The sequence below is a fragment of the Fistularia commersonii genome, chromosome 11, assembly GCF_037954325.1.
Source record: "Fistularia commersonii isolate RoL2024-O1a breed Wild chromosome 11, RoL_Fcom_v1.0, whole genome shotgun sequence".
Taxonomy (NCBI): domain Eukaryota; kingdom Metazoa; phylum Chordata; class Actinopteri; order Syngnathiformes; family Fistulariidae; genus Fistularia; species Fistularia commersonii.
This window is the reverse complement of record NC_141294.1, coordinates 19,988,338-20,059,621: the sequence shown is the minus strand read 5'-3', so window position 1 is coordinate 20,059,621 and position 71,284 is coordinate 19,988,338. Positions and strand designations below refer to the sequence as shown.

Genomic DNA, 71,284 nt, shown 5'->3' with positions numbered 1-71,284 from the left:
TTTCCTTTTGTAACACCATCTGTTCCTGAATGATCTTATTACTGCTAATTTTCATGGGAGCAGAATAGCCTCTATTAGTTCTTCTTCTTCTTCTTCTTCTTCTTCATCCTCATCTGAATGAGGTGGGGTGCACACACTTGATAAGGATGCACTCTCCTCACTTCACCTATCTCTTCTGTCATTAACTCTTTGTCTGTTTTACCCACACTGTCGTGACCAGTGGCCTGTTTTACCACAATGCCAGCACGTGTCATCTCTCTGTCTAGGATGGAAACCCTCCATATGCACCTTGTGGCATCTCCTGTCGTGGGGGTTGCTGCAGCACAGCTTTGACGACTGTTTCATTATGTTCTTTTTGCACAAACATGGTTTCTTTGCTCTGATCTTTAATTTGTTCTTTTTATTCTTTTGTATACTTTGTGTTTGTATAGTGGCTTGTTCTATCAATTTTTTCAACTTTTTTTACTTCGTCAAACTTTTTGTTGCTGTTTTTCTTGTTTTTGCATTTTTCGTGTTCATCTTTAAGTTTGAGTCGTATTATTTTTAACGATGCCAATCTTAATTTTTCATCCCAGTTGTATGTCTTTTTCCATTTTCTTACATATTTTACATTATCTGGATCCAATCTGTGCATGTATTTCACATCCCCTTCCAGGCCTTTTTCATTTTTACTACTGGAAGAGTTTCCCATTTTACACTACAGGTTGTTGTGGTTAACGATCAGTCACAATGTTCACAGAGATCATAGACTGTGCCAAGCTTCTACAGAACCTAGTATTCTGCGGACATGGCTGTTACTGCAAACCAACTTTCTCAATTTTAACCACAACCAAAAAATAAATAAATAAATAAAAAATAAAAAACAAAAATCAAACTTACTTCAGAGACTGACTCTAATCAGTTAAAAATCTCTTTGAAGTAATAACACACACACACACACACACACACACACACACACACACACACCAGTCACTCTGCTGTACTATCTTTTAGTGGACAAAAGTATAAACCATTTGTACTTTCTTTTAGCGGACAAAAGTATAAACCATATGTACTTTCTTTAAGTGGACAAAAGTATAAACCATAATGATCACACACATGTATCAGTCACACACACTCATACACATACACAACCCAGTCACTCTGCTGTACTTTCATTTAGTGGACAAAAGTATAAACCATATCTACTTTCTTTAGCCGAAAAAAGTATAAACCATACTCAGTCTAATAATTTGGTGTTTCCTCCTCGGCCTCCTCGGTCTGGTCAGATCCCGTCAATCTAACAATGGCAGGTGTAAGGAGGAAGTTCTAACCACCGGCCGGGCAGAGAATTCGATCCTATACGTAAAATAACTGTAATCCAGCCAAAGGTTTAAAAGAAATAGCCATGTGATCAAAAAGTGCTTATCACACTGAGTTGTAGTGTTTTTGGCACACTGTGTAAATAAGTAATGAATCTTTTCAAGCTGGTGTCTGGTGCTAAAATGTGTTTAAAAGGACATGATTCTGCACGATACATTTTAAAATCAGTGTAATCAAGCCACATATTCAAAAGATATAGCCATGTGGTCAAAAGGTGTTTTTCTCAACGAGTTGAAGCGTTTTTGGTTCAAAGTGTAAATAACAAAGGAATTCTTTCAAGTAGGTGTCTGGTTTTATCTTTATTAGGACATAATTCTGCACAATACACGTCAGAATCACTGCAATCCAGGAACAGATTCAAAAGATATAGCCATGTACTCAAAAAAATCTTATCTCAGTGAGTTGAAGCATTTTTGGTACCCAGTGTAAATAACTAATGAAATCTATCAAGCTGGTGTCTGGTGCTAAAATTATTTTGAAAAGGAAATGATTCTGCATGATATATGTCAATATCACTGCAATCCAGCCACGAGTGTAAAAGATGTAGCCATGTGGTCAAAAAGTGCTTATCTCACCGTGTTGAAGCGTTTTTGGTAAAAAGTGAAAATAACCAATGAATAATGTCAAGATGGTGTCTGGTGCTGTAATATGTTGAATAGGACATGATTCTGTACAATATACGTCAAAATCAGTGTAATACAGCCACAGGTTTGAAAGAAATTGCCATGTGGTCAAAATGTGCTTATTTCACTGCGTTGAAGCATTTTTGGCACACAGTGTTAATAACTAATGAATCACTTCAAGCTAGTGTCTGGTCCTGAAATATGTTGAATTGGACATGATTCTGTACAAAATATGTCAAAATCAGTGAAATCCAGCCACAGATTCAAAAGATGTAGCAATGTATTCAAAAAATAACTTATCTCAGTGAGTTAAAGCGTTTTTGGTACCAAGTGTAAATAACAAATGAATTCTTCTAAGCAGGTGTCCGGTGTTGATATATCTTTATTAGGGCATGATTCTGCATAATATAGGTCAAAATCACTGTAATCCAGCCACAGTTTCAAAAGAAATAGCCATGTGGGCAAAAAGTGTTTATCTCACCGAGTTGAAGCGTTTTTGGTTCAAACTGTAAATAATAAATTAATTCTTTCAAGCAGGTGTCTGGTGAGGATAAATGTTGAATAGGACATGATTCTCCAGGATATATGTCAAAATACTGTAATCCTGCCACAGGTTCAAAAGATAAGCCAAATAGTCAAAAACTTTTTGATCACACAGAGTTGAAGTGTTTTTGGCACACAGTGTAAATATCTAATGAATTCTTTCAAGCATGTGTCTGGTGTTGATAAACACTTTGAAAGGAAATTATTTTGCACAATATACATCAAAATCAGTGTAATCCAGCCACAGATTCAAAATATAGCAGTGTACTCAAAAATTGCTTATATCACTGAGTTGAAGCATTTTTGGTACCCATTGTAAATAACAAATGAATTCTGGTGTCTGGTTCTGAAATATCTTGAATAGGACATGATTCTGTATAATATATGTCAATATCACTGTAATCCAGCAACAGGCTCAAAAAATATAGCCATGTGAGCAAAAAGTGTTTCTATCAACGAGTTTAAGCGCTTTTGGTTCAAAGTGTAAATAACTAATGAATTCTATCAAGCTGTTGTCTGTTTCTAAAATATGTTGAATAGGACATGATTCTGTATAATATACATCAAAATCACTGTAATCCAGCCACAGGCTCAAAAAATATAGCCATGTGAGCAAAAAGTGTTTATCTCACTGAGTTGAAGCTTTTTTTTGTTCTAAGTGCATATAATAAATCAATTCTTTCAAGCAGGTGTCTGGTGATGATATATGTTGAATAGGACATAATTCTGTATTATATATATATCAGAATAACTGTAATCCAGCAACATATTCATAAGATACAGCCGTCTGGTTAAAAAAGTTCTTATCTCATCGATTTGAAGCGTTTTTCGCACAGAGTGTAAATACCTAATGAGTTCTATCAAGCTTGTGTCTGGTGCTAAAATGTGTTGAAAAGGACATGATTCTGCATGATACATTTTAAAATCAGTGTAATCCAGCCATATATCCAAAAGATATAGCAATGTGGTCAAAAATGGTTTATCTCACTGAGTTGAAGGGTTTTTGGTACAAAGTGTACATAACTAATGAGTTCTATCAAGCTGGTGTCTGGTGCTGAAATATGTTGAAAAGGACATGATCTGCACAATACACGTCAAAATCAGTAAAATCTAGCCACAGGTTTAAAAGAAATAGCCATGTGGTCAAAAATGCTCATCTTACTGCGTTGAAGCGATTTTGGCAAAAATGTAAACAAATGAGTCATTTCAGCTGGAGTCTGGTTCTAAAATATGTTGAACAGGACATGATTCTGCACGATATATGTCAAAATCACTGTAATCCAGCAACATGTTCAAAAGATTTAGCCATGTGGTCAGAAAGTGTTTATCGCAACGAGTTGAAGTGTTTTTGGCACACAGTGTAAGTAACTAATTAATTATTTTAAGCAGGTGTCTGGTTCTAAAATATCTTACCCCACCGAGTTGAAGCTTTTTTGGTACCCAGTGTAAATAACTAATGAGTTCTATCAAGCTGGTGTCTGGTTCTAAAATATGTTGAATGGGACATGATTCTGTATAATATATGTCAATATCACTGTAATCCAGCGACAGGCTCAAAAAATATAGCAATGTGAGCAAAAAGTGTTTATCTCAACGAGTTCAGGCGTTTTTGGTTTAAAGTGTAAATAACTAATGAATTCTATCACGCTGGTGTCTGGTGCTAAAATGCGTTGAAAAGGAAATGATTCTGCACAATATATGTCAAAATCACTGTAATCTAGCCACATATTCATAAGATACAGCCGTGTGGTCAACAAGTGCTTGAGGGCACAAGAGGGTACGAACATCCTGCTGGTGGGGTTCTGACAATACCAGGGCCCTCCCGGTGTTATCGGCAGCATAGTTGACCGCACTAACGAATTCTGTAGTGTTTCTGTGTTCGAGTCCTGAACCAGAAAAAGAAAAACCAGGCAGAGACTACGAGGCCCCTGACTGGTTATACGTGAAGAGGTTCCAGTTCAGCTAGTGGACAAACAGGTGGTATGGTCCCCTCAGAGTGCGACGCCAGACATCGCAGAACTTGCAAGCAGAGGGCCATAAGACGTGGTTCCACCTAAACCACTGTGCCAAGGCAGTTCCCCCTCCTCGAGACATCGCGTTACCGGAAGAAGACTGTATCTCCAGTGAGAGCGAGGATGAAGGTGAAGAGCCAAAAGGGGCGGCCGGGGACACACCTCCGGCTGTCTGAAGAAATACGCTTTTAGGAAAAGTCGGAGAGGAACGTGTGCACCTCCGCACTCACTGTAACACAAATGCATTACACAAAGAGGGCATCTAACATATAGAAAGATCATAAGAACAATCGTCCAACTGAGACCGCACGGTGCAAGACCAAAGCCTCTGAGCATTCATGGGGAGCGCTCTACAACACTTTTAAGTTTTGTTAGGATATATATATATATATATATATATATATGTAGCGGCTATTACGTTTTACCAGGAGCAGGCCATGCATTTTACACCTAGGCCTTCAGTGGTGCTCCGAATCAATCCACCCCCAAATAATTAGTTTATGGCTAAAAAAAATAAATTATTATGCAGAAATGCAGTATTAAGAGGGTTGCATCACAGATAAATAACTTGTGCAGTGTTTAAATTTGCCCGCAGGAGCGCATCATGTGACAAAGGGATGCCCAACTCTGCACTCTTCCAATGACACCCACCGCGCATAATCAATTGCCCACCCTGCAGCTTTGTCCGGGACACAGCCCGGAACCCCAAGTGCCACAATTCCAAGAGTTTGTAAAACAAGTCCTTGCAATGGTATAAAATGACCGTGCCTACTCGGCTTGGGGCCAGAACCTCCTCACCTGCAGATCCGCTGAACGCGTCTCAGTGGGTGTGCAGAGAGGATGAACGATCCTCTTGGGGTGATATTCATTCTGGCCTGGGAAATCTCTGGCCCGGGATATCTCGCAAGTGTATTTCCTGACTTTGAATAAACCATTCTTGCTTGATCTGTCACGGGTCGGGAGGCGGACTCAAGCAGAGAACCACACCAAGGCTAGAGTATGTTCAGATGTCTTATTTTTAAATCAGGGGATGCGGGGTCTTCGCAGGGTCGGGGTCCGATGTTACACCGGCCGGCTGGATCCGGTCTACACTCGGGGTCCGGTGGTCCACCAGGGGGTCTCACAAGGTCAGGGTCCCAAGGTCCAGGGGGGGCCTGTTCCACAAGGGGGGCCTCGCAGGGTCAGGGTCCGATGTTACACCGGCCAGCTGGGTGCAGTCGTAACGGGGTTCTCGCAGGGTCGGGGTCCGGTGGTCCACCAGGGGGTCCCGGTCTACACTCGGGGTCCAGTGGTCCACCAGGGGGGTCTCACAGGGTCAGGGTCCGATGTTACACCAGCCAGCTGGGTCGGGTCGTAACAGGGTTCTCGCAGGGTCGGGGTCCGGTGGTCCACCAGGGGGTCCCGGTCTACACTCAGGGTCCGGTGGTCCACCAAGGGGTCTCACAAGGTCAGGGTTGTTGTGCAAAGGGGAAGTCCAGGCACCTACAGCTAGGCCCAGCCGTGACAGGGGTCGTGGGGATAAACAATCCCCCGGCACCAGGCAGAGCGTGCCGCTGCCCTTTATAGGGATCTTGATTAGCGGCCGCTGCTGCAGTTGGCGCCGATTACGAATTGGACCCAGGTGTGAGACCCTGACACGATCAGTTCCTCACCATTATGATGTTTTTCCCTAAATGAAATCTGAACTGTTTTTTCCTGGTTGTGACATGTTCGCTAGCTTAGGAGTTACCCGACCTTTCTTTACTATGTCCAGCTTTTCTTCAAAACTCCATCTAGAAAACGGCTTTAACAATATATTAGCAACTAAATCCATTTCTTCTCCTCCTGCAGCCATTGTAGATTGACAATACCGATATTAAACAAACACAACTATATTTCTGTTCGCAGCTCGCTAGTATGCTTCTCCTAGCTAATACACTTGTCCACTGACTATGTGCAATCAGAGGGTGTGAATACGCTGACGTTGCTGTAGCCTGCTAGAAGGCTTTGATGTCGTCGACTCAAAATCTAAATTGGTTGAAGCAACAGCGTCATCAACACTTATTATTAGCAAAAAGGGCTTCCAGAACTGATTATGCAGCCCCACCCACCCCCACAGCCAGATTCCTTTGACTCTGACCCTGCCTGGCAACAGATTATGGCTGAAATGTGATTGGTTAAATGCTTTAATATGAAAGTGCATGTCTGAAAGCGGCACAACCAGGAGAAAAGCTATGAAAGGAAGAGAACAGACCATTTGGAGATGACACACTTAAAGATATACGTAAATGATATGGACGTTACATGGGGGACAGGTTATCATGGACAGACTTCCTATCATTGTACACATTTTATATGTGACCTTGGGCTCACAGTAATGACCCACATGTGGAGGTGACAATTTGTATCACTTACTCTGCCCCAAATTCCACATCTGATGCCCACGGCGGGCAAACGTCTGACACCTCCATCATACCAGGAGTAGAAGTATCTGATTCTTCCATCCAAGGGTTGGTCTCTACGCAACCCTCAGCACCACAAACAATTATAAAATTCGAAACCAGAATGGCGGATGAGAATGAAATAGATAGCAAATGCTGTACTAGGAGCTAGGGCGACTGCAAATGAAGCATGAATGTACTGTAGTAATCACAAACCTCAAGTATTGACGGTCCCCTCCTTGTTTTCAAATGAAACATATCAACAGTGTGTGTTAGATTTACATACTGAAAAAGAGTTCCTGTTCAGGAGTACTACCTGATGCAGAAAATATTTTCCCCATCTCCAACCTCCCTCCCCCCTACCGTTGGTTTTGACCTGGCTGAATCATACATGCATCCAACGAAAAATTGGCAACACGGACATGGGAAATCTTACCGCTGCACGGTGTGATTATTAACGTGAATCGAATTTGTTCTCTTTCCCAGTGGCTAGAAGTGATCTGTGGTGGCACTGTGGTAAGACAGTATGAGCTGAAACCCAATATGTAGTTCCTATAACAGTAACCCAGATAGAAGCTTTGCTCCAGGACAGTGGTACGGGTGCAATTCAATTATTGAGGACCAGAAGATCAAAAACTCCCGACACCATCTATATAGATTCTATTGGCATACCCCGAGGGGTTCAAAATGAATATAAACAAGCAGACCAAATAGCAGCAAGCTGGGAATAATTCCTTTGCCCGTGGCCAATCATAAACAAGAATGTGGACCGGATAAATTTCATCAATTCAATATGCAATGACAAGTTAATTTATTACACAATGCAATCGCGGGACTAGCCTCCCAACTCCATGCCACTTCTCTAATGGTGTATCAAGCTCGTATCGCTCAGGATATGATGTGGGCTGAAAAAGGAGGACTGTGGTCCTCATTCGGGGATAAATGCTGCACGTTGATACCAAATAGCACTGCGCCTGATGGATCAGTGTCTTGAGGCCGGCAAGGACTAAGAGCACTGTCCATAAAGTTAGAAGAATCCTCAGGAGTGAATAACCCATTAGACAGATGGTTGGAGAACACCTTTGGTAAATCGAAAAGCCTCTTCGCACGCATGGTTACCCTGCTACTAAGGGTCATAGCAATACTTGTACTCTGTGGATGCTGTCGTGTCCCCTGTCTCAGGTCACTCCCAAGTAGGGTCATAGAAAAGGCAAGAGAGGGACTTGCAAAATCCCCTACCTCGAACTCCAAAATATTCTACCTCACACCAAAATTCCTGTGTTACTTGCAAAAGCTATTAACATTTATGTACGAGAACATGTCACGTGACCTCAAGGAATGCATTACTTCATACTCTTACATCCCGCCACGTAACCGTTCACGAGCACCTGCGGCTTTTTGCAGAGTGCAGCCCCTCCTGAGCGGCCCCACATCCCAAGTGCCCAAATTCCAAGAGTGTGAAAAACAAGACCTAATAAGTAAGTAAGCCCATCTTTGGGTCAAAGGTATAAAATGAGTGTGCCCCCCTGGCTTGGAGCCCAAACTTCCTCATCTACACATTTGACTAAGAGAAAGTGATGCAGAATATCCCCAGATGAGAGTGGTAATTGGAGCAGACTTCAATGGGCATATTGGTGCAGGCAATAGAGGGGATGAAGAAGTGATGGGCAGATTTGATATATAGGATAGGAACGTAAAAGGGACAGATGGAGGTAGATTTTCAGAAAAGGATGGAAATGGCTGTAGTGAACACTTTTTTTCCAGAAAAGACAGGAACATAGGGTAATTTATTGGAGCGGAGGCAGGTGCACGCAGGATCTGTTGTGTAGGACTAGGTGTTGGTATACCTTGATGAAATCATGCCTAAGGCACCGAAGAAGAAACTCTGTGGGGTTTCAAGTGAGCGATGGCCTCCTTCAGGTTGTCAAGTGAGCGCCCTCCTTCATTGATGTTTCGCTGATTGGCCCACGACATCTCCAGAGGGTTCAGCAGTGAATCCCAGCGTCCCAGGTTCACTCCCTAGATGCCATCAGCTCACCTGAAAGCCCACGTTGGATCTCTTCTCTTCAGCCACAGCCACTGGCTCCCATTTTCAGCAGCCCCGGAGAGGTCCTTGACTGCCCGTCTGTGGGCACGTCCTTGAACTCCAATCTCCCTGAGTAGCCTCGATGTTGATGTGGCTATGAAGCCTCTGCAGCCTACTTCCACTGGACGAACCTTCGCTTTCCAGCCTTGTCGCTGAGCATCTGTGACCAGTTCAGCATATCTCAGCTTCTTTCGTTCATAGGCCTCCTCCACTGCACCCTCCCAGGGCACCGTGAGCTCTATGATGTAGACAAGCCTGAGAGAGGATGACCACAGAACGAGGTCTGGTCGCAGGTTGGTGGATGCGATCTCAGCTGGGAAGCAAAGTCTCTTGTCCAGGTCCGCTAGCAGCTTCCAGTCCCGTGCACTGGCCAGTGGCCCAAGGTCAGTTCTCGTGGGGGGGAGGTTGGCTTGCCCCTCCCGCACGAATGGAGTTGTGTGCCAACGGGATGACGGAGGAGGAAGGGCGTTTACGCTCGTCCGGCAAGTTTCCAGCACCGCTGCAAGACATCTTAATACCTGGTTGTGTCGCCAGGTATAACGGCCTTGGGAGAGGCTGGTCTTGCATCCCACTAAGATGTGCTTCAGTGTCGCTGGGCTAGAGCATAGAGGGCATGTAGGGTCTTCGCCATACCACTGGTTTAGATTAGCAGGAGAAGGCAGGACATCATAGGCTGCCCTGATGGTAAAGCTCGCCCTGAAGGCCTCCATCTCCCACAGATCTTTCCAGGAGATCTTCCGCTTCTCGACTCCCTCCCATGTCATCCACTGCCCCTGCTTCGCCTGTGACACTGCTTGTGCACGCCTTCCTGCTTCCTCCTCCCGGCGAACTTCCTGGACCACCAGCTTGCGTCTCTGGGCTGGATTGGCCTTGCTCCAGGCTAGTGTACTGGCCCCAAGCCCAAGTCCACTCCTCCCCTCCTGAACCCGGCCCACAATGTCCCTGTGTCTGAGGGCTGCCTTTGCCTGTTCAGTTGCAGCCAGCGGGGTCCACTTCCTCCCAGTTGCCAGGATGGGGGGTGCTTGGGCTATGAATGGGTCGCTTGAACCCAATAGCATCATCTCCAATCTGACTTTGGCACACTTGTACTCCTCTGCCAGACTGGAGATGGGCAGGTGTAGCATCCCTTTGCTGTAGAGCCCAATCCTGCTGAAGCACCTGGGAAGGCCAAGCCACTTCCTTGCATATGAGCTGACCATTCTCTCCAGCTTTTCCACCTTTGAGAGTGGAACCTCATAGAGGGTTAGTGGCCACAGGAGCCGTGGGAGTAGGCCATACTGCAAGCACCAGAGCTTTAGCTTGCCCGGAAGCAGGGTTCTGTCAATGTTCTCCAGGCCGCTGGCAACCTCCCTCCTGAGCTGCTCTATTTGCTCTTTGTCCTTGAGGGAGGCGTCATACCAGCGACCTAGGCTCTTCACAGGCTTCTCTGAAACCATTGGAATTGGTTCCTCGCCAATGTAGAAGCGGTGGTCTAACAGTTTCCCCTTCACAATGGAAATGCTTCTGGACTTGCTCGGCTTGATCTTCATGCGAGCCAGCTTGATGTTGTCTTGGAGCTTGGTTATAAGCCGTACTGTGCAGGCCTTGGTTGAGGTGAGTGTTGTGAGGTCATCCATGTAGGCTCTGACTGGTGGCAGCCTTAGTCCGGGTCTTATTCGCTGACCGCCAACCACCCATCGTGAAGCCCGTATGATGACCTCAATGGCCAAGGTGAAGGCCAAGGGGGAGATGGTGCAGCCGGCCATGATCCCCACCTCTAGCTGCTGCCATGCGGTGGTGTACTCTGCGGTTGTCACGCAGAGCTGAATGTCTTGGAAGTAAGCCTTGATAAGGCTTGTGAGAGCTGGTGGGACGCTGAAGTAATCGAAGGCTGTCCACAGGAGGTTGTGAGGGACTGAGCCAAAGGCGTTTGCAAGATCCAGGAACACCACATGAAGATCTGTTCCTTCTTTCTTGGCAGCCTGGATCTGATGCCAGATGACGCTAGCATGTTCCACACAGCCGGAGAAGCCGGAGATGCCTGCTTTCTGAATTGATGTATCAATCAGGTTGTTTTCTTTCAGGAATCCTGCCAGTCTTTGAGTGACCACGCTGAAGAAGATTTTCCCCTCCACATTTAGAGGGCTGATCTGGCGAAACTGGCTGATTTTTGATGAATCCTTCTCCTTGGGGATAAGGATCCCTCCAGCCCTCCGCCAGGACGTCGGTATTTCCTTCTTTTGCCACACCACTCTCATCAGCCTCCAGAGAAATCGCAGGACATCTGGTGCGTTTTTATAGAGCCTGTATGGTATTCCGTTGGGGCCTGGGGCCGACGCGGCTCTTGCTCTACGCACAATTTTGTCCACCTCACTCCATCTGGATGGGCTAATGTCTAGCTCGTACTGTGGTGGGTTAACTGGTGGCATGTCAGTTGGAGGGGGAACCTCTTCATGGCGACGGTCATCTGTGCAGGTCTTTTCCAGATGTTTTTCCAGGTCAGCCTTTGACACTGAGAGACTTCCACTCTTCTCCTTTGTGAAGAGAGTCATCACAAAGTGGAAGGGGTCTTTGTAGAAGCGTGATCTCGTTTGCTCCTTCCTCCTGCGCTTTTTGCGGAGGTTTTCAGCTCTCCTCAGTGTTGTAAGCCTACTCTGGATTTCCTCCTGCAGCAGGTTTATTCCCTCCTTCTCCTCCTCTGTGGCTTTCCGCCATTGCTTCTTCAACTGCCTCCTCTCCTTGACTAGGCGGTCTATTTCTGTTTGCCTTCTGGACTTGGTGGGAACTGCTGTGCTCGATCGCTTGCTTTCGACCACACCAAACCGTTCTGCTCCATAGGCATAGATCAGCCCGTCCATTCTCTCCAACTTCTTCATGGTGGTGCTTTTGATCCCCTCTAGGATGTTGCAGAGATCAGTGTTGATTTCCATCCACAGCGACTTGTCGCAGGACTTTGGCCACTTGACTAATGGCCTTCGCCCCAGGAGTTTCTTCTCTGCTGATGGACGTGCTGTGTTGGATTCCGGTTCCTCTCTTGTGCCTAGCTCTTCCTCCTCTGGGACAGGGGCATTGATGTCCTGCAGACTGTGGTGTGTGTCCTGGTGCTGGACTTCAGTCGACTGACTCGGCCTGCTTCTCAAAAAGTAGCTGTCGATGCGACATCCCTGTTGACCCTTCTTTAGGCACCCTTTCTTGCCCTGGTGTATCTTCAGGCCGAGGGTGGAGGTAACCTTTGTCCAACCACATAAGCAGTTCTGGAGCCTGTGTCCTGCTGTAGCTGGCGGAGCCTCTGGCATGCTGATCATCAAACTCGTAGTCTGTTCCGTTCCTGTGTCCGTTACCGTGTTATCTGCCGATGAGCCATCTTCCGCCCCCGCTCTCGCAGGCTCAGGGGGTATTTTCTTCGTATTACTTTTCATAGCCAGTTATGGGTGGGACTCATACACCAGTTGTGCTGGGTCCCGCCAACCACGGGTAGCTAGCCCATGATGGCCCCGTTGGGGTCTGTTCCCTCCTGTCAGCTGTCTTTCCATGCTGTCGCAAGGTCTTTCCCTTGCTGTCAGCTGCACTTTCACAGCAGTCACTGGTTAACCAGATGATCAGATCTGTTGTGTAGGACTAGGTGTTGGTATCCCTTGATGAAATCATGCCTAAGGCACCGAAGAAGAAACTCTGTGGGGTTTCAAGTGAGCGATGGCCTCCTTCAGGTTGTCAAGTGAGCGCCCTCCTTCATTGATGTTTCGCTGATTGGCCCACGACAGGAACAGAACAAGAAACAGAACAAGGCCCAACCCAGTGGTTCATCAACTTTAGGGATAGGCCCTTTTTCTTAACAGGGCTTCAGACCCACACCTGTGACACGGGAGCAAAATCCTCTACACAACACTGGACGTATAGGTCTGTTTCTCTTTGGACGCCTCTATAACGCCTCTATAATGCCGCCTCTATAATGGCTTGCACCACCTTGAGTCATTCTCAGAGATGGTACAGGTCATCCAACCAGGTTTTCTCTCCACTTCAGGTGCAGGCAGAGGGCTGCACCAAGTCCACAGGCATGCATACTTCCCTCCCAAACATAAGTGCCAGATAGTGCATTTAGTGGACTCCTGGACTGCTGACCGATATGTCCACAGGACCAGTGGTATGTGCAGATCCATATCTGGCTGCTGCTGACTGGTCAGAATTTCCAGTTGGGTGGCCAGGGTTCAATTAAACCATTCGACCAACCCGTCACTCTGAGGGTGTGGTGGTGTCGTCCAGGTTTTCTTGATACCCAGGTGCCAGCAGACTTTACTGAACACCCAGGCCTCGAAGTTCAGTCCCTGGTTGCAATGCAGCTCCTCTGACACCTCAAAGCAACAGAACACCTTGTTCACCTAACTGTCTGCCGTGGTGTTGGCGCTCTGGGAACTGTAAATGCTTTTAGCCATTTGGGGAAATAGTCCATGGCAACCATAATGTAGCGGTTCCTTCAATCTGTATCTGAAAGGGACCCAGGATGGTGACAGCCACATGTTCAATGGGGTTGCCCACTTGATACTGCTGCAAGGGGGTGTGGGAGCGCCGCCTTGGTCCCTTCTGGCTGGTACAAGTGTTGCAAAAACACCAGTAGAACCAGGCTCGAAGTCCCTGGAACATTTTGGTGTCCCCGTAGTGTCCTGCCCCCACTGAGCCATGGACCAATCGGCATTGAAACCGCTGGCTATGCCGGTCCCTGATAAGCTTTCACCCACCTCCAAACATGGGCGATTGCAGGGTCATTGTCCTGATCCTCCTGAAGCTGCTTGGAGTTGACGCTCCCAAAGTCGGTGGCTGTGGAGAGGACCTGGGAATCACCAATGCTGCAACCTTGGGTCTCATCGCCAGTTGGCACATCTCCCAGGACTGCAACTACCCGAGGGCATCACTCTGAACTTCCACAGTCCTTGATCTATGGAAAACGCAGTCTTGGGGCATACCTCTGGCTCTGATGTCGCCCAATAAACAGGTGTCAAAACAGATAGAAATGGGATGTGAGACATTAGCTGTCTTCAAGCCCATTGCAGGACTGTGACAGCATCAATGGGCTTGTGTCTACAGAAATTGAGGTACGTCTCGGAGAAAACTGGGAAAATACAGGGAGTCTCAGATTGGAGGCAGCGTGGCACAGCAATCATCTTCGGAACCAAACATTCCTGGTCAATTCCTGGCTCCTTCTAGTGTGCCGAAGTGCTGTTGAGCAAGACACTGAACCTCTAACTGCTCCCCTGGTGTTGGTTGACGGCATGCCTACCGTTCATGGTTCATCCATGATGGGTTTATTGCAGAGAACGAATTTCCCATCGGGGATTCATTAAGGATAAATTATTATCATTATCATTATTATTATTATTATTATTATTATTATTATTATTATTATTATAGAATGGATGAATGGAATAGGCCTGACCCTGGAGAAGCGGAAGAAGATTGATGGATGGATGGATGGATGGATGGATGGATGGATGGATGGATGGATGGATGGATGGATGGATGGATGGATGGATGGATGGATGGATGGACAATAGACAGTCAAGCCAGTGGTCTGGGTTGAAATCAGTCATGAACACAAACTGATAATAATCCAGAAACAAAAATGTGCATTGATGCAAAGGCGGTTAGCAGGATACCTGTAAACCAGGGGTCACCATGGTGCCTGCGAGGACCATGAGTCGCCCACAGGACTGTTCCAGCTTTCTCTTATCATAGCGCCACGTATCAGTGAGCTGCATGTATTTATAGTTACATATACATGTACATTTTCACAGCGCATAATCTGTTTGCACCCCATTCATTCATTTGATGGTACCCTGGAGAGGCTATAGTATAACAGTGCACAGCAACTACACAAAGAAAGTGGAAATTGTGGGCAGTGGAAACATCCTTAACTCCTCAGGCTGATGAATTGAAACAGTCCCCTACTACCACTGCTTGAAATGGAATTGTTGTATCAGCAGGACTATTAGTACCATAAAATAACACATCCCGCCAATGACAGTGTGACTTGATGTGTGCTCTTTGAATGGATTGTGTCAAAAACTATAAATTTTGGAAATTCCAACTAGATGCAAAATCTGGTCTTTTCATCAAGACTCCAGTACAGAAGAAGCAAACTGAATAGGCAGGGAAGCGAACCATGGTCAACCGTTTGGAAGGTAGCTATGTTAGCCGCCAGAGCTGGCTCGCCCATTAGAGAATGTAGGAAAAAGGGTGCCATGGCCTTCTGGGTGTGCCCAGAAAAATAGGAAATAGGAAAAATTCCCCTTTAATATAATTGTGTTAAAACCAGCAAATCAATTTTCTCCATCTAACCCTATTCACTGTATCCTCCTCTCTCACGCCAACTACCTTCATATCCTCTCTCACTATGTCCATAAAGCTACTTTTTACTATTAACTCTTAAAATATGAAGTCACATTTATAGTCAAATGTAAAGTAATGCCGAAATAATGTTACTACAAATGATGAATTATTGTCAACATCTTCTTGTCTCAGCAACTGGACTCTATTTTCAGAGGCTTCTTCAGTTCTAATGGGGGGGGGTATGTGTGTGTGTGTGTGTGTGGGGGGGGGTTAGATGATGGTGGCTTGTTGTACAAGTGGAAGAGTTGATCTACAGAAACTAGGTGTAAGGGGGGTTGTTATGCCAATGGGGGTGTCAGTCGTTGGAACAAAAATTTAGTGGGATTACCTGGATTGGATTGTGAAAAGGTAAAGCTAAACAAAACAGTGAAACCTGTTGGATCACATTGTCAGGGTCTGACACGGCTGGATCAAATTGGCAATCTGCGCCAGCTGCCACTAATCACCCGGCCCCATAAACAGCAGCGGCACGCTCTGCTCGGGGCCAGGGAATTCACAAGGGATCAAGAAGGTTTGAAGGAAGGATCGACTGGAGGTCCCAGGGCTGAAGGATTGTGGGGCCCGTCCTGCCACCCTGCCTGCAACCCTGCCTTCCCGAGACGCCTCCGCCTGGGACCCAGCCTGGTGAGACCCAGCCTTGTGCGACTGTCTCGGGGCCAGGGAATTGCCAGCGACACCCTGCCTACCTAAATAAAGCGCTCCAACCCTGATTTCGGCCTTGAAGGTGTGGTTCCCTGCCCGAGTCCGCCCGTCCCGTGACACACATGAACTGAGGCTCATATGGATGTTGCCAGGGGCTGCATCTGGTGGTGGGTATCATATTTGGAAACTCCCAGTAGGACATTAGAACTTAAGAAGCCTCTCAGATGGTGGGTGAAACAAATTCAAGTGAAGAAATTAAAGTCCAGTTGCTAAATCAAGAAGACTTCAACAAGAATTCACCATGACCTGGATGACTGAGAACCTCCACATAGAAATGATGAATGGTTTTCATCCTGATTGTGGACCAGCTCTACACCCTCCTTGAGGGTGCATAGAAGATGCCCAACTGGTAAATATGTGTTTTGTTGGATTTGGAGAAGGCATCAGACTTTGTCCCATGGGGAGTCTTGTTTTTTTTTTGTGAAAGGGGTAAAGGATCCTGTTTTATGGGCCCTTTGGACCCTGTGTGACAGGTGCCAGAGCCTGGTCCACACTGCAAGTTGTAAGTCAGATTAATTTCAGGAGGTTGGGCTCTGACACTTCTTCCATTGTTCCTGATTGTGTTCATAATCTCACAGAATTTTTAGGAGCAGCCATATGTTGAGGAGGCTTCATCAGATGGTGATTTCCAGCTCTTGCTGGAGCAGTTCAGCCAAATTGTGTAGTGGCCTGTCAAAATCAGCACCTCCAAGGCCATGGCCCTCAGCTGGCTAAAGGTTGGGGATGATAGCCTACTACAAGTGGAGTTCAAGTATCTTGGGGTCTTGTTCATGGGTGAGGGAAGAATGAAGCTATAGACTAACCATTGACTTTCCAACCTGTGTGTGTCATGAACATAAGTTGCAGCCCTTGCCCGGAGATACTGAAAGGATGTAAGGAGTCAGATAATGATGGGCCAATATGCAGAAGCTACATCCTGGGAGAAGACCATAACAACAGTCAATGACCAAGGAGAAGAAGACACCTACAAATGCACATTTCACATTGACTTTCCAACCTGTGTGTGTCATGAACATAAGTTGCAGCCCTTGCCCGGAGATACTGAAAGGATGTAAGGAGTCAGATAATGACGGGCCAATATGCAGAAGCTCCATCCTGGGAGAAGACCATAGCAACAGTCAATGACCAAGGAGAAGAAGACACCTACAAATGCACATTTCATTCTTTGTCTTATAAAAACACTTGGTCAGGGAAACATAGCCAGACTTTGCAAACTGACACGCATTTTTGCTTGTCAGGGAAGAGAAGATCAGACCAAGAGCTCTGTATAATTTATTTTGACTGCTGAATTAAATGCTGATTGAAGCCTAAATATCGTCTCATTGCTTCATCAACGATACAACTACACATCGTGTCAAGGTAGAATGGGACAAGATCCAACAATACCCATCTCTTCATTATAACCTTAACTCTTACGCATCTCCAAATACAATCCCTTCATCAATGCTGACATTTCCTGAAAACAATGGTTTTCATGACAAAATAAAGTGCAACAGAGGTAATAAGATTAATTTCATGCCTAATGGAAAGCTGAATGCAGGAAAAGACTTATTATTTATTGTAAGATCACATAATGCCATTTCAGACAATGTGCTGACGAATAGGGCTTTTCATAAAAATACATGGTATAAGAACATGTCTTGCCATTGTCTCCTTCCTTCTTCTTCTTCTTTCGGCTTTTCCCGTCAGGGGTTGCCACAGCGAGTCAACTTTCTCCATCTAACCCTATTCTCTGTATCCTCCTCTCTCACACCAACTACCTTCATATCCTCTCTCACTACGTCCATAATTCTTCTCTTTGGTCTTCCTCGAGACCCCGTTGCAACCCTGAGTGCAGGATTTGTGATATATGTAATGAATGAGTGAATGAATAATGATAATCAGTGGCAGGCTGTGCATTTTACACCTAGGCCTTCAGTAGTGCTCCGAATCCTCGAGACCTCTTGCCTGGCAGCTCCAATTCCAGCATCCATCTACCAATATATTCTCTATCCCTCCTCTGTACATGACCGAACCATCTCAGTCTGGCTTCTCTGACCTTCTCTCCAAAACATCTAACGTGCTGTTCCTCTGAGATAGACTCATTCCTGATCCTATCCATCCTGGTGACTCCCAAAGAGAACCCTCAACATCTTCATCTCTGCAACTTCTAGTTCTGCCTGCTGTCTTTTGGTCATTGTAACAGTTTCTAGGCCATACATCATCGCTGGTCTCACCACTGTCTTGTACACCTTTCCTTTTATTCTGGCCGATAGCCTTCTATCACATGGTACCCCTGACACTTTTCTCCACCCATTCCAACCTGCTTGGACCGGTCTCTTCACCTCTTTTCCACATTCTCCGTTGCTCCGGACTGTTGACCCCAAGCACATGAAATCCTCCAGCTTCTTGATCTCCTCTGCCTGTAGCCTCACCGTTCCACCCGAGTTCCTCTCATTCACACATATATATTCTGTCTTGCTGCGACTAACTTTCATTCCTCTCCTTTCCAGAGCATACCTCCACCTCTCTAGATTTTCCTCTCCCTGTTGTCTGCTCTCACTCCAGATCACAATGTCATCCCCAAACATCATGGTCCATGGGGAATCCTGTCTAACCTCATCTGTCAGCCTATCCATCACCATTGCGAACAAGACGGGGCTCATAGCTGATCGCTGATGGAGTCCCACCTCCACCTTGAACTTCTCTGTTGCCCCTACAGCAAACCGTACCAGTGTCTCACAGTGAGCATACATGTCCTGCACCAGTCTAACATACTTCTCTGCCACTCCAGACTTCCTCATACAATACCAGAGCTCCTCTCTTGGCACCCTGTCATATGCTTTTTCTAGGTCTACAAAAACGCAATGCAACTCCCTCTGACCTTCTCTGTACTTTTCTATTAGCATTCTCAACGCAAATACTGCATCTGTAGTACTCTTCCTTGGCATGAAGCCATACTGCTGTTCACAAATGCTGACTTGTGCTCTCAGTCTAGTTTCCACTACTCTTTCCCATAACTTCATTGTATGGCTCATCAACTTTATCCCCCTATTGTTGCCACAATTCTGCACATCCCCTTTATTCTTAAAAATAGCCACCATCACACGTCGTCTCCATTCTTCAGGCATCTTCTCACTCTCTAAGATCCTGTTGAATAATCTAGTCCGAAAATCTACCGCTGCCTCTCCTAGACACTTCCACACCTCCACAGGTATACCATCAGGACCAACTGCTTTTCCACTCTTCATCCTCTTCAATGCCTTCCAAACTTCGCTTTTACCAATTTGTGCTACTTATTGGTCTACAATAGTCCTCTCTTCTACCCTTGCCTCTCTTTCATTTTCTACATTCATCAGCTCTTCAAAGTACTCTTTCCATCTTCCTATCACTCTTCTGGCATCAGTCAATACATTTCCCTCTCTGTCCTTTATCACCTGGACCTGTTGTACATCCTTTCCATCTTTATCTCTCTGTCTCACCAACCTGTATAGATCATTCTCACCCTCCTTACTATCCAACCGAGCATACAAGTCATCGTACGCCCTTTGTTTTGCCTTTGCTACCTCTATCTTTACCTTTCGCCGCATCTCCCTGAACTCCTGTCTGTTTTCTTCAGTCCTCTCAGTATCCCACTTCTTCCTTGCTAACTGCTTTCTCTGTATATACTACTGCACTTCCTCATTCCACCACCAAGTCTCCTTATCTACTTTCCTTCCAGACCAAGTACTCTTCTACCTATCTCCCTGATAACACTAGCTGTAGTTGTCCAATCATCTGGAAGCTCACCCTGACCACCCAGACCCTTTCTCAACTCCTCCCTGAAGAACATGCAACACTCCTCCCTTTTCAGCTTCCACCACTTTGTCCTCTGCTCTGCCTTTGTCCTCTTCATCTTCCTTGTCACCAGAGTCATCCTACAAACCACCATCCTTTGCTGTCTGGCTACACTCTCACCTACAACTACTTTGAAGTCACTGATCTCTTTCAGGTTACCTCGTCTATACAAGATGTATTCTACCTGCATGCTCCTACCTCCGCTCTTATTACTCTATGTTCCTGTTTTTGCTGGAAAAAGGTGTTCACTACAGCCATTTCCATCCTTTTTGCAAAATCTACCACCATCTGTCCCTCTGCATCCCTATCCTGGATACCAAATCTGCCCATCACTTCTTCATCCCCTCTATTGCCTTCACCAACATGTCCATTGAAGTCTGCACCAACTACCACGCTCTCATTTCTGGGAATATTCTGCATCACTTCATCTAACTCATTCCAGAACTTCTCCTTCTCTTCAGATCTGCGGGGCATAGCCACTAACAACATTGAGCATCACACCATCAATTTCCAATTTCAGACTCATAAGTCTATCTGACATTCTTTTCACCTCTAGAACATTCATAACAAATTCCTCCTTCAAGATAACTCCTACTCCATTTTTCTTCTTGTCAGTACCATAATAGCACAAGTTAAAGCCTGCTCCTAAGCTTCTAGCCTTACTACCTTTCCACCTGGTCTCCTGGACACACAGTATATCCACCTTCCTTCTCTGCATCATGTCGACCAAATCTCTACCTTTTCCTGTCATAGTCCCAATATTCAAAGTCCCTACTCTCAGTCCCAGGCCCTCTCCTTTCCTCCTTTCTCTCTGCTTCTGAACACGCGCTCCTCCTCTTCTTCTTGTTCTTGTTCGACCCACCGTAGCCCAATTTCCATTAGTACCCTGTAGGTCATCAGTACCAGTCGTTTTTTAGATAGCAGAAGCATACTAGTGAGCTGCGAACGGAAATATTGTCGTGTTTGTTTAATATCAGTTTTGTCAACCCACAATGGCTGCAAGAGGGGAAGAGACGGATTTAGTTGCTAATATATTGTTAAAATCATTTTCTGGATGGAGTTTTGAAGAGAAGCTGGACATAGTAAGGAACAGTCAGGCAACTCCTAAGCTAGCGAACCTGTCACAACCAGGAAAAGGATTTGTCTGACATTTTCAAGCCATGAACTATGACTGGTACCCCTGGCTCACAGGCTCCGAGGTACACCACAAATTGTATTGCTGAGATTGCTTGGAGCTGAAGCGCATGGATAATCTGTGCACCAGAATAATTGAACTCTTTGAAGAAAGAAAGAAGAATGGATTTTGTCTACAAATGAACAGATTTTTGGGTGAGTAAAATGCTGCTATTTTCCTAAATAATACTGCAAGTTTAAAGTGTTATTATTGGTGTTTCTTATGTGTCGCAGCTGTTTGCTATAAAGGTATTTATTGTGGCAACTGTCCGTTTTGTGGTTCCCCCCATGGGACCGGACTTCGTTGTCCAGGTGTGTTTAGATTTCATTCAGGGAAAAACATCACAATGGTCAGGAACTGATCAAGCAAGAATGGTTTATTCAAAGTCAGGAAATACACTTAAGAGATATCCTGGGCCAGAGATTTCCCAGGCAGAATGAATGTCACCCCGAAAGGATCATTCACCCTCTCTGGACACCCGCTGAGACGCGTTCAGCAGATGTGAAGGTGAGGAGGTTCTGGCCCCGAGCCGAGTAGACACGGTCATTTTATACCATCGCCTCAACAGTCAGGTTTACTTCCGAATAAGGACTTGTTTTACACACTCATGAAATTTTGGCACTTGGGGTGCCAAGCCACACTCCGGACAAAGCCGCGGGTTGCGTGATTGATTAAGCGCAGGGGGTGTAAGTGGAAGAGTACAGATTTATCTATCCGTGATGCACCTCTCTTTATACTGCATTTCTGCATAATAAGATGTTTTCATAGCCATCAACTAATTATTGGGGTATGGATTGATTCAGGGCACTACTGAAGGCCTAGGCGTCAAATGCACGGCCTGCCACTGGCCAAGGCGATTGTGAAAGTCCAACTATTTCTAACATGGCTCTCAAATGTAGCCTGGATGACCTCACCCTGTCTCCAGGAACAGAAGTTAAGACTTCTTGGATTATCCTATGGTATGTAGCAAAACAAGGGTGTAATGTGAAGCTGACACATTGACCCTTCTCACATAGAGGCCAAAGGACACAAGGTTAGCCTTTCAAAACTTCAATTTGTCCAGACAAAGGTGGTTTTCCTGGGACATGTGACACAGCTGATGGCAAATCTGTCTCTCCCATATGTGTTGCTACAATACAGAGACCAAAAAGCAACTTCTGTCATTCCTGGGAATGTGCTCATACTGCTGCAATTTCAGCCCTCATTACACAGTATTAGAGGCCTCTCTGGGCAATCAAATCATGGCATGACCCTCCAGGCAAATTCTGCTCTAAACTGGGCTCCAGAGACAGAAGAGGCTTTCTTCAAAGTAAAACAGGCTTTAAAGAGCACTTCTACCAGACTCTCAATGCAAGCAGAAAAAATGCAAGTAGAAAAAAATCTGGCTGCATGACTTCTGTGTGTTTACCAATCTCCTAGGGTACACTATATGTTCCCCCACAGATACTCTTCTTTCTAGATCACTACCTGCACACCTCTCTGCACAGGCGGCCAAATTAGTTGCTCTCACTTATCCTCTACACAGACTCACGTTACGCATTTGCTGTGGTTCACGACTGGGGCACTCTGTAGGAAACACAGGAAATTCTTTTGAATGGATTAACCCATCCTCCATTATGAAAAGATAGCTGTGTTGCTGGATGGGATCCTTCTGCCATCCCAAACTGTTGTCGGCAAATGTCAAGCACACATTACTAACATAGATTTTGTCTCCACAGGCCATTCGCAAGCTGATGCAGCAGCTAAGGTAGCAGCCAGACTCCTCTCACCTCTGCAATCTATCTCACTTTTCTCACCTGCCCAACCCTTCACACCCCTCCCCAGTTTCTTATTGTAATGCATACTTTCGCTTCTTTGCAGGAACGCCCCCCATTTGGAGGTTGCATGATTTCAATATGCAGGATGGCCTATGGATTGGCCCAAATAACAAACTCATGCCTCCCTAAGCATTTCTTTCCGTACCACTGTGTGCCTCGCAAATATCTGTACTCTTCCTCTTGCAAGTAAAAAATAAATAACTGTGACAGATCATTGTCTCTTTAGGATCAATAATAAGTTGAAAAATATTTCCAAAACAGCAGCTTGCCCGCAGCAGTTTTCCAGTGATGGACAAGACTGTCACAGCTTACGAAGCTGGCGCACTGTGAACTGAAGGCCTTGGTCTCTCTGTCCAAAATTAAAACAGTTGGCCCTGGTGGTGTTGACCTACCTCTATCCATTTTCAAACATGGGAGAGGGTAGGGTTGTTGCTCTGGTTATGCTGGAGCTGTGCTGAGTCAATGTTTTCAATGCTGAGTGGGCTCAGCAACTGCACTGCTGTCTCAGGTTAGCTGAGGTGTCACACAGGGCTGAGGTGTCACACAGGGAATTGAGGAGAAGGGAAAGGAAAGGTGGAAGAGAGAGGGAAAGCCAGGGACAGGGAGAGGAGAAGAGAAGAGAAGAGAAGAGAAGAGAAGAGAAGAGAAGAGAAGAGAAGAGAAGAGAAGAGAAGAGAAGAGAAGAGAAGAGAAGAGAAGAGAAGAGAAGAGAAGAGAAGAGAAGAGGAGGGGAGGGGAGGCGAGGGGAGGGGAGAGGAGAGGAGAGGAGAGGAGAGGAGAGGAGAGGAGAGGAGAGGAGAGGAGAGGAGAGGAGAGGAGAGGAGAGGAGAGGAGAGGAGAGGAGAGGAGAGGAGAGGAGAGGAGAGGAGAGGAGAGGAGAGGAGAGGAGAGGGGAGGAGAGGAGAGGAGAGGAGATGGCAAAAGTAAAGACAGGAGGGGAAGAAGGTGGCGTAAGGAGATGAGTAGAGTAGAGGAGTATAGAGGACTCCTGCAGTGTCAAACAGGTGATGGAGTGGCTGGAAGGGAAGTTCATCAATCGGAAAATGGGACAGTGATTTTGTCATCATACCTTCCCTCTTTTCCTGCCATGACACAAATGACATTTATCACAACCGTAAACCAACCCTGAAATTCAGAATGTGGCTCCAATGTTCAGATGGATTATAAATACTCAATGTAACAGGTAAATCAAAGTCAATCACTGATGACTGGAGAGTAACACTTCAAATTCAATCTTGGATTTGACTCGCTTTGACCAATATCAACACTGTATGTAAGGAAGGAGGAAGGCATAAATCATGGTAATATAGTCATCTAAAATGGGTACAGATCTCTGTAAACTTCAGTATCAATTGTTTCAGTATCAAAGAGATTTTGTACATCAGTTACTGTGTTTATGTTTTCCTTTTTGTTTAGGACAAACAATACATCTTTATATCCAATTTCTTGCTATTTCTTGAAGATTTTGAGGAGGATAAATCCTGAGACTTTTGGGATTTTTTTTTTCATTATTTTCAATGGTTATCCTCTAATAATTTTCTTCTTGAGAGGAAGCTCTAAATGTGACATTTTATCCAAAGGCGTGTCGGGCTGTTCAGCTGTTGAAGATTGCTATCTCTCACTGTGTTAGCATGCCAAGCAAACTTTACCTGAGATTCCTGAATTGACTGGCTATGTCTCAAAGTGTCTCCAAGGTAAAATCTGGCATAAGCTTGCAAAGCTAACTTTACTGTGGTTTGCAAACATAACAAGGCTACCTCTTGCCATGTCTTCCGTAGAGTGCAACTAAATAAACCGCCTTAGCTAACTCAGCTGTCTATGTCACCGAGTGAACCAGGCTGTCCCTCAACACAGCCATACTCTGGGGTAATGACAAACCTGATGTCACTTAAGGGGCATCTGATAAATTAGCAAAAAACAATATCACAGAAATTAGTGACAAAAAGCAGCCAAAATCATGCAACTTATGGATAGATATTCTGATATTAAACAGAAACTGCAAAGATCTTTTACAACGAGAAAGTAATCCACAATCACTTGTCTCATCTCTAAGAAACAGCTGAGTTTAAAATTGAGCAGTCTTTAGCTCCAGACTTTGATCAATAGCTAAATTGGGCTGATTGATATTGCCACTAATGCAAGCAGGGAGGTCCAAGTGGGGATCTGAGTCAGGTAGGTGCCAGTCGATGAAGGCCAGATACGTGACGGAACCCAAAATGCCTCCGACCAATGGGGCCACCAGTGGGACCCAGAACCAGTAGTTGTAGCACCTGCAGAGCAAAGACTTACATTTAACAGGATCAGAATCACCAATTAATCTTCTTCTTTTAATTTCGGCTCTCCCTTCATGGGTCACCACAGCAAATCAACCTCCTCCATCTAGCCCTATTCTCTGTATCCTCTTCCCTCACACCAACTAATGTCCTGTCCTCTTTCTCTACATTCAAATCTTCTCTTTAATCTTCAATTAATGTTTCGGAGATTTTGATTGCCTAACTTCATCTATTAAGGATTTGATTTTTTTACGACTTTCTGGCAAGTAATATATTAGGTTATTATCTTTAAATTGAATAGATATGTGATATTCCTTCATTGCCATAATTTGCGGTGGCTCTATGTTGCTATTGCATTTGGTCTTGATGTAAATTGCTGCGTTTTGTTTATTTCTCAACACAAATGTGTTTTTATTATTCTCATGTTTTAAATTCCACTGCCCCAATCAAGTAAAAATAAAAAGGATATAAAGAGATCTCCAGCTCTGAAAGTATTTTCCATCTTTTTAAAGTAATTATTTTGGGTCAGCCTTGCATCCATCCACAATATAATTGATGATTTTCTTCCAGCCCATGCTAAGATCACCCGGACTTCCTCCAATTTGCGCATCAGCCTCACCTAGGGGTGGTTGATGCCATCATCTACCTGCTGAATCGCACCTACATCCATCTGGACCAGCTAGGGCGCACGGTGTGAGTCATGTTCTTTGACTTCTCAAGTGCATTCAACACCATTAGAGTATCTAAATTTGGTTCCAAGTTGTAACCCTATGCAAGTAAGTCCCTCCCTTGGTTCATGGATGGTGGACTATCTCACTGCCTAGCCACAGTATGTATTCCAATAGCACTGTGTCTGACAGGACAGTCTTCAAGAGGATCGCATGGTCTGGTCCTCTCCTCTTCCTTCTCAACCCACTACACCTCTGATTGCAGATACAGCACTCGGTCCTGCCTTTAGAAATTTTCTGATGACTTGGCTGTGGTTGGCTGTGGTTGGATGCATCAGAGGTGGTTATGAGTCAGGATACCAGGTTGTTGTGGACTCCTTTGTCTCTTGGCGTGAGCGGAAACCACGGGCCTGCGGGCCTGGTCGAACCCCTTTGCGGGCCAGTTCCCGCAAAGGGGTTCGACCAGGCCCGCAGGATAATTTTGAAAGTGAAAAAATGCATAAAAGACAAGGATTTATTTTTCTTAATTAAATGCAATTCAAGAATTTTCCGCTAAGGGGCGCACTAGTTTGGTCAGAGTAGACGGCAATCTTTATCACTAAGACGGACCAATCAGCAGACGTTATCAATGTACCACCTGCTGCTTGTTATGACGTTTTTTTCTACCCTGTTCTCCACCTCCCCGCTACACCCTCATTAGCCAAAATGTCGTTATCAAAATAGAGAAAAGTAGTTAAAGAGTGTAGAATTTTCAAAGAAAAATGGACTACGTCCTATTTATTTACGGAGATGCATGGGAAACCTTCGTGCTTGGCGTGTTTGCAACAAGTTTCGGTATTTAAAGAATATAATATTCGGCGCCACTACGGGACTCATCACAGCGAAAAATATGACAGCTTGCAAAGACAGCTGAGAAGCGATAAGATCAACGAATTGCTGGCGGGTCTGAGGAAACAGCGTCCACTTTCACCCATAGCCGAGAAATCAGCGAAGCAGCGGTAAAAGCCAGCTTCCTAATTGCTAGCGAAAATGTGCAATTTAAAGTTAGTCACCAGCTTCACTACAAACGAGTATGGTGGGATTCAATTTTCATGCAACTCCATACATTTTCAGTATGTATTGTATGTGTATGCATGTTTCATGTATGAAGTTTACACATTTACAGGACAGGTGAACACTTTCTTCCTTACTCGCACTCTTTTTAGTTTGTAGGGTGTAGACAGGGATTCAATTCAGATTTTATATGCACATGTGTAAATGGTTTAAAAGTCCCTTTCTTTGTAAGTCTCATTTAATCTTAAAGTGCATTACTATAATTTTCAATACCAATTACTTGTTAAAGTTTTGTGCCTTTGTACGATCAGTGGGATCGCATGATCACATGATTGCAATGCATACATGTGAATGATAAAAGTAAATTGCATTTTTGTCTAAGGAAATATGAGGTGTTTCATGAAAAGTTTTATAAAGGGATTGCTCATTAAATTCCTCATTGCTCATTGAGGATTGCTCATTAAAGATTTTCCCAATGTTCTTGTGCTTCTCTACACCAAGACAGAGGAAAGACATGATATTTTGGTTATTTATTGCTGAGTATGCCAGTATTTTTAATGGTCCGGCCCACTTGACGTCTACCTAGGCCGTATGTGGCCCGCCATGAGAAATGAGTTTGACACCCCTGATCTAGAGCTTTATGTATCGAAGACAAATGAGTTGATTATGGATTTTAGAAGGACCAAATCACCTGCTATCCTGATTTCTGTCCATGGGGTCTATGTGGACATTGTGGAGGACTACAAAAAACCTTGGCATGCACATTGACAGCATACTGAATTGGACAAAAAACTCTGATGCAGTCTACAAAAAGGGCTAGAGCCATATCTATTTCCTGAGCCAGCTGAGGTCCTTCAACATCTTCTAGACAATGCTCAGGATGTTTTAAGACTCTGTCATGGGCAGCACCATCTGTGACACTGTTGCATGCTCGGGCAGCAGCCTGAGGGTGGCTGACACCAACAGACTTAATAAAGTAGTCTGTAAGGCCAGCAAAGTTATGGGGTTGGAGCTGGACTTACAAACAGTGGTGTCTGAGAGGGGAATGTCGGTGATTCTCGACAACAGTGACAGTCAACACCAACCAATTGCATGAGTTCGTTCAGCATTTACATAGTTGCAGTAGATTTCACAGGGGAACTATCGAATTGCAGAGTAGGTCACTCTTGCCAGTGGCAATCAGACTGTTTAACTCAGTCTAGTAATTACTTCTCACTATCTCTTGTCATCTCATTGGTCATCTGGTTGCATTTTGCTGTTGTGACTTGTTTATCTTAAACCCTGACACCACTTAGATTTTTATCTTCTTTATTCTTTTATTTCTGTTTATCTTATCTTTATTTTTTTTACTTTTGTATGGAGCATCCGGAATCATACAATTTTCTCCAGGATCAACAATGCATTTCTGTTACTGATTCTGATTTTTCAACCGTCATTATGGTAGCATGAAATAATTCTGATGTAAAATATTTTCAAGTTGCCTTTTTGCTGTACACATACAAACTAAGAGACTTACGTAAAGACGTCAATGCCCCAGCCCGCTGTCAGGGTGAAAAGACGCGGCCCCAAATCCCGAGCTGGATTTATGGCAGCCCCACAGTTAGCTGACATGGACATGGAGATTCCCAGTACAATCACTGCCACTATAGGAGGAATCAGTTCAGTGGGGGCCGGGGTGTTTCTCTTCTCATCCAGACACAGGATGCAAAGCATCAGCATGGCAGTGCCCACCACCTAATATCATCCATGCACAGAAACAGAGGATGTGGATGAGAAGAAGAAAAGCAACGAAAAGTTTCAAGGGAATTGAGTAATTTCTTACTTTCTCAAATTCTGTGCTTTTTTCAGAGAAAATGTAAGAAAGAAAAAAGAGAGGTGTCCCCAACTGACCTGGTCCAGGAAACTCCTGCCCAAAGTCAAGTACTCAGAGGGATACGTGGCAAATATTGTTGCAGTCTCATTTGGGCCGTACACAGTCAAAACTCCTCCACTAAATTCCATGATTGCATCTAGACAGGGGTAGAATTAACCACTTAACTTCATTATAAACAACATTATGAAATGTGCTCCTGCTGTTTAAACACAAAGAGGCACTTAATAAGTATCTTGCCCACACACACACACACAAACACACTGAAAGCCCCTTCCTGTGCACTTCTCTGCACTGGCAGACGAATTGGTAGCTCTTGTTGAAGGGTGCGAATTGGTGGAAGGTAAAGCTGCTACCACCTACACAGATTCTTGCAGCACATTTGCCATGGTTCACAACTTTGGCACTCAGGGGATACACAGGAAAGTCTGATGGTAAACCTATTCTCCTTTGTGAAAAGGTAGCTGCGTCCTTTTGACATCTCAAATTATGGTCTGCAAACGTCAAGTACACATTACCTACACCGATTTTGTCTCCACAGGCAGTTCGCAAGCCGATGCAGCAGCTAAGGAAGCAGCCAGAACCTTCTCACCTCCGCAACCTCTCTCTCATTTTTTCACCTGTACTATTCCTCCTTCGCCAATCATTACCATCCTGCTATTAGTCAGTAACAAATTGTGCCTTATTCATTAAGCCATATCACTAAAGCCTTGTTAAGTGCATTAAGGTGTCATGAGAGCAGGAGTGCGTAAGCAGAATAATGTGTCTTCAACCAAAACAACATTATGTGAATGGGCAGCTCAGGATGGAGAGGTGGAGATAAAAGAGCGTGCATTGCATGTCAGATAACGGTCATACATGACCACAACAGAGGGCCTCGAGTAACAAACATGATTGTAGAGAAATGGATAGCAACTCCATATATGATGAAAACTCAGGACTCAATTATTAGTGGTTAAAGATCCATGCAGACCAACCATAGTAGATGGTATACACCAGGCCTGATGCAGCATATGCCCCCAGTACTTGGGATAGGCTGTAGGGCAGTAGCTTCCCCCAGGGAACCCGACCCAGCACACAGAAACTGAGGGTGACAGCAGGATTCAGATGGGCACCTGCAAGAGAAACAGGAATTTGTGCAGGGAAAAGAGTAGACAATGGGGGAAAGAAAGATAGACTGGAAAACATTGAATGGTCGGAGTTGTACACACAGCCAAGAAGAAGTATGTCATCAGAGCTGAGGCCTTGGAAAAGTTTCATAAGTTTTCTACTGCTCTCGGATCAGCGGAAATGTCCATAGCCTGTGAATTTGTCACCTATTCAGTTTTGTTTTGTTTTGTTCTTTAAACTTTACCTGTAATGCCCTTGGTGAGATACATGGCAGACATGACACCAACCGAGAAGGCCATGTTGACCGATAGGAACTGTCCTTTAGTCTCCCTGCTGGTCTTCACCTGTGCAGCAGCTGCACAGCCAAAGAGCTTTGCATCAGATAAAAGCAAGATAAAATCAGTCTTACGCTTCAAAAAAAATGGACATCAAAGTTCACCAAAACATACACGTGCATGAACTGTTCTGTGCAACAACTACATTATCAGACCTACATAAAGGTGGTGGATATGTAATCACACACAAATATTGAGTTTATGAGAATAGGTTATTTTCAAGCCACCAGTAATGTAGACTTTCTGATAACACCTGCAACCTCATAAAAAATGTATGTGACTCACTCAATCTGTTTATCACCGTATGAAGTCACATAATGGTTATACCGTCACGACAATAAAAATTATATAACAGCGGTTGAATATATTTATTTCCTTGAATTGTTTTATATTGATTGTTTATTTTTCAATTCTACTTTGCTCACATTCGTCCTCAAAAATAGTATACTCAGATTCTATTACTATCTATTATTTCTATTAGTTGTAATATCAAATAAATACATAATATTTAATATATTTTAGATTATTTTATGTACAATGAATCAAAGCAAGGGTGAAATTCTCAATGACTAAAAATTTTACCAATTTAAAGTGTTTTTTTTTCCAAAATATCATAAAATACAGGTAAGATGAAAGTAACCCAAATGTCCAGAAGAATCATGTGTATATATAAATGTGTGTGTGTGTGTGTGTGTGTGTGTGTGTGTGTGTGTGTGTGTGTGTGTGTGTGTGTGTGTGTGTGTGTGTGTGTGCAAATGATATTGTTTAACTCTAAGATGTATTAGTTAATTTATTTTACTTTGAAGTTATTCTCAGCTCTGAAAATGCTATACATGAAATCCATAAACAGCTAAAAAGAGCCTGATATCACCTACCAGTAAGACAAATGTTCCTAGGAACTCTGCCATGCATTCTCTCAGCAGGGCACTCCTCACCCTCAGAGGCCGGAGCTTTAGCATACCTGGGACTCAAAATGAAATCGAAGGGGTGGTGTGTCCGTTGGCTTTCAGTCTACCTCCACTGGAGCATCTGTACCCTTGTGGACTGTATTCCACCCGCCAAAGATGTCTTGCCTCTGCCTGCTCTCCCTCAACAGGCGGTCAAATGCTATTAATCATTTATTGGCCTGTCACGCCTTGCCGCTGGCAGGTGCACAGAGTAAAATGTACCTTGGCTCTGATAGATGTGCTCAAGCAGACAGATTTATTGACAGTCAATGTCAATAAATGGTAAATGGTAGTGAGATTTGGAATATTACCCCTTCAGTCATTTGACATTTACTTCTTATTTCCTGGTCTCGGACCTAGACAGAATGAATCTGGTATTTACCTGATTTAAATATGTTTTTATGATAGCTTGAATCTGAATAGAAGCACAATTTTTTCAACATTTATCCATTTGCTTTTCTTCAACTTGCCAGGCGTGCCACACGAGTCCTCATGTGAGGACTCGAATATACAATGGGTAAAATTCAAAATTCGTCAAAATTCAAGGGGCAGATTGGTAAATTGGTTTTCAGATATTATTGGTTGATATGGTCCAAAAAGTGTCCATTGTAGATATATATGATCTGTTTTTGAATCATGTCTGGCTTGAAAGAGAACATCCAGAGACAAGAAGTATGCTTTAGGTGATTAAAAATGGTGCAATAACATAGCATTTACAGCAGAGGTCTCACTTGATTTCACTCAGAGCTGACGCACTAAACAGAATCCAAGTGAGGAAGAAGTATACATCACATGTTACCAAGTGAGATAAGCAATACCCCCCACAGTTATTTAGTGATGTTACCAGTAGAAGCTAACAATAGATTATCAGAACTTCTAAGTGCAGCAGCAGGTGATAGAGTGTGTTGACTGTCGATGTGCACTCATTACCTTGTTGGAGACACCTATCAAATAATCAGGCAACTAAATTGATTGCTCAATCATGTCAGATACTCCTAAATAATCTTATTTGCTCAGGAGAGCAGCCTTACAAAAACTTAACCATTGAAAATTACCATTTTTCATTCTGTAAAAAATTAGCTGCCACATTAATCATTTATTTTTTTCAGTTTATAATTATTTTTATTATTTTATCTAACTGTTACCATCACTCTAAAAATGAAACATTGATGATGTTCTGATCATATTTAAGTTAGCAATATGTACCAAATCACATCCGCTTATATTATGATAAGTTATTATTGTTGATATTAATCGGTTCATCTGATATAAATTTGTTTATGATTGACGCCATCAGCTGTAAGCATTGTAGACTTATTACAAATGAGGTCTCAAAATCTGTATTATCAGTAGATCGCGGCTGATAAACTGAAATTGAAGTACCTCTCATCATTAGAAAGCCCGGGGGCGTCCTTAATGTCTCTCATTGAACTTTGAGCTCTTAATGTGTTGTATAATCTCCAATAATTGCCGTATGGCCAGCCCTATGACAATGTTATTGCTGATACAAACGAATAACACATGTTGGATAACAAGGTGAGCATAACATTTGATAAGGGGTAAACTTTATACCTTATATGCTTTATACTATAAAGCATATCAGAACACTTTGGGCAGGTTTTTCTAAAGGTGCCTTGATTTAATTAATATTAGCATTTTACCATTGAGAAACAATATATGTTTCACTTCTAGGTATAAATTCCCCAAATATTTCTGCCCTTTCTTACCAACTTTAAGGGCAATTTTTTGCCACCAGTTTTTGATAATTTTCCTCAAATTTTCAAACAACAATTTCACTTTGACAGTATAAATCACCAGCAAATTAGCAAGAAAATATTTCAGTTTGTACTTGATATCAAAAGCAAAGAAACATGCAATCATCCAAAAAAACTGTTTCCTTAAGGTTTCCCGGGCTACTTTATGGATTATACCCAGTTATAAAAGCCAAGGGCAATCAAAGTTTCTCAAGGATTCCGAAATTTTAACTCAGTAAATACAAAAGTATGTATTTGATGCCTGAAAATCTCTCCCTGAGAGCTGAGGATGAGGAAAAACACATCAGTGACATGGCTCCAATCTCTCTATCCCCACACTTCAGGTTATTATGTACAAAAACCAACATTTTGAGATGGGATTTATTAAAACAAACACTTCAATATAGTTTTCAACGATACGCATTCTATACTACATGTAATTGACAAGAGAGAGAGATAGCATGGGTATTCTTTTATAGCCTGGAGCTTTTTTTTTTTTTTAATTTGGGGGAAAATGAAAGGCATCAAGGTATAGGTGGTCTTTAAACTGTGATAAGGGACAGATTTCTTTAAGTAATACTAACTAGTGATTAACAACTTAATATACGAGATGAATCTTTTTTCTTGCTTCATACAAATGGTTTTAATTTAAAACTGAGCACTTCCTACCTAGAAAATCTTTTTCTTCATTGCTCGCTTAAATGGATGAGTGTTCATTCCTTATTTGTCATGTCATCCCCCCCCAAATGAAAATAAAAATTATTGAAGAGCTTCAATGGTCCTTATGGATCCAGAATTTTATAGGGCCGCCGCAGCACAACATCCACGGGGCCAAGGGGGAGACGCCTGATCATTGTCCACGCCTCCAGGCGTCTCAACCCCACCAAGCTCATGCCCCTGATCTCCACCACCTCGTCACCAGGGCACACCTTATCAACTGGCCCACCTGCCACCATAGTGCGAGAGAGCGTTCAGTTAACAGGGGGTCCATGTATCCACCAGTCACATGCACAGATATGTCTAGGGGGATCTATTTCTGTACGAAAAATACATAGTTTCTCTTGTTTTTTTTTTTTTTTTTAGCAGATATCCGCCTGCTATCAATTGGCAGAGGAAATTTTGTTACATTATAAGTAGCTGGGATTAACATGACTGAAGAAAAATCAATTTATCTGTCATCAATTTGACATCGTTGATAGCATTACATATTCTGTTATGAGGTCCTGAATATCCAAAAAAGCCAGCCAGAGACCTTTTGCTGTCTTGTTTATACTGACTGTACTGTATATGGATTGTGAATAATAAAACACTGGCACCAGTGACCTAAGGTGGAAACTTTGAGTGATCATGAAATAATTTGATGTTTTTTTTCATAGGGATTTCTGGCCACTTTGATCTTGTTTGGGTGAAATTTGTCCTTTCATTGGTTCTTTTATTGGCTTCATAACAGTTGCCTACTTCAGATAAGCAACATCCTTGAAATTCCCCTTGTTGCCAGTCAAAGCAGACAAATGTCTTTACAGAAGATTTGAAATGTGTCAGCTGTAAGGGACATCAAGAAAGGAAAGTTCAAACTTTCAACCTCTGCGTTTGTGTTTTACTTGACACTGAATGCAGCTGACTGAAATAAGGAACTGAAATGGTAAATTACAGAGAGGAGAGGAATTTTTAATTATGAAGAGGTCAGAAGTGCCAGAGTTTTGGCCCTGCCAGTAATCTATGAGTGAACATCCCCACAAACAGCTTGGTAATAAGGTTATCCTTTATCTTCAGATGTTGACCTTAAAACAGGTTGAAATGACATGAAAAAAATCATATGATTCCCATGTATGATGAAGTAGCAAAAATGAAGTCTAGTTCCATACAGGTCTCTGGAAATTCTTTACTAACCCTTCCTGTACTTAATGTTTAAGTCTTCACCTTCATCAGTTGCGCAGAAATTTAAATTAAAAATGCATCTTGGTAAAAAAAGAATAGTGTCCCTGAAAAATAAGTATAAACCCGACTTAGCATCCATCTACATGCACCCATGCACTAACTCACAGGGTTCATGTACTATCCCTGATATGAATTCTTAATGTTTTAGTTAATTATGTCATTTTATTATGACGTAAGAAAAAAAAGATTTAGAGAACAGAGAAATATCAGCAGCCTTTGAATTCACAGTAGGTGGTCAATGCTATCACATTATGGCGAATCACTTTAAAAGCTTAACAGAGGCTGAGAACAGGGAAAGTTGTGTTAAAGAACAGAAACATAGGAAAGAGGTGCAAAGTTACTGTGTTCAACTCCACCATTGTATTTAGTGTTTGCGTTACTACAAAGAACAGGTGGTCACATTTTCTGAGGAAGTGCACAATAGCTTAGTCTTTTGCCTAATAAATTGATGTGATGGTGGATTTTCCGGTTCTCACCCTGAAAGATCTTCTGTACTGTGAGCGGCGTATTCTCCTGACCTGCTCCTCCCTGCAGGCTAAAGCCTAGATCCCTGCTGTTCTTCTCCAGACACACACAAAAGCACTGACCTGTTAAAAGCACAACACATAGATATAAAAACTCACTTGAAACGCCTCATGGTGGCCTAATGTCTTTGCACAGTGCATGACCTTTCACCTGTCTCCATGCACTGTGCCTGCAAGGGTTCCTGCGTTTGTTCTCTAAGTGCCCCCTTTGAGACAAGGTCGACACCACCCCTCCTCAAGACCACCACTCCCATCTGCCGAGTCTTGGCACGCCTCAGCACCCTCAGGACCTCCAGGTGGGTGTGATCGCACAATGACGTTCCATTGATTGACAAGATCCGGTCCCCCTCTTGTATGGATCCCTCTTCAGCTGCTATGCCAGTGTGAAACACCTTGTGGACCTGAGGACAGTAGAGCCATAAGTCAACACAGCAAATTCTCTTTTTTTCCAGCAAAGAGAGGACTCTTCTCACAGTGACAGGCTTATTCTGGTCCACGCCTCCTGCCAAACTGAAGCCGAGTCCCACTCCAATCTCCTTATGAAGGACCACCACGTGCACGTCATTCTGTCAAAATAAAGATTAGAAGACTGAGAAGGTCGAACGTTTTCATTCTAATAAACATGTTGGTTAAGTCTGGAATCCTGCTTCATCATCCATAGCATCAGTCTTCATTGTCAAGTAAGAACACAATAAAAACAAGAATTTTTCATGGCCTGCTGGATATACTAACAAGAATGTTGACAAACATGTATTTCACCTGCTATGCTAAGGGAGCCTGCTTTTATGCTCTTCTTTGACTTACTGTATGTAAGTTCTTTATGCAAATATTTGTGCTTGCATATAGCTTTCTGGTATTACATACATTTACATGATCCATTTTTAATTGGCCAAACATACACCTGCCAGGGACTTCTGATGGATTTTAGCTCATGGCTAAATCTGCAGCATTTGGATGATGCTCTTGGGTGCCAATGTTCACTACTGTGCATCTTCTCTTAATTTATGAAATGGATCACAACCTGTATATTTTTCATTGAGACATATTTTCATTACAGCTGCCAGTTTACAGTACCTGGTAATCATAGCATAGTCATAACGGTTTCCGACACTGAGATCATGATGACTAAATATGTATTTCTTTACACAAGTTCTTTCTCACCATGTTCCAAGTCCAACTTTTTTAACTTCCAGCTTCAATTAGGGATAGAAAGCTTGTTAAATAGTAGGTAAGTAATTCAAGAACAGTTTCATGTGGTTATTGTTATGTCTTATAAATTAACACAACAGGTATCTTGTAGTGCTGTGCAGATCCGGCCAGAATGTTATTATAATGTGTCTAAAATATAAATTGACAAAGACTTGTATTATACTTAATAGCAGGTCTCTACAAAACCTGTGGTAACTTTTTTTTCTATCATCAGGCCTGCCCTGATTGTATTGTCCTGAGAAGACCTCTGTGTTCAACACAGAAGACCTGCAGGGGGAGGAATTGGTGGGTTTGCTTGAACATGTAGGCAATTTGTGTCAATCTGCCAGTTAAATGGATTATCAGCTCAGAAAGAAAGACTAGTGCTGACATGAAAACATCAACTCCATCAGCTGCAAAGCAGCAGATGACACAAAAACAATCGGAAAGGAAGATTTGCAATGCAATCAAAACACCTAAAAACGATTGGTCAACCAGGCAGACCTGCATTGCGTTGTCCCCCAGACTCCTCACGTCGTCCAACAGCCTGTCCAGCTCTTCGCTGGGCAGCACAGACACACAAGAGAATGCAGACACGTCTGAGCTCAGTGAAGCTGACCGTCGGCCAATGGAGTGCCACTCGCCCATGTCGTTCTCCGATCCTGATTCCACGCCGGCAAAGTTGCAGAGATCGGAAAGGCTGCAGATGTGAGAGCATGGGCGGCGAACCAGTATCAAGGAGTGAAACCACATAATTGTGTTTGCTGCAGCCCATACCTGACACAGAAGCTTCTGCGATCCGATTGGCTCGTGTTACTTGTTATTGTTGCTGAAGATTCCCCAGAGTCGGAGTCACAGTCAGAATCTTCATCCCTGGCTGTGCTATCATCATCATCATCGTCAAAGCTGTCTTGGTCATCCTTCCAGACATAAGAGCCGGCCACCCAAGCATTGAGGTCCAAAAGCTGTCTCTTTCCATGAGGAAAATTGGTGTTGGCATCTTGAGAGACAGGATCAAGCAGGTTGCTAAGTTGACAGGAGGAGTTGAGATCAGGGTCTTGTTCAGGAGTATTAGTTGGTTTCGAGAACATAGAAGCACTTTCATTTTCAGTAACCATAATCAAGCTGACATTTTCGAGCTTTGGTTTGGGTGAATGGAGGGGCGAGAGGCCTGGGCTGTTTGTTGGGGTCTTGTCATTGTCACTGACACCAAGTGTCTCAACATGCTGAGGTGAACCATCTTCACTGGCATCAGACAGTCCCAGAAAAATGGTATTGTTGTCTTTCTCTTCTTCATACTTAGCCTCCTCCAGGTTTGAGACTTTGGCAGAATCTGGCTCATCTGTGTAAAAGCTCATCCAATGTTGCTGCACATCTCCATTGATTGGGATTTCTAGGGTGTGCTTGAGACTGGAATATTCACCTAAAACGCCAATGAATATGTTACTGCTGTCCATTTGATTTCCTTCTCTCTGAGCCGAGACAGTCCTCTCTTTTTCCTTATTCCCCAGTCGTAGCCCAGCCTTGTCAATTGAAGAGGCTCTGTCTGAATGCAATCTCCATTCTTTTCCTTCTGCACTCCTGCTTGCCTCCCCTTTCTTTGTCTGTCCATCCCATCTATTCTGTTCACCTATGTCCTTCACTGACCCATTCTTCTTTAGGCCATTGCTGGGTCTGTTGAGCTGGGTGGGCACGGAGAAGGCCCGTCTGGGTGCTTGGCCTGCTGATATACTCTGAGCTCGCTGCATCAGGGCCTCGAACTGATTGATCTTACTTCTCACGCTGGCAGCAGACAGAGCCAGAAGATCTGGATTGGCCTTCCTCCCATCAATCGTCAATCTGATCCCTTGTGCATTGGACTCAAACATGTCATTGTCAGGATTTGCACCCCTCATCTCGATTGCTTCCCTAACCCCCTGCCGGTTTGGTCTTTCTCTATCTGCCTCTTTGAATCTTTCTGTTTTCCAAAGGCTTCGTTCTCTAAGCAACACATTTACTCTCATGGTCTCACCATTTTCCTCCACACGATTAGTGGGGATCCAATCCTTACTTCTAGTTTCTCTTCTCTTGCCAGTTCTGTAGGAATCACTGAGAGATGTCTCTTTTGATAAATTGTGCTCACTGTGAGGGGTAGAGGGGGTTCCCATTGCAGCCCTGGCTGATCTGATCTTGGCTGCAACACATTCCCGGCTCCTTGCTCTATCAAGAGACATTGTTTCCGTCCCCAGGGGCCCTCTGCCCCAGTTCCATCTGCCTCCATGAATCTCATCCCGCCCTTGTCTGCCTGTCATACTGTCATTGGTTGTTCGTCTTCTAGAATAACTTGGTAAACTTTCAGAACTCAGTACAATGGTTGATGACCGAGAGTCCCTGGTTTGCAAAGAGAAATATCCTGGGATGGTGTCCTCATGTGACCTTTGGCTTGACCTCTGTGACCAACTGTAGTGGTCTATACTTGGTCCTGTACGAAACAGCATTTTATTTTGCCCTCTCCCCTCCAACATATCACTGTCACGGGAGAAGAAATGTTTGATTGGGGTGAGATCCTCTGTTTTACAACAGCCAGCAGACTCATAGAGCTGCTCTATCCGCTCCAAGATACTGTGACCTCCTTTGGTTCCCAGTGATGAAGACATTTCTCTGAAATCAAAAGGACTGGACTCTGTCTTTAGCCTAAAGGGGAGGGAATTACCCCTACTGTTCCTGTCCAAGGTTTGGCTTAATGGACTCCTTGGGCTCCTCTCTCGAAACGCTGTGGTGTTATAGGCTTTGACTGAGGGTGTCACCCTATCATTCATGCCTTCCGTTTCTTTTCCTTCCTGTTTGTTGATGCCCCCTCCTTGTTTGCTTGTCAACATGCATTGGTTTAATGGTCTGTTGACCCAGTCTGGGCTCCTTCTTCTTGCCCTCCAATCATGACTCTTACTTCTGCCAGGCAGGTTGCGCCTTCTCCACTCTGTCCTTCCCTGCCTTTTACTTGCAGGGTTATAGTTAGGACTCCTGTCAAGACAAGAGTCTGCAAATGATTTGTCTGCTGTGTCATCATGGGTGAGATTGGACGACAGTCTGCTGTCTGAGGTTTCCTTCTCATCATACCCGCCTTTGGCAGCTCTACAACATCCTGTCCATGCTTGATGTCCAGTGAGTGAGTTGCCAGCCTTGCTCGCGGCATCTCTGTCAATGTCCTTGTTGAGTATCCCTCTCTCCTCAACTTCCACAGAGCTCTCCACGCTCTCCTCAGAGGAAGCCCTGGCCCTCCTAATACCTGCCCTGCGAGTGAGATAAGATGGGGAGTTAGCTGATCTTACAGTGAGCTGTGTCCTGAGCTTGGTGTACTCACTCGCTGGAGCTGAGAGCAAGGAAAAGTCCATTGTGTAAGTGTAAACAAGTTAATGACCTCCTGTCGAATGCCAACTCCCAAAAAAAGAGAATCAAAGAGTGAAGCTGATTTATTTCAGATATTCCAAGCAGCTGTCTCTCTGTTTGCGTTGCAGTTTTGAGTGTGTAAAAACAAGAGGCACAGCCACAGCCCTAGTTTCTTGCAAACAGTCAGATCGCTCCTTGGAAAAAAAAATCCATTTTGTTGATAGTATTGGCCTTTGGCTGTCCCGGACCTCTTCAAGACCCCTTTCTTTATCTTTTGCTGCGCCCCAATGTGACTCTTCAATTCTTCAGTGTGACTTCATCAATCACTTCCCATTGCCTGCCATGCATAAAAAAAGTTACAAATTTCCATCTTCAGAATGGACTGAGCTGGAATGTGGAGATATGTCGATTGTGGATGATCTGGCTACTCACAACGGTAACAGAAATCATAGAGTGGTTGAGGATAGGGACTCTAACAAAAGGCATACATGGGAAAAGAGTGGAGGGAAGATATGAAATGATAAAAGGGAGATAAAATGAGATGAGAAAAAAGAAACTTTAGATGAGGAATGGAAAAAAGCCTCTTAATTCTTGTCAGTGAAATGATTCCTCTCCCACATTACTCTGCCTCTCTCAATAGATCAACTTACACGATAGATTATCTCTTACAATGCACTCTGTTACACATATGCAGCATAATAGCTGTTTTCACAAGCAACACACTCATACCTATCCATCAACTTCAGCTAGACCTTGGCTAAAAAGCCAAAAACCGGAAAAACTCGCTTAACAACAATCCTCTTTGTAAAAACGAATGCACCAAAGCAGTGTCATAATCCGCCTTTGTGCAGCCATGTATCTTACACAGGGCTTCTTACAGTCAGTCTCAGATAGTAATTCACCCTAGCCTTGTAAAAACCTCACTGGGGGAGGACTGATCGGATAAGTAGAGGGCATACAAACTTCTACTTACATACAGCACGGAGCAACCAAACTAGTACCACTGCTGGACAAAGGCTCAGTTGTAGAAGGCCACTGGGGTCATAATGAATGTTAAAATCATGACCCATGACAATTTAAAACTGATGCTGCTTCAAGCACAGGCTGCATAGATGAATTGCACGGTTAAAGTTGTGCTGGGAAGGAAATAAAGAAACAGTCTTTTCTAAACCGATGGTGAGTCCAAGTGTCAGTTTATAGAGACACCTGCTCATCTCAGACACATTAACTCCCCCTCTGGGTAACCCCAGGCAAACTGGAACATCCAACTCAGATTGTCTGCCACTCATACTGATGCAAAATGGAATCCTGAACTTTTGCAAATATACAATCAAATAGATAAAAAGAAATAAAGTGTACTCAAGACAAATGTACTCAGGAATCCACTTGCTTTTTCCACCTTACCTTTCTTATGAGAGGCTTCTATAATTGTCCAAAGCAAGTGTTTTCACATGGGTTCAATTTGAAGGCAGAATGCCTCCTAACCAATTCTCTCTGCTCTCTCTCTCTCTCTCTGTCTCTCTCTCTCTCTGTCTCTCTCTCTCTTTCTCTCTCTCTCTCTCTCTCTCTCTCTCTCTCTCTCTCTCTCTCTCTCTCTCTCTCTCTCTCTCTCTCTCTCTCTCTCTCTCTCTCGCTCTCTTTCTCTCGCTCTCTCTCTCTCTCTCTCTCTCTCTTTCTCTCTTTCTCTAGTCTTATCATCAGCTTTGCATGACGGAATGTGTACAGTGACGCATACCAGCCACACTGGTTTATCCTCTCCTCCTCTCGATTCTCTCTTGTCCAACCTCCCATTGTTGTTTTTCTGCCTCTTTTCCTCTTCTCACAAGACAGCATTCCAGACCATAGTTCAATGTGTCACCCTGTCAATGGTTTGACACCGCTCATAACACACACAATACAATATTCTTCACACTCCATCTCAGCCCACATCATGTGACCTCGCCTGAGGGGGAGAGAGGATGCACTTGAGGTGATCTTGTGCGACTGAAAATGTGACCTTTCCCAATGTGGGCTTGTAATTTCTCTGCACCATAGGTGAGCTTTGATCTGGATGTGGTTTACAGTATGGTACAACATAGTGACACAAATGCAGATACGCACAGGTTCAAAAGGACATTTGCATTTTCTTAATGTCTGTGAGTTAAGAATTGAATTGCAGAATTGATTCGAAGCCACTTCTTAGACAGGATCCTTATCCTTACTCAATGATTTGCCTGGGTGATTAGCAGGTCTAGGGCTCCTGTTCTCACAGGCAGGGCTAAGATAAGCACTGGGTGAACAGCTCCAGCATCACCAACCACACACTCACCACTGTCCCTAACAGAAGAATAGAGCGCAATGTCTGTCAATGGGGAGAGCGTGTCCCTTGGGGACACACACATACTCACATACTCACATACACTCACATACATTGTTTGGGGTGTCGGTTTAGGACAGAGAGTGTCGACAAACAACGTGGCCGTTGTGGGATATTTCAACTAGTGTCCGGTGAATCATGGTGGGTATACAATAATAATCATTATGATATCAATAATAATAATGAATAAAAATATACTGAGACGGTCAAGCTAAATTGAAATTGATCGGTGGCGCTCCTTTTTACCAGCAGATGGCGCAAAGACGCCACAAAAACATCAGGCCCAACGTGACACTGACCGGTGCCAGTCACCTGACTATCCCGGAAGTCAACAAATCGTAGGAGAAACGCAAACTTCGCATAATACTTGGTTGAGCTCAACTTGTCCGTTTTTGTTCTATTTTTTTGTTGATGAATTAGAATTATTTCTTTAAAAGAAAACAAGTTTAAGGAAGCCGAGTATTTGACCAGTTTTGACATGTTTGTTTTTATTGTTCATGCGTTAGTTTAGACGAAAATTGTCGCATTCAAAATGCAAAGCGAATCTCCACTGTCGAGCATCAATGTGGTGCTGGTGATGGCTTACGGCAGCCTGGTGAGTGCAAAGCCTTGGATAGATCGGAGTTTTATTTTAGCTGAGTCACAAATAGATGGCAACAACCATTAGGCTCCCGTAAGTTTGTTTGTTTTGTTTGTTTGTTTAGAAGTTTATTAGGACAGAGTGCAATTACATTAAGCACAGAGGCAGAGATGTTTGTACCAGATTGTAGCTCATAGCTAATTTCCATTTGTAGTCCTGGACAATGCAAATATAAAACTGTACAAAATAGACAATATATATATAATATATGCAATAAAATATCTATGCAATACATAAACAGGCAATAAAATGTGTGTTTTGCGAGTTGAAAGTGCTATTGTTGTGATATTATTACTTTGGTCACCTGGGGTTACCCTTCTGGGTAATATCTGATAGCAAAATACCCATCTGGCATTGTTAGTGTGAGCATGTTTGGTGCTCCAAAATCCAATTTTTAACGGCTCGTGTAAAGGTGTGAAAATCAGTCATGTTCTTAAGATTGTCTAGAAGCCCATTCCATTCTTTCATGGCTTTACAGGAAAAGGCAGATTGAGAAAAGGCAGACTTTCAATATTTAATATAATATAAGTTTAATATTTGCAGGTCCTCTTTGACGACAGATTATGGCAATCTTTTCGGAGGCTCTTCTGGACAGCAGGACTGATATAATGTTTTGTCTTTTTTGGGCTAATTTACGGCTAGAGTTTTGTCAAAAGTTTACAAATTTTCTGGTTTCTCCGGTTATTCCGGATTTGATTAGGGATTTTTCGGGAACATTTGTTTTTTTAGTTTGCTTTATGTTACACACATACTGACGAGTGAAATTGTGTTACTTGAAGACCCACAGTGCATTTGATGAATTTGTTAAAACTCTGAAATAGAAAAATGGCATTGACATGTATGCAAAAGGTTAAAACAAGAATATTTAAAAAGCAGCTAAAAAATAACAACTAAAGGTTCACAACATTTCAAAGTGGCAAAATAGGGCTAAGAGAATAGTCCAATAAACCATTGGTTGACATGTTTTGCTCCTGTTCTACTCTTGCTCAGGTGTTTGTATTACTGTTCATCTTTGTGAAAAGACAAATAATGCGCTTTGCCATGAAGTCTCGACGAGGGCCTCATGCTCCCCTTGGCCACAATGCTCCTAAGGTAACAGTTCAGCCACAAGCACCAGGGGTGCCAAACTCAGATTGGCCTTGGGGGGACGGGGCTCTAAATTAATCCTGATCATGTCTCATTGGATGCTTATCAAATAATTTATTTCAGGCAGCTTAAATTAAGTTGTCTTTGGGGCTCCTGCTGTGTGGAGTTTAACTTGTTACATTGTTACCAATGGATATCTTTGTGGTGATTTGCTGCAGGAACTGAGACAAATAATTGAAGCCAAACTGAGCCAAGTCCAGAAGATCCACCTTGAGCCTCGTCTGTTGTCCGCGGATGACGAGCGGTTACAGTCCGGTCATAGTAGTACACAAACACAAGCTTCAAAACTGTACAAACCTGCACATATATAAGTTGTTGGACAGAAGACTTGGTGTGTCTATTGCAGGTTGCTGTGATTATCAGTACAGGATGAGAGCACTGGATGCCATCCGGGACACCGGTAAGATGCCCAGCTGAATTTATTTCCAATCCATTTTCGATTATAATTCTCCTCAGATTAAATCAACACTGATCTCTTATTAAGACTTTCCCTTCGAGGAGCTGGGAGGGACATCCGCCGCTCTGACGGGTAAAGGATTTCGAACTTGGCTTCTGCAGCTTAGAAATTCCAACTGCTTCTTCCACGACAGCCAAAGATCTCTGATTGACACAGTGCTGGACGGCTACAACAGAGCACGCCACGGTTCAGAGGTCAGCACTTTGGTTACACCTACTCACACACCTATGTGCATGTCATGACAACAAATCTCTTGTCTCCTGACCACTGAGATTGGCTCCAGACCCCGTTGCAACCCTGAGTGCAGGATTTGTGATATATGTAATGAATGAGTGAATCAATAATAATAATAATAATCAGTGGCAGGCTGTGCATTTTACACCTTGGCCTTCAGTAGTGCTCCGAATCAATCCACCCCCCAACAATTAGTTTATGAGTAAATTAAACATCTTATTATGCAGAAATGCAGTACAAAGAGAGGTGCATCACCAATAGATAACCCGTAGTGTTAAAATTCGCATCACATGACAACAAAGGGATACCTAACTCTTCCACTGACACCCCCCCGCATGTAATCGATCACGCACCCCGCGGCTTTGTCCAGGGTGCGGCCTGGCACCCCAAGTGCCCAAATTCCAAGAGTGTGTAAAACAAGTCCTTATTAGGAAATAAACGCGACCGTTGAGGCTTTATCTTCTTTTGGCTTTTCCCTTCAGGGGCCGCAACAGCGAATCAACTTTCTCCATCTAACCCTATTCTCCGTAGCCTCCTCTCTCACACCATCTACCTTCATATCCTTTCTCACTACATCCATAATTCTTCTCTTTGGTCTTCCTCGAGACCTCTTGCCTGGCAGCTCCAATCCCAGCATCAATCTACCAATATATTCTCTATCCCTCCTCTGTACATGACCGAACCATCTCAGTCTGGCCTCTCTGACCTTCTCTCCAAAACATCTAACATGTGCTGTTCCTCTGATAGACTCATTCCTGATCCTATCCATCCTAGTCACTCCCAAAAAGAACCTTAACATCTTCATCTCTGCAACCTCTATTTCTGCCTCCTGTCTTTTGGCCATTGTAACAGTTTCTAGGCCATACAGCATCGCTGGTCTCACCACTGTCTTGTACACCTTTACCTTTTATTCTGGCCGATAGCCTTCTATCATATAGTCCCCCTGACACTTTTCTCCACCCATTCCAACCTGCTTGGACCGGTCTCTTCACCTCTTTTCCACACTCTCCATTGCTCTGGACTGTTGACCCCAAGTACATGAAATCCTCCAGCTTCTTGATCTCCACTCCCTGTAGCCTCACCATTCCACTGGAGTTCCTCTCATTCACACACATATATTCTGTCCTGCTGCGACTAACTTTTATTCCTCTCCTTTCCAGAGCATACCTCCACCTCTCTAGATTTTCCTCTCCCTGTTTTCTGCTCTCACTACAGATCACATTGTCCAAGTCTCCTTGTCTACTTTCCTTCCAGATGACATGCCAAGTACTCTTCTACCTGTCTCCCTGATAACACTAGCTGTTTTTGTCCAATCATCTGGAAGCTCACCCTGACCACCCAGACCCTTTCTCAACTCTTCCCTGAAAACCATGCAACACTCCTCCCTTTTCAGCTTCCACCACTTTGTCCTCTGCTCTGCCTTTGTCCTCTTCATCTTCCTTGTCACCAGAGTCATCCTACAAATCACCATCCTATGCTGTCTGGCTACACTCTCACCTACAACTACTTTGCAGTCACTGATCTCTTTCAGGTTACCTCATCTATACAAGATGTATTCTACCTGCATGCTCCTACCTCCGCTCTTATTACCCTATGTTCCTGTTTTTTCTGGAAAAATGTGTTCACGACAGCCATTTCCATCCTTTTTGCTAAATCTACCACCATCTGTCCCTCTGCATCCCTATCCTGTATACCAAATCTGCCCATCACTTCTTCCCTCTATTGCCTTCACCAACATGCCATTGAAGTCTGCACCAATTACCACTCTCTCATTTCTGGGAATATTCTGCATCACTTCATCTAACTAATTCCAGAACTTCTCCTCTTCAGATTCACATCCCACCTGCGGGGCATAGCCACTAACAACATCGAGCATCACACCTTCAATTTCCAGTTTCATAGTCATAAGTCTATTTGACATTCTTTTCACCTCTAGGACGTTCCTAACAAACTCCTCCTTCAAGATAACTCCTATTCCATTTCTCTTCTTGTCAATACCATAATAGTACAACTTAAAGCCTGCTCCTAAGCTTCTAGCCTTACTACCTTTCCACCTGGTCTCCTGGACATACAATATATCCACCCTCCTTCTCTGCATCATGTCAACCAACTCTCTACCTTTTCCTGTCAGTCCCATGCTCTTTCCTTTCCTCCTCTCTGTCTGCCGCTGAACACGCACTACTCCTCTTCTTCTTGTTCTTGTTCTTCAAACCACAGTAGCCCAATTTCCATTAGTACCCTGTAGGTCATCAGTACCAATAGCGGTCGTTGTTAACCCGGTCCACGACCAATCCGGTATGATATGGTTATGGTTGACTCGCATGTTTGGTTTTGACAAAAGTTTTTTACGCCGGATGCCCTTCCTGACGCAACCCTCTGCATTTATCTGGGCTTGGGACCGGCACAGGGAGACACTGCTCCGTGCCCCTCCAAGGCAGGCTTGGGGAGACACGGGCCAGTACCAAGTTCCAAGAGTTTGTAAAACAAGTCCTTATTAGGAAATAAAGCCGACCATTGAGGTGGGAGGTGGGTGTACCACATAAAGGGTGCAAAATCAGCTGAAATATCTCTCATCAGCTAATTTCATCATGGAAAGATCAAGGCCAGAACTTCCTCACCTGCACATCTGCTGGATGCATCTCAGCGGATGTCCAGAGAGGGTGAACGATCATCTCGGGGTTACATTCATTCTGGCCTGGGATAACTTTTAACTGTATTACCTGACTTTGAATAAACCATTCTTGCTTGATCAGTTCCTGACCATTGTGCCATTTTTCCCCGAATGAAATCTGAACACACCGGGACAACAAAGTCCAGTCCTGTGGCGGGAGCCACAAAAACGGACAATAGTCACAATAAATGCCTTTATAGCAAACAGCTGTGACACATAAAAAGCACCAACAATAACCTGATAAACTTGCAGTATTATTTAGGAAAATAGCAGGATTTTACTCACCAAAAATTATGATCATTTGTTGTTAAAATCCATCCTCCTTTCTTTCCTCAAAAAGAGTTCAATTATTCTATCGTACCGATTATCTGTACGCTTCAGCTCCAAGCACTTCCCAGAAAAACAATTTGCGGTGTACCTTGAAGCCTGTGAACCAGGGGTACCGGTCATAGTTCCTGGCTTGAAAATGTCAGACAAATCCTTTTCCTGGTTGTGACAGGTTCTCTAGCTTAGGAGTTGCCCAACCTTTCTTTACTAGCTTTTATTCAAAACTCCATCTTGAAAATGGCATTAACAATAAATTAGCAATTAAATCCGGTTCTTCTCCCCCTGCAACCATTGTGGGTTGACAAAACCAATATTAAACAAACAAACTATATTTCTGTTTGCAGCCTGCTAGCACGCTTCTCCTGCTAATTCACTCATCTACTCTCTGACTATCCGATCAGAGGCTGTTAATACCCTGATGTTGCTGTGGCCTGCTAGAAGGCTATGATGTCGCCAACTCAAAGTCTGATTGGTTGAAGCAACAGCTTCATCGACAATTATTTTCATTGTTAAATAATAGAAAAAAATATATATAATTTTGTTGTATACTGAGGCTAGCCAATATTTTTGTGTTTGATTAATACTCTTTGTATGCCCATATCTGTACAGTGTCCTTGAGTATCAGGAAAGGCGTCTTCAAATAAAATGCATTATCATTACTATTATTTGTCAATCATAAGAAAAAAGAGTCAGTTTATCATCAACACTCATTAACACAAATGAAAATGGTAACTCCAACAGTCCAGTGGTCTGGAATGAGTATAAAATTGCCTAAAACATGTCTAAAAATTACAGTACCTTAGATTTGCAGGAAATTATTTGAAAGTTGGCCAGAACTGATACAAAAATAAGGTTAACAAGTCTCTGCAAACTAAGTGACAGACTGTAGATCTTGACTCTTATGTTCAAAATGGAACGACCAACACCGTTAAATCCATCAAGGTGAATTTTCAATGAAATACAAAAGTGGAGCAAACCCACTGATTCAGGCAGTCAGTTGAGGGATTGCTGATGGAAAATGTCACGTGAACAGAGGAGACGGATGCAACAAGCTTACCGAAGCAATGCCCAAATAGCATCATGATACTAATTCTTTCAAAGCATTACCTAAGTGTCTGTAACATCCAATTATAACCCAGCTGTAAAACAGCCAAGATTCCTTTCGTCCAAATAGACTTCAGGGGGTATCCAGACTGTCCACCATACATTGTCTTGAGGAGCTAGGCTGTCACTCCCGCAGGTGACCATTTTGTGATTTCTACATCATCACCCTAACTCAGAGAAAAGGGGTCTGGTGTTTTTTTAACACGTATTTTCTTTCTGGCTTGGTCGTGTGCAAGATCGTCTGTGCTCATATGTTGTTCTTAAACACAGCATGAATATTTTTCTTTGTGCTTCAATGAGAATGAAGTATTTGAGGACTATTGTGTATGACCTCACTAACTGGCGTGTTTATTAATGTCTGTAGGCTTTTGGTGAAGCAGACTTTTTGAAATACCAGGAAGCTCTAACTGAACTGGCTTCTGTGTGAGTAACCACACCCCCAATCCCAACTGCATTGTGTTACATTTAGGTCAGGGGTCTTCAAAGTGGGAGGTGGGTGTACCACATAAAGGGTGCAAAATCAGCTGAAATATCTCTCATCAGCTAATTTCATCATGGAAAGAGAATCATGTTAAAAATGAACCTGAAAATTTGCCTGAAAATGAATCATCAAGAAAGAAACAATAATGCTGAAAGAAATCCTTATTGAAATTTGCAAAAACTATATAGAAACAACCTGATCACTGCAAGAAATTGCCTTGAAATAACATTCCTAAAAAATGAATAACAGTCATGGAAATTACCAAGTGAACTCAGAATTTGCAGAAATGGCTTGAAAATTAACAAAAATAAATACAATGTTACGAATATTAGGAAAATGGATGGAAATCAATTGAAATGGCCTGTGATCTAGAAACTCCCTGTCATTCTGCCCTTCTAGCTATGTTGTTTGTTCAAGATTGTGGTGAAGGGGGAAAATCAGTGGTCGAAGCTTAGAAAAGTTATCAAGTGAATTTTGTTAGACTGACTGGCTCGTATTTGCTGGCATCTGACAAAAAAGTATTATCCAGATAAACTGCTTTGAATTCTGGGGGATCAAATTCCTCAAGGTCTCATAGGTGTTGAGGAAATAAGCAGAGTCCCTTAAATATTCCACGTCCAGCTTTTCAACCTGACTTACACAAATCCTATTGTGCACATTGATTTAAAATCGCATCCCTCTCATCCCTCTCCTAGTGTGAAGGCTCACAGTGCCAGTGCTAGTGCCAGCACACCAAGCCAGAACCACCAGTCTGCTGCCAAAGACTTGACCAGCACCTCAGACTCTGCGTCCTCCCCGAACCAGAGCACATACCTAGTAATGGCTTCACAGCAGCGCAGCAAGCGGCCCCGGAATTTTCTGGAGCTGAAGAACTTCAAGGACAACTATAACACTTTGGATAGCATGTTCTGAAGTGCAATGAAAAAAGGTGCATCAAGTAAAAGGAAGTTCCTCCAGGAGTCAAAAGTGCCTGTGGAATGATAACAGCTGCTTGATGGTGGTTCCAGCTTGACCTGACTAAAGCACTGCCTCTTAATCTCAAACACAAGCATATTGGATCGTTTAGAGCACACATTTCTCTCCTTATACACTCTTACATTTGGTGTGCAATCCGCTACCATTGGGTCAGTGGTGTCAATGACATTTTGAAGTAGAGCGGGATTATGGGTAGAAATGTGTTGACGGGCGATAAGACCAACAGATTTATTCCTGTCACATTTATCTGTATGTATTCTTGTTACTTCATTAGAACAGAGAACAGCAGATTAGCTAGTGCTGGGTTTCACAGCACAGTCCTGTTTTGGTCAAAACTGTGGCATTAGAAATAACTGAGCTTATAGAATGATGATGCTGTGATTTACACACACCTGAGAGATGTGACTGAACTGGCAACCAAATCAAAAACACACTTACCTTGAGCACTGTTTGGGTTTTGTTTTTCTTCAGCACTGTTGTTAGCTTCTTTTTTTTTTTAATAAGGCCTATTGCTTCTGAACATTCAGATCTGTAGTTTCAAGTCAAAAAACAAAGACCTACATTTCTGAAGGTGTTAGCTTCACGGTTGAAGCTGCAGTTGGAATAAATTAAAAACAAAACAAACACGAAAAAACAAAACAAAAAAGATAGAGATTTGAACCACTGGACTAGCTGGAGTCGATATAGAAAAATCTGGGAAAAGGTCAATTTAACTCCAGAAAACATAAATTTTAGGTCAAAAAATCACTTTAACAGCAGAGATACCTCAGTATAATGTCAGACAAATACCAGACAGATAACTGATTTGTACTTCCAACCAAAAGTTTAACTGGAGAGGATATTGAAATTTCACTCTGTGATGTAAAAACAAGCTGATGTCTGAGTAACGGCCATCCTGACACTAACGTCACAACCTACGTTCAACCAAATATCAACAACTGAGCAAGATTGGCATCAAGCTAGGCGTGTTCACACGAACTGATCAGATCTGTGATCCACAAAATAGTGATCAGTGATGCTTTCTTGTGTGATCTGATATTGGCCATAGGAATCAATAGCCCAAATCAACTTTTCAAAACAAGCAAGCATCATGGCATCCACCTCGTTCTGACTTCCCGTGATGCTCTAGTGCTCTGATTCCTCAGGTTTCAATGGAATGTTTTAGTGTTAAAATACTTCAAGTTGTTTTTATACATATTACCACAGAAATGTTACACATCACAACCTAACTTCAGTGTTATTGTAGTTTACTCCAAGACCTTAGTGCTGGAAAATGTCCAGTAGACAAAACTGGACTGAAAAAAACATGATGCAGGCAAAGAAATCAGACAATCACCATATTGCACAAATATAATGGCCTATGCAGAGTTTCAAAACCTACCAGCTGCATTGTTTATAATCAGTTTTTTTCTGTTTACAATTATACCTATCATGTTTTTAAGCCTTAAACCAATGTTTAACTGAAGCCATATGTGATTTAACCGTTAAATTTCATAAATGCAATGTAATAGAAGAGTATTTCACTGTAACTTGAATGTGAGAAACTGCATCTCTATCAATTAGTTATCTGTAGCAGCATTTGTTTACGGTCTGAATTTTATGTGATTATGTTGACTCTAAGATGCCAAACAAATAAATAAGTTCCGTGGGATGGCTATGTATTAATTTCTGGATTAAATTTCCAGCATTTATTAAGTGGTAGAGTGACCTCTACAGACATTTCTCCTTTCCTTAGTACAGAAGATTTTACATCCAAATCAAAAATGGTACAGCTGATCAAGTAAAGTAAGCTTTTGGATAAACATGAAATTGATACACATTAGCAGTGATATTTTCTTCGGGATGAAGTTGCAGAGATTAACAAACACTAATTAAATTATTTTTAAATTTTATAATATCAGTAATAGCTTTGATAAAGAGCTTAAAAGATTTTACTTCAAGAGGTAGCTACACACTAAATTGTACATTCATTCTCTCATTCATCTACTATCTATCCTGCACTTGAGGTAACAGGGATGCTGGAGCCAATCCCACCTGTTATTGGGCTTCTCTTCCTTTTGGCTGTTTCCCTTCAGCTGTGCCATACCTCAACAGGGATATCATCAGGGCCACCTGCCTTTTCACTCACTCCTCAGCCTCTTCACTGTCCTCCTCACTTCACCTTTTCTAATCTCTGCTACTCTGTGGGCCACAATAGTCACTTTTTCTACCCTTCCCTCTCTTTCATTGTCCTCATTCATCAGCTCTTCAAAGTAATATTTTCATCTTCCCATCATTCTTTTAGCATATGACAGGACATTCCTCTCTATCCCTAGTCACCCAAACCTGTTGTACATCCTTTACAAGATACAATCTACCTGCATGCCCCTACATCCATTCTTACATTACCCTAAATCCCTGCCTTTTCTGTAAAAAAGTATCTATGACAGCCATTTCCATCACTTTTGCAAAGTCTACCACCATCTGTCTCTCTGTGTTCCTATCCTGGATACCAAATCTGCCCATCACGTCTTCAACACCCACATATCCACTGAAGTCTGCACCAGTTAAAAATTCTAAATGGGGCTCAAGTGCTATCATGGCCATCAGCGCAAGCCTGATACTATGCAAATATTTTTTTTTATTTTTCAGATAGTTGCAATAAAGTCACACTAATCAGTTGATGGTCACTGTATACTTCAGGTACTCAAATCAAATTCATAGATCAAGAACTGGTCCCAAAAAATTCATTATGGGAGAAAAAGTTTGAAAAAAAATTATGTGGAGCAACAACCATCGATTGAGAAGAGCAATGAAATGCAAAAAAGTATGGGTTTGAAAAAGACCGATTTGAGTCTCGGTGTCTTCAGAGCAACATTCAATCGGACTTTTCAGAATAAAGTTCAAAGTCCACTTTATTGTCAGTTTCTCCATATTTACCAGATATAGAGAGGAATCAAGAAGACATTTCTTACTTTACCACTGTGACATGAAATTAACAAAAAGATAATAATATATTTGAGCCAAATATATCCAAATATGTCAAATATATTTGACATATTTGAGCAGAGGTCGCTAAGCTATTTATTATCACTCGCCCCGCTTGTAGTTCAGTGCCAAGCATGGCAGTTTTTTTTAAACCTGAAGTGGTGAAACTATGGCAAAGCAAGCAGGAGGGCACCACAGACAAGTTGTACAAACAACCACCGCCACCTCCATAACCAGTTCACAACACAAAAAAACTAAACATTTGTAAAGGCTTTTCATAGTGAAATACTATGTAATTGGCCATTGGTTACAAGATGTCCATGATGTATTATTTATTTTGTTTTTCATCGACAGTAATGAAATAAGTGAAGCCAACAGTTTCCAAGTCAGACTTGTTTTGGCTGTTATTGTTTGCTGTGATTTCTGTGGTTGTATTCACATGTTCATTTAGAAGTTCGAATAAAACGTTAAACAGTAAAACTGTTGTTTCTAAGGAGAATCTTGAATTAATAATTGCTCATCAACACATAATTTAGGCTAACACAGAAGGCACAAAGTGATACTAAATGAAGAGTCACTTGGGTTCCAAAATAGCTGGCTCTTCTGAGAAGACCCTAGAGCCAAACCGTTTGGAGAGACGGATATCCCATTACTACTGTGTTGAATTCACACCATGGCCAGATATTTTTTATATATTTTTTTCTAATTAATTTTTCCCTTATGCTTCTTTGCGGGAATGTTTAATATCATTTGAAAAGTTTCCTGATGAATTGAATGATATATAGATGCTATAAGGCATAAATGTTTATTTTTTATTTATCATGTTCTTGTAGTTGTATATGCAAGAATGACTAACAAATTATGGCCACAGAGAGCTGCATTGTGTTTTTGTAGACCTAGAAAAAGCATATGACAGGGTGCCAAGAGAGGAGCTCTGGTACGGTATGAAGTGATCTGGAGTGGCAGAGAAGTAGGTTAGACTGGTGCAGGAGATGTATGCTAGCTGTGCAACAGTGGTGCGGTGTGTGGTCAGGGAAACAGAGAAGTTCAAGGTGGGGGTGGGATCAGCTCTGAGCCCCTTCAGAGGAGGAACACAATGGAGATGGTTCATACACACGTCAGTTTAATGGTTTTAATATAAATAAACAAAGAGAGAGAGAGAGCTGTTCAGTAGAAATTAAAATACCATATGGTATTCACAAAATGTAATCACAAAAGGTATTGTTAGCACAATGAAAATTACCTGAAATAAATTAAGAAAAATCTTAAAACTACAATACAAGTTGGTCAAATAACATCATATCTGCATTTTTATTGTTTCTTTCAATCATGCAAACTCCTCAAAGATTCCCTCAGTACCCTGATTACGTTTGGGCCTCAGATACTAAGTAGTTGCAGAACAAAACATAAATAGCATTTACGATAACTGGAGTGGTAAACTTATCCATGTCCAAGAGTAAAACAAGTAACTCAAAGTGAAAAGAGGTGTGTTTGAAAGAAAATGAGCAGTTTGTGATTGGAATCATGGACCGCAGCAAGGTGGTCAAAGGTCTGAGTAAAACACACCATAATCATGTTAATTGGAATGTGCATTGAAATGTACAAAGTCAATCAAGGACAATAAATCACCGCCCTGCTTCAAAAGGCTGGTGGACATAGGAGCATGGAAAGTTCAGCTCTGATACTCGATAGTTATAGAGCTGCTGTTCAGTATATTTTTCAGTCTGGGGAAAAAAAAGCTTTGGTTCAGATTAACTCCGGGGAAAAAAAACAATTTAATTGTACATCAATTCAGGTCTTGATCTCGATGACTTTGATGAATGGGAGAGACTTGTTGGATGAGGTGGATGGTTTGATGGGCTTGCTGTGAGGATGGGAAGAAGGAGGGAGGGTAGGGAAATCATTTAAAGAGCCAAATGTGACTTTAAATTTTGTGTGCGGTCGATCAGATATATGTAAATTATGTAGTTTAACAACTATATTCAGAAAACGTAGGTGTGACTAAATGTGGCAATCAACTATAAATCATCTAAAATCTGACACATACTGGTACATCGGATCTTCAGTGACTTAATTGCACTTCTTGTAAGTCGCTTTGAATAAAAGTGTCTGCAAAATGACTGTAATGTAAAGTCATGCCATTAAACTCTGCAAATACCTCAACACACATACTGTTTTAAAATCAGCTACAAATGTCTTAAAAGCATTAAGCTTAAAAAAAAAAAAAAAAAAAAAAAAAATCAATGAGAAATCAGAAAGTTGTTGATAAATCCCCCCTCAAAACTAGCAAATATTATAACCAATCCTCATCCAGAAATAATCCAAAATCAATAAGAAATTACAGAAAACTGGCTGGTCATAGTTTACTGATTGCAACCACACAGATTCCCTTTTACTTTTTATAGTTTCACAATTCCTTAAGCCTCTCCATTGGGGTTAGTTCAGAGCCTATCCAGTCATGAGATGCAAGTCTCATGGGTCAAAAAGAAGTCTGTTTAGTCTGGCTATGACATCATTTGACTGATGGCTACCTGTAGACGATCTGGGGGTTATGCTCTGATGACAGGTAGGCGTTGGTCCTCTGGTCGCCCAAGAAGAAGTCCATCTGGTCATGCATCTCTCGGTTCTGACAAAGGAGGTTGAAGGTCAGATTGCCCCCCGTGAGCGAAAGGAAAACTTATGGTTGTGTTAAGAGAGCAGAACTCAGAAGCAGTGTGGAACAGAAAATTCTGGTGGCTAAGCTGTGGAACTGCGAGTGTGGTGTCAATCATTGGCTTAAAAAATAGATTCCCCTGACACATAGCGGAGTCACAAGCTGTGGAGTAAGCTGATTAACTATCATTAGTTTATTTATTTTGTCTTGTAAGATTTCCGAAGTGAAAGAATTTATAATTAAATCAAATGTGACCAGATTTTTTGGGCAGAGGTGTCAACTATCAGTGTGATCATGTGACCATTAGCAGCTTGCCATTAGAACACAGGAAGCCCCATCCCTGAATCATTATCAAGTTCAATTGACACATGAGAATAAACAAACAAAAAAAAACAGCTGGTGTGCTCCTCACCTCAGCCTCCAGGAAAGCCACTTTCTCCTCCAGATCCTTGATGACGCGATCCCGTTCCTGGATCACCATGCGTGAATTCTGGAGCTGAGGGTTGGGAAAACAGGAATTTCGTCAGTAAAATGGAGGCCCAAACAAACATTGCCACAGAGATTGTTGTTGTTGTTGCCAGCGCTGCTACTCTCACTTGCTCAATCATGTGCCTGACTTTCCTCTGCTGGCTCTTCAGCATGTCGTCCAGATGATGGATCTTTTCCTTCAGAATTGCCACCTCTTTCTCCAGCTGCTCAGCCCTGGACACACACTCACATCATGTTAGCTAGTACTGTCAAAGTCAGGCATGAATTAAGTGAAAATAAATATAATTCATTCAATAAATGAACCCAAGTTGAATTTAAACAGTTTGATTTGCCCCAAAAACATGCTCTTGACTTGAAAGTTATGAATGACTGTGTTGAAGAATATTGAAACGTTTTTTCCCAGACAAACATGAATACCGGTAAAGTCCTGGTTTTATTTCCAGTTACTTTCTTCCTATATATTTTGATTCAAAGCTGCCCAGACAGATAATAATCAATTGCAGTTGAAAATTGATTATGGTTAAAAAGATTTTTTTAAATGTTTAAGATGGAAGTTCATACAAAATGTTGCAAGACTCACACAAAGTGAGCAAAATATGCTCTCAAAGTCAGGTAATTTTGAATAATTCAAAAAATGTTTTTCTTTCAAAAGTAAACTGAATATTTGTGTCATTTCCAGACCTCTGCTCCCCCCTGTAACCGTTGTCTGTGGTGTCGCGCAGCTCCTCCAGTTCCTTCTCACGGTTGCGAATGACCTCCCTCAAGGAGGCGCTCTCCTGCTCCATCCCGGTCAGCAACCTCTGAAGCTCTTCCAAGTGCTGGTCTTTCCTCTGGCTCTCCTGTTCCGTGGTCTTCAGCTGCTGCTCCTGAAGGCTGAGGCGTTCCTTTAGCACATTGCCTTCGACCTGAGAGGCGATCGCCAGTCAGCATGCATGATGTGTAATAATAATAATTTTATCCTTTTCATTATCAAATTCATTCTCTGCAATCAACCCATCATGGATGAACCATGAGCAGTAACCTGCCGTCCACCAGCGCCAGGTTGACCCCCAGTTAGGGGCTCAATGGCTTGCTCAACAACACTTCGACACACTAGGAAGAGCCAGGATTCGAATCCGATATGTTCGGTTCCAAAGAAGATTGCTCTACCTTCTGCGCCACGCCACTCCCTAATAAAGTAAAAGAAATGATATTGAGGGGGTGAAATAAATCCAAAAAAGTATGTTTGATACCTGCAGCCTGTCTTTTTCCTCCTGGTGTTTTTTCTCTGCTTCTTGCAGCTGTGCATAAAAACGCTTGCTTACATCTCGCAGTTTGTTTCTTTCTGCTTCATCCTCAGCCTCCTAAAAAAAAAAAACATTAATCACATTTTTTTAGGCTTTATGTAAAATATTGTCATCAATTTTTTTAACCTAATATTCTCTGTTGATTTTTTTTTTAACCTGCCAAACTGCAACATTTAAATTAATGTCCTGTTATCTTCAGCATTTATTTTTTTTTGGAGTAATTACCAACATAGTTTCCCTTCCAATTTTTAGATATTTTTGTTTGATCTTTAGGTCTTTTCTCAAAAACTTGAACGCAACATCTTCAGTAACTTTTTCAAGCAGCCTCTCACATATTTCTACATAATTTCTTGCCAAATGTTCTGCAGGTTTGCTGTGTTGTGGGCTTATTCTAGTCAGCCCTTTCTCCAAAAAGTGATGTTCTTTCAGTGGTATGTAGAGGAATCACTGAATAAAATATAAATAATGACCATTATGAACAATAGCCTGCACAGGCTCTGATGGCAAGAGTGGCTAAAGTACAGCTATTAGGTGCTTTTAGGTGAAATACATTTAATTGAATGATAATTCAAATGTCATTATTTTTCTTACATGTAAGCGCAGTGCCACCATTGTATGTTCAATCTGTATCTACAACATTTAAGGTGTCTGACAGCCATGATAAAAAAAAAAAACAATAAAACCTCTGCATCTTTGTTTCATTTTAAATAGCTGAAACTAAATAATCATTCGCCAACTGGGCAACTGTATTTTAATCTTGGTCATTATGGCGGGACTGAGAGAACCAGGTATCTTCTGAGTTTGGTGAAGAAAGTTCAACAACTATGTTATCTTTATCAAACTCATTTTAATTAATTTCCCTGGTTATTTGTTGTTGATTTTTAGTCTTCTACTCTTCTACCTTTCTTCTGTTCCCTCCCCCTGAGCCACCGCTCCGACAGACAGATTGTGTCTCGATTACATCATGTGTTATCTTGTGAAGTTGAGGAACCAGCGAAACATACTGTTCTTCCAAGAGAACAGGCGTGGCCCTGTGCGTCACTGAAGCCGTGAGGATCTAAAACGTCTCTGTATAAATTTCAGCAACATGTATGTGTGTGTGGAAGGAAATGCACACTGAGAACATCTGTTGCACTGAAAGAGCATCTGGAAGACAAAGACATTAGCAAATCTGTTGGAGGACTAAGCACGTGAAGAATGCAGGGAGCAATGAGAAAACGCAGGCAGGAGAGTGTGTGTATGTTTGTGTAAGCAGTTGACTGACACAAACTCATACACCACTGAATGTTGGTTATGACTGACTTTGGGGCCTTGGGTGCTTTAGAGTAGAAAGACCCCCAGCAGAATATAAAATTCATTTTTAATGGAAAGGAAAATAATTTAATTTACTTATTTTTAAATTCTCTGATTTAAGTAAGGCCTTGGGGGCAATTTTATGCCACTTTTAAGGGGTGCTTCCACACACTTTTAAGACATCTTTTACCTGATGATCACTGCACATGACATCTAACATAGGTGCACATTTTTGGAGGGGGGGCTCATTTTTGAATTTTTGTTGCAAAACTTTCAGTGTTTGCAGTAACATGTATAAGGCCATTTTGCTGATGGTACTATTTTAAGGTTGTTTTCAGTGTTTGCATTGGTATCTGTGAGCCTCTCAAAAGGTTTTGGGTATTGCTGGGAAAGCAGGGACAGACAGACAGTCTGTCCGTCTATCAGTCAGTCAGTCAGACTGACTGACAGACAGACTGACTGTCAGTCTCACAGACAGTCAGTCAGTCAGACGATCAGCCAGAATGAAAGGAAAGGTGGAAAAGACAGTGGTGAGACCAGAGATGTTGTGTGGCCTAGAAACAGTTACAATGACGAAAAGACAGGAGGCAGAGCTAGAGCTTGCAGAGGTGAAAATGCTAAGGTGGGAGTGACCAGGATGGATAGGATCAAGAATGAGTCTATTAGAGGAACAGCACATGTTAGATGTTTTGGAGAGAAGGTCAGAGAAGCCAGACTGAGATGGTTTGGTCATGTACAGAGGGGGGATAGTGAATATATTGGTAGACGGATGCTGGAATTAGAATTGCAAGCCAGGAGGTCTCAAAGAAGACCAAAGAGAAGATTTATGGACGTAGTGAGAGACGATATGAACGTAGTTGGTGTGAGAGAGGAGGATACGGAGAAAAGGTCAGATGGAGAAGGTTAAGTCTCTGAAGCAACCGCTGAAGGGAAAAGCCAAAAGGAGGAGAAGAAGAAGTAGTTTGCTGAACCCCTCCCTTCCTGATTTACCTGGTGGGTTAAGCGTTGACAGCTGATCCTTATTCCTGAAAATCCTTACTAGAACTGGAACGTCATGCTCCACCACACACAATGTCAAGCAGCCTTCTCAATAAAATTTGCCATCTTACCTGTCCATCCTTCTTAGTGCCACCTTTGGAGGAAGATGAGGTGTTCTTTTTGAAGGGAACGCTGACTTTCCAACCATTTGTGTGTGCCTGGAGACAGAGAGTGGAGCAGAAGTTGCAGGAAATGCCAGGAAACACAACAACCATGGCAAGAGCACAGTAAACCCTTATAAAATAAACCTGCCTTGCTTTTAGCCGCCATCTGCTCCCTGAGAGTCTTCAGGCAGTATCTCACCTGAGAGGAACAAATCAGGGATTTGTTTTTCCTTAATTGATATACATCTTTCAAAGAATAGGTCTTTGGAAACCACAATGCCCCCTGAAAGCGTTCACAAGTGTACAGGATTATTACATTTATTTTGACTTATGAGGAAGTACCATGCATGATGCAAGAACATTACAAGTGTCCAAATATGATGACGCAATTAAGATTTTAAAATGTACCAAAGAACAAAAGCCATAACTCTGACTTAGAACCACAGTGTTTTCCAGCCCAAGGTTATATGGAAGTTGGCGAGTGTTTGTGTGACAGTTAGAGTTCACACCTCTTGAATCTGGGAAACCTCATCGGATAGCATCTTCAGACTCTGCTGGTGCTTCTGCTCCTCCTGTTGCCGGGCCTCGATATAAATCTGAAATGGCAAAAATTAGTTAAAAGCGCAGCAAATACCTTCAAGGTATTTGCTGCGAAAAAGTCTTGTGAGATTGATGCACATGCAAACTCAGCATTTGGTGTTCTTCCACTTTTGGCAAAATCCTTCTCAGCATTGTTCTCTTGATAGTCTTGTCATAAGAGGTTGAGTTATTTGATTAAAATAAGAAAGTAAAAAGATATTTTTTCAAATCATACCTCAAAATTGGTTGAAAAGAATGTGTATGAAATAAATGAAAAAATTAAGAAACCAAACAAACATAAATGCCAACCGATGCCAAGAAAATGTGTCATTTTTTTTTGAGGACTTAACTAGAATGAATAAAAGAGTTAAATGAGCTGATTAAAGACACTGAGGAGTCATGCATGTCACTTGAACCTCTGACCCCCACCTTGATGACCTCAATGTGCTCCTTGCCAGACTCAGGCTGTGGTCCTGTCCTGTCACTCACTGGCTGCACAACTGTGAAAGCTTATCTGATCGGCTAGAGGGGGTAAAGATAGCGGACACCTGAGTGCGTAGTGGTCCCCATGCCTGAGCACCGCTGACACAACAGGGCTCTCTGACGCGGTGTTACGACAGAGACTGACAGCAGAAATCAGACACACGGGGGGAAAACCGGAAGTTGGGCTGATACAGACCTTCTGCAAAAGACCTTCTGCCAGAGTCATCAAACTGATAATAATTGTAATAATAATACATGTAATGATAAAAGTGAGCAGCCAATATTTAAATATATTTCTAGTTTTGGGGAGGGGGCAATTTGATTGTGACCATTGCACAATCAAAGCAGATGACTTCAGGGGCCTAATGTCCAAAGTCAGAATGGAAACTCCCAAAAACATTTGCTGTATCTCTTTCATGAAGCTGCTAAAACTCTGCTCACTAGTAGGGCGTGAGTGGGTATGTAAGTATTATGTAACCCTGGTGTACAGCCTTTGTCTCTGTTTTTTGCCAGAACAAAGGCTGTTTCATGGAGTATCTGGTTCCTTATTTTATTATGCGAGTGTTTCGCATGAGAACATTCACTAATGAGAACCTGGTGGTAGCAAGAACATTTTAATGACCATGCGGAGAAATGTGGTGTACTGCGTCATGTGTGTAAGTGTGGCATGTGTGTGTGTGTGTGTGTGTGTCTGTTTGCGCTTTTGCAGCACAAAGCTAAATCTTTGGGATTGCTAGCATGAGTGACAACTGGAAGCACGAACACTGAATGCTCTGCAACCGAAAAAAAACAAGCAAAACTGATATTGATCATATTGATCTTCAAGAAATCAGCTAAACAACCAGCAAGTGAAAAGAATAATAACGTCCTTGAAAATTAGCAAAAATGATTAAACAAAACAATAAAACCGATCTAATAACAAATAAATACATAAAATACCTTAAAAAAAATTCAAAAAAATCTGCAAACATTTTTATAAGAGTAAAGTAAATCAGAAAAAAATGTGCAGAATCTGCAGAAATTACTCAAAAACGTAAAGTTAAATCAGCAAAACATTTGTCTAAAACTTGAAAAAGTACATTAAAATTAGCAAAAAAAGTTATTTTTAAGTGCAGGAATGACAAGAGACAAGAAAGAGTTAAAATGAGTGAGAAAATGCTAAAAGAACCACCAAAAATGGCAAAACAATTGAAGAAAGAAACAACCCAAAAGTGACCAAAGCAGGATTTAAAAATCTCGTGTTTACTGCAAGGAGGTCCATACCTTATCCCTCTGCTGCTGCTCTGTCCTCTGAGCTGCAGGATTCTGCTCATGGAGCGTTAGTCGCAGCCTCCTGCAGTTGTCCTGGGAAAAAAAAAAAAAAAGTCAAAACCACAAAGAAACCGTTATGCGATTGTTTGAGACAGTATCCAGAACTATTTTGAGGAGGGAGGAAAAAAAAAAAAGACTGGGCGAAGTTGAGTCACTGGCCAAAGAAAAGGAGGGAGAGGAGTGACAGGAGGGAGATTAGGGGCGTCAGAGAGAAAGTTTTCCTTTTTTTCCTGAAGCAGAAACAGAGACAGACTGTTTGCCTTAAATTGAGTGTAAAAGACATCAGAGTGCAGAGACTTGCAGCCAATAAGAGCTGCATACATAATGTCAAACAAGACAGGACATTTCTGTGGCAACAGAAATATCACAGCAGCCCTCAACAGCGCAGCCGACAATGTGAGAAGGGCATTACACACACACAGGCATATTTCCAAAACAACAGTAAGCAAAATAAAAAACAGCAAATCACCTGGAAATTAACTGCAAATCACAGAGAAAAAAAAGAAAGAAAAAAAATCTGTATCAAGAATATCAAATATCAACATAAAACAGTTAACAATATAAAACTGCTAAGAACTGATGAAAAAACAAAAAAAAACAACAGATGTGACACAAAAAAATGAAAAAGGAAAGCAAACCACCACTGGTGTTAAAGTCGGCTGAGAATGTACCTCCGAACTAGAATGATCTGAAAATAGAATAAATAAATAAAATAACAACCAATAAAGTAGTACAGACTGTCTCGTAAAGGTCCCCTTTTTAGTATATATAGTTTTGTGGGGGTTTGAAACGGTTGTCTGCCGAACGCTGCAAACAATGCTTTCTCAATTTTGTTGTATTTGTACTGCACAATGACGATAGAGTTTTTCTCTAATCTCTATATCATCATCTTCTGAAAGTAGAAAAATAGAAAAGCCCCTTGCAACAGACGAGAAAAGACCTGACACAAACAGGAAAGGTCTGCACTTTGAATAGGTGGAATTGGTGCGTTATTTCCAGCAGGGAAGCCCCTCACTGCTCTCGCCCGTGTGTGTGTGTGTGCATGTGTGTGTAAAACTATGCGGATGTTGGGGGTGGGGGGGATTATATAATTGTCCGGCGGTGCTGTAGTTCCTTCTGTCTAAATTCATGTCAAGTATGATAATCAACCATGACGAAATTTTCTCCTATGATCAAATACTGTAAACAGTGCACGCTCACAAACGCACGCACGCACACACGCAAACGCCTCTTTCCTCTGTGATTCCTCCATGCTTTCTCCATATTCTTCTAGTTCTCATCAGTCCAAAAAAAAACAAAAAACAGTCATATTTCTTGAGGATTGTAAATTGCCTATAGGTATGAAAGACAGATTGAATGGTTAGATGTCATTGTTTGTGATTTTAGACAACATCGAAACAATGTTTGGTGTGAAGATACAACAAACTGTTCTGGGCTGTCTGATCATGAATAATAATCTGTAAACCTTTCAAATATAAGCATCTAACAGATATTGGCCTGTTAGAACATCAGACAGATAATATCGGTCAAAATTGCAAACACACAAAGAAGAACAGACTTCCATTAAACACACACACATACATGGCAATGATTATCACCCACATAACAAGACAAGCATCAGACAGTGTTGTCTTCCTGATCAGACTGATCACTCCTTAAAAGATCACACCATTGTAATACATCACCTGTGGTTTACTGTATTTGTTCCTCTTATGAAGTTTAACATTATCCAATCATAGTTGTGAAACTGCTTGTCTGAGAGTGGTGTGTGGTGTTTGGAGGGGGCTGAGAGTTAAACCAAAAAATTAGGAAAAAAAAAAAACGTGAGGATGATTTTGGGTGGAAAAACAGAAGCCAGGAAAGAGCTAAATACTGCCCCCTCCCCTCCTTTTGTTCCACAAGGCCTTCCTCTCAAATTCTGTGCATGGCAAGGCCCAAACAGGGCAAAGCGATTAGGGGAGTGGGACAGGGGAGACGAGGTGGGAACAGTGGCAGGATTGTTGAGAAGGAATCCAGGATTACACAATATCCAACTTCCAGTATGACCCTATGTTCACACAGTGGCCCGGTGTTTATGATCATTTTTTTGCAAAAACCTTTTTTAAATATCTAACTCCCAAGTACATCCAATCTAATTTCCTTAGTGACATTTTAATGTTTTTTTAGAATTTAATGTCATTTTCATGCAGTTTTAAACACAATCAAGAAGGTTTGGGAATTTTTCACCAAGAATTTTAAGCAGATCCTCGCAGAATTTTTGGTATAACTTACTTTTTTTTCTCTTAGAAAAATTCTCAATTTCTTTTTGAATAGTCGATTATTTTGGATCATTTCAGCAGATTTTGAAATACAGTTGTGCTTACTTTCGTCCAATGAGAAATTCATTATAAATGTAACACAACTGCTTCTATCAATTTTTTCTGATTCGCAGTCAAACACAGAATGTAATTCTAGACTCACTGAGACAGGGCTGTGCTCGTGCATGAGTGTGAAACAGTGGTGCGCATGCACACAAACTGGCAAAAAGCTCCCATTACCTTTTAAAGAGGGATAAACTTGACACAGCGCGCACGCGCCCACCCGCCCGCACACGCACGCACGCACGCGCGCACACGCACACACACACACACACACACACACACACAGCTGGGCATGACCACAGTGGGCACAAAGGATCGTATGTAATGATCCGCTGAAGAAGTGAAGTGCAGGGACTAAGCAGGGCGGCAAAACTGAGTCCATCAGCTCTGTGATAAGTCTGAAGTTCTATGTCCAATGGATCTTTCTGCAGTTTTTCTGTCTCTACTGTCCTTCAATGGAACCCAGTCAGTCCCTCAATACCTGTTTAGACTTTATAGGTTGACTTTCAAACCATCACTTTTAATCCACTGATTTTTTATTACAATGCTAGTAAGGTTTGCATTGAAATTGAACGATTATAAAGAGAAATACGGAAAACCACAAGAAAAAATATGGAGTGACTTGGCAGATGAATGACTGACCAGCGGTCATGTGATCAACTGCAGGGCGAGTTAGACACGTTGTTTACAATTTTTCATAATATCAGCTGGTGTCTGTTCCTTCCCGTGTATGTGTGTGTCATGCAGAAATGGATTTGTTTCCCACTTACTTATATTAAATATTTCCCTTAATTTCCGATTTTCTCTCTTTGGGGCTTTCAGGGGTCATTCCACTGATAATGGGAGGATTGTCACCAAGCAGTGAACCAAATATCTTTCGGTTTTGTTTTTGTGTCTTTTTTCAGCTGGATTTAGGGAAAACATGTTAGAGGAGTTGGAATGTGTGTTTTCCTCACTTTTATTTCGCATTTGATCCAGCAGGAAAAAACATTGGTAAAGGCGTGAAGTGAAGCGGTTTAAAAACACAAAACTTCATCATTGACCAACAACACCATATGAATCTCAGCAAAATCAAAACACATTTGTGCTCCCCAAGCACCGGATAGAAGAGATAAGTAAAATGTTCAATTGAGTTTGAAGGACTTCAGCTTCAGGTTTTTTTTACAGTAACAACAGAAATCCGTACAACCGTTTAAGTTTCTTTTGAAAGCTTTTTTTCTGAAAAATGAAGAAACAACTCAAAGGTAATTTAAGTAGTGGAAACTTAAATTGTTACTAAAGCCATTAAAAAATAAAAGTAATTTGAATCTTTAAAATTTGAGAAAAAAAAATCCAAATATTGTTACATTAAAGACAACCTCAAAATGAAAATAACTCTCTTATTGACTGTCAGTTTATGTACAACTTAAAATTAACCTCTTAGTAAAAAAAGGTGATCCTTCACAGATATGAATATAAGAAGTGGGTAGGGTTCATCTTTGTTTAAGGATAACTTTTTATCCTTAAACTGAGACAAATCAAGATATCAACGATATCATTATGAAGAAAAACCCTCAAAATTGTAACAGTCAAAGGTTGTGGAACCAGGTGACCTTGACATCTTTCCATATTTTAGACAGGAAACCATCAGCATGCTTCCAGGAATTGCTGAACTACAGTTTGGTGTGAGGCTGCTCTCGTCATTCATGCCAGACAGTGATGTCACACTCTCACAAGTGGCGGAAGGAATGTATCTCATCACTTAAAAAAACTACACGCCTGCTGTCATGTCGTTGTCCTCAAGAAATATCCTCAGGTAGGAAATATTTGTCTGGGCTCATTCTTTTTGGGGCAGAGAAAGTTAACTGCTTTTATCGCCATACAAGGACAAGGGACTTGAGGATCTTTACCTAAGCACTCATGCACTCATTTATTAAGATTATTTATTTTTGCAGGTGACATGGTGGTTCAGTGGTTAGCACTCCTGCCTCGCAGCTCGTTTGATTCCTACAGGAGGGCTTTTCTGTGTGAATCGTATTTACATAAATTGCCCAGGTATAGGACTTTTTTTGGACAAAAGCATTTTGCCTTCATTCACTGGAGGATTAACTTTCAAACAAAATGGCTCTCATCTGCCAGGACATTAATCTAAGCGTTTATTCTCATCAGACATTCTCCCTCTTTAAATTGTTTCATCTTTGGTTACAGGGAAAAAGAGCAAGACACCTTGCTCCATTGTAGCACACTGTGGCCTTCTTCCTTGCGTTTCCCTGTTCCAGATAAACCCAGGCAGAGTTTTACTCTTTTTTTTTTTTCATTTCGTTTCGTTTTTTTGAACATGTTATCATTTATTTGTTGAGTTATTTCAGTAAATTGGGAGATGGAGCGTCTTTTTTTAGCCTGACCTGGAAACACAAATGCTGGTGTCTGATAAGAGCCTATTGCATCAGACAACATTCATGACCCCAGAACAGAAGCTGAATAAATACGGCTTCACTGTGCAATAGGATTAATTGTCTTATAAGGCATGTGTGTCTGTGTTTGCGTGTGCATTTCGTGTACCCTGAGGGCCTTTTGAGAGTTAACAGTTACACAATCTTAATTGACAGCCTTTGCTCAAAAGGATACATAATTTTAATCTCTGTGCATTTTTCCCTTGAAGGTCTATGTATTTTTTTTTAATTTTAAACATACAGTCAGTATTCATTTAAAATATGGTTAATGTGGGGCTCAAGACTTCAAGTGACTATTACAAAGGTTTACAGCAAGTATGCCCCATACGTCCTTCGCAATCTACCGGTTGATTGCAAAGGTAGTGTGGGTAGATCGCATGGCATTAAAACGTAGATGTCACCCTATCATCCTCAATATGAAATTTGTCACTTAACGGACAGTCGGTCTGTCCATCTGACCTTTTCTGACACAGGCGTCACTGTGCACGTGCACACGACAGCGCATTCTAGCAAGCAAGCGAGTTAGCCTCCAGTTTATGTCTTCTAAACTTATGGGTATGAAAATGAGTGGGGGAGCTGGACCAAATAAGACGAAAACATCACTTCCATACAGAATGGGAGGTGGACTTTTTTTTTACTGTCATTTTCAAAGTGCATTTGCCTAATCTGCCTGTCTGCCATTGCTATACCGAAGAAGGTAAATGTGGAGTGGCATTTTCAGACCGTTCATAAAAACTACAGCACTGACTTCCCTCTGAAAAGTGAGCTGAGAGGGAGAAAGGTGAAGGAACTAAAATCCCAGCTGTCAGGACAGGAGTCATTTTTTTCACAGCTAACTTTAACAATGCTGCTGACTCCATTTGAGTCATCAGAATAATGTATTTACCAAAAAAGTACTCTTTTGTAGTGTGCCATAAGGGTTCATGCAGTTGTGCAAGATCCACAAACATTTGAATTAAGCATACTCAGTAGATATCTAAATAAATATATATTCAGCATTTTTAGCAGAGGTAGCTCATTTTCACATGGTCATTTGAAAAGTAGCTCACAAGGCAAAAAAGTGTCGGCACCCCGGTTTACAGATTTTTCATAGGTGATTTATATGAGTTTATTGTAGGCTTTCAGTGACTTCACAGCCAAGATGAATAAATAGAAATAAAGAGAATTTAGTAGTTGACCATGATTGTGAATTGACTTTGTTCTTTATACATCTGCGGTGGACTACAACTTCTGCTCCCATAGCGAGCACTATGTCACAGGGAAAGTGATTACAGCAGGTAGTTAATGATTGATCCACCAGGCAGGTGGGGCGGTTCAAGTAGTATGCCTATGTTAAAGATCTTCTAGAGCCTCACCGTTGGGCTTTGACAAAGATTATTCCCCATTTTCCTGTTATTTTCTGCCTCTGTACAGTTACTTTGAGGACTGTTTAGTTTTGATCTAGGAGTTGGATTTTAATCTTTTTCTACGATCGCGTACACATTTTAAGACGTCATCACGCCTATTTGGACACTTCGAAATTTTATTTTGTTTCGGCCATTTTCTACTCTTTTTTTTTTTTTTTTTTACAAATCATCTGAATAAATAATCAAAAAAGTTAATATTGCTCTCAGCTTAGTGCAAGTGGAGAGTTTTTCTGAAACCTTTTGGTAAAGAAGTTGAATATCTTTGAGAGCAAATTGACAGTCGGGTAAATTGACTGAAGATGGAGGAAAATCCAAACGTTCCCCTTCTTTCGTGGAGCACCAAGCGAGAGCAGGGCGTTCCAAAAGCGATAAGTCACTGACACGAGTAAATTCTTACCTGTATCGACAGATAGAAGTGTCAATAGCAGAAACGCACGTTACCACTTAAATATAGCTCTCTATGTGTGTGTGTCTGTGTGTATATGTATATATATAAACGGCTTTACGCGCATATGTTCCTGCCATCAGTCAGGCATGGCTTTGTGTCACAACTGCACCGCTAAGACGCCGGTTGATGCGAGCAGAAGGCACCTGTGACAGCAACAGATGTTCAACGAGCTAAACCCTGCACTTTACCATTCAACCATACTTTTAGCGGCCGGACCACGGGATTTAACGGCAAACACGACGCGCGGGAGGACAAAAATCAGAGCCCAATGACAAGTTTTCAGTTTCCTTTCACAATAAAACATCAACAAGTTGAAAACAAAGGCGCTTCTCACCCCATATTCCTGGTTCCTGACGTCCTCAAACGTACACAAGCTTCTCGTTACCCCGCTCATCTTCGCCTTCCGGTGGTCGCGCGCCTCGTTTCTTCTGCAGCTTTATTCCCGTACCAGTAATTTAAAAGTCCGTCTTCTCTGTCCTCTCTCAACTCGCACCTTTGGCCTGCCCCCTCCGTAATTACGTCACGTCGGGGTAGGAGCGACAGAGGCCCGCCCCGTTTCACGCCGACACCGCACAGACGAGACCAAATAGGGACCTGGGAGGGGGAGCGTAGGAGTCTGAGGGGAGTGTACATTTCTCATTTAAGTCAGTTGGCATTCATTAATACACAGTACCAGATGTCACCATCCATTGCGCCATAATCCAGGGTGAAACACGTTATAAAGAAGCCAACAAACAATACAACAAACAAGCTACCAGCGAGGAAACCAGCTAAAAAATAATACATAGCCAACATATTCCAGCCAACAGCAGTCTGAAACATGTCATTCAGGTTTTCAAGTGGGCCCCTTCCTTCACCAATGTTTAGTTAACTTTGGTTCACAACACCTCAAGAAAGCTTACCAGTAAAATCCAGCACCCCGGAATCATACCCATCCCCATCCCCCATGCGACATCCCAAGGTAGAAAGCTTCCTCCTTAACTGGAGGCAGTTTTTAAGTTATTTAAGCTCATCATGCCTCACAGCAAGAGTAGCCTGTTCAATTCAAACAGTGTGGCCTCCGACAGTCCAAAAATAGAGACCTTAAATTGACATATGATTAGTTCTATTTCTCTATACGATGTTGAGAAAGAACGTCTCCATATAACATATGACTGAAAGGATAAATGGTTCTATGACTATGTGTGATCTAAAGACGACTTGGATAGTTCCCAGTAATCCCAAGTACTGGATATGCAGTAGGTACGGAATGACAGAATGAAATCAAGCCTATGAACAAATCAACCATCTTCATCTCTGCAACCTCTAGCTCTGCCTCCTGTCTTTTTGCTTCTAGGCCATACAACACAGCTGGTCTCACCACTGTCTTGTACACCTCTCCTGCCATTCTGGCTGATAGCCTTCTCTCACATAGTACCCCTGACACTTTTCTCCACGCATTCCAACCTGCTTGAACCCGTCTCTTCACCTCTTTTCCACAGTTTTCGTTGCTCTGGACTGTTCCCCCCAAGTACCTGAAATCCTCCAACTTCTTGTTCTCCACTCCCTGTAGCCTCACCGTTCCACCCAAGCTCCTCTCGTTCACACACATATACTCTGTCATGCGCCGACTAACTTTCATTTCTTTCCCTTCCAGCGCATACCTCCACTTCTAGATTTCCCTGAACCTGTTCTTTGCTCTCATCACAGATACAATGTCATCTGCAAACATCATGGTCCATGGAGATTACTTTCTAACCTCATCTGTCAGCCTGTTCATCACCATTGCAAACAAAAAGAGGCTCAGAGCCGATCCCTGATGGAGTCCCACCTCCACCTTGAACTTCTCTGTAACCCCTACAGCACACCGTACCAGTGTCTCACAGCCAGCATACATGTCCTGCACCAGTCTAACATGCTTCTCTGCCAGATTTCCTCATACAATACCAGAGCTCCTCTCTTGTCATCCTGTCATATGCTTTTTCTAGGTTTGCAAAAACACAATGCAGCTCCCTCTGGCCTTCTCTGTACTTCTCTATTAGAATCCACAAAGCAAATACTGCATCTGTAGTACTCTTTCTAGGCATGAAACCATACTGCTGTTCACAAATGGTGACTTTTGCT

At 42.4% G+C, this 71,284-nt stretch overlaps 3 protein-coding genes across 9 annotated transcripts; 1 reads left to right on the top strand and 2 right to left on the bottom strand.

The window, feature by feature from the left end:
- Nucleotides 1-23,728: 23,728 nt before the first annotated feature.
- LOC147230035 (aquaporin-7-like) lies at nt 23,729-41,926 on the bottom strand. Of its 5 annotated transcripts, none has more exons than XM_086155779.1 (10): nt 41,346-41,926; nt 37,353-40,278; nt 37,080-37,275; nt 35,861-35,953; nt 35,539-35,788; nt 35,340-35,450; nt 29,757-29,894; nt 28,800-28,918; nt 28,426-28,643; nt 23,729-25,185 (listed from the first exon to the last, which is right to left on the bottom strand). In XM_086155779.1, the coding sequence occupies exons 2-10, from the start codon at nt 39,944-39,946 to the stop codon at nt 24,981-24,983; spliced, it is 3,924 nt and encodes a 1,307-aa protein (XP_086011905.1). In that variant the 5' UTR covers nt 39,947-40,278; nt 41,346-41,926; the 3' UTR covers nt 23,729-24,980. The 5 variants fall into 5 exon arrangements, with proteins under 5 accessions (XP_086011905.1, XP_086011906.1, XP_086011909.1 ...); XM_086155780.1 differs by lacking the exon at nt 41,346-41,926 and adding an exon at nt 40,374-40,413; XM_086155783.1 differs by lacking the exons at nt 37,353-40,278; nt 41,346-41,926 and having other exon boundaries at nt 37,080-37,292.
- A 685-nt stretch (nt 41,927-42,611) lies between these two features.
- LOC147230034 (lipid transport auxiliary protein 1-like) lies at nt 42,612-51,969 on the top strand. 3 transcript variants are annotated; one of them, XM_086155776.1, is made up of 7 exons: nt 42,612-42,892; nt 43,928-44,029; nt 44,242-44,338; nt 44,430-44,483; nt 44,568-44,734; nt 49,241-49,299; nt 50,053-51,969. In XM_086155776.1, the coding sequence occupies exons 1-7, from the start codon at nt 42,830-42,832 to the stop codon at nt 50,267-50,269; spliced, it is 759 nt and encodes a 252-aa protein (XP_086011902.1). In that variant the 5' UTR covers nt 42,612-42,829; the 3' UTR covers nt 50,270-51,969. The 3 variants fall into 3 exon arrangements, with proteins under 3 accessions (XP_086011902.1, XP_086011904.1, XP_086011903.1); XM_086155777.1 differs by having other exon boundaries at nt 42,837-42,970; XM_086155778.1 differs by lacking the exon at nt 43,928-44,029 and having other exon boundaries at nt 42,635-42,892.
- A 2,436-nt stretch (nt 51,970-54,405) lies between these two features.
- Nucleotides 54,406-69,692, bottom strand: tuft1a (tuftelin 1a). Its single transcript, XM_086155775.1, has 11 exons — nt 69,516-69,692; nt 62,488-62,568; nt 60,672-60,758; nt 60,311-60,361; nt 60,130-60,216; nt 57,674-57,784; nt 57,123-57,346; nt 56,549-56,654; nt 56,365-56,448; nt 55,831-55,925; nt 54,406-55,163 (listed from the first exon to the last, which is right to left on the bottom strand). Exons 1-11 carry the CDS (start codon nt 69,573-69,575, stop codon nt 55,091-55,093), a joined length of 1,059 nt encoding a protein of 352 aa, XP_086011901.1. The 5' UTR covers nt 69,576-69,692; the 3' UTR covers nt 54,406-55,090.
- Between the last annotated feature and the right edge of the window lie 1,592 nt (nt 69,693-71,284).

Excerpts from the sequence above, each read along its gene's own strand:
- LOC147230035 (XM_086155779.1), bottom strand. The coding sequence starts at position 39,946 with ATGGACTTTTCCTTGCTCTCAGCTCCAGCGAGTGAGTACACCAAGCTC. Across the intron at positions 29,895-35,339 it reads AGTACAGAAGATCTTTCAGG|GTGCCCATCTGAATCCTGCT; the intron begins GTGAGAACCGGA and ends TTTCTCTTGCAG. Across the intron at positions 25,186-28,425 it reads TGGGGCATTGACGTCTTTAC|GTGCTACAACTACTGGTTCT; the intron begins GTAAGTCTCTTA and ends TTTGCTCTGCAG.
- tuft1a (XM_086155775.1), bottom strand. The coding sequence starts at position 69,575 with ATGAGCGGGGTAACGAGAAGCTTGTGTACGTTTGAGGACGTCAGGAAC. Across the intron at positions 62,569-69,515 it reads TCAGGAACCAGGAATATGGG|GACAACTGCAGGAGGCTGCG; the intron begins GTGAGAAGCGCC and ends TTTTTTTCCCAG. Across the intron at positions 57,347-57,673 it reads AGGAAAAAGACAGGCTGCAG|GTCGAAGGCAATGTGCTAAA; the intron begins GTATCAAACATA and ends ATCGCCTCTCAG.
- LOC147230034 (XM_086155776.1), top strand. The coding sequence starts at position 42,830 with ATGCAAAGCGAATCTCCACTGTCGAGCATCAATGTGGTGCTGGTGATG. Across the intron at positions 42,893-43,927 it reads TGATGGCTTACGGCAGCCTG|GTGTTTGTATTACTGTTCAT; the intron begins GTGAGTGCAAAG and ends ACTCTTGCTCAG. Across the intron at positions 49,300-50,052 it reads CTAACTGAACTGGCTTCTGT|TGTGAAGGCTCACAGTGCCA; the intron begins GTGAGTAACCAC and ends TCCCTCTCCTAG.